Source organism: Opisthocomus hoazin, chromosome 4 (genome assembly GCF_030867145.1).
Source record: "Opisthocomus hoazin isolate bOpiHoa1 chromosome 4, bOpiHoa1.hap1, whole genome shotgun sequence".
Classification (NCBI taxonomy): Eukaryota; Metazoa; Chordata; class Aves; order Opisthocomiformes; family Opisthocomidae; genus Opisthocomus; species Opisthocomus hoazin.
The window spans coordinates 17,312,144-17,382,180 of NC_134417.1; the positions used below are offsets into that span (position 1 = coordinate 17,312,144).

At 54.4% G+C, this 70,037-nt stretch overlaps 2 protein-coding genes across 3 annotated transcripts in view; one reads left to right on the forward strand and one right to left on the reverse strand.

Moving 5' to 3' along the window:
* Positions 1-22,737: 22,737 nt before the first annotated feature.
* On the forward strand, positions 22,738-49,840 carry MASP1 (MBL associated serine protease 1). 2 transcript variants are annotated; one of them, XM_075418099.1, is made up of 11 exons: positions 22,738-22,822; positions 24,920-25,145; positions 33,114-33,291; positions 34,107-34,238; positions 34,740-34,936; positions 35,260-35,407; positions 35,909-36,027; positions 36,876-36,954; positions 41,450-41,587; positions 42,616-42,690; positions 47,248-49,840. In XM_075418099.1, exons 1-11 carry the CDS (start codon positions 22,818-22,820, stop codon positions 48,141-48,143), a joined length of 2,193 nt encoding a protein of 730 aa, XP_075274214.1. In that variant the 5' UTR covers positions 22,738-22,817; the 3' UTR covers positions 48,144-49,840. The 2 variants fall into 2 exon arrangements, with proteins under 2 accessions (XP_075274214.1, XP_075274215.1); XM_075418100.1 differs by lacking the exons at positions 41,450-41,587; positions 42,616-42,690; positions 47,248-49,840 and adding an exon at positions 38,617-39,149.
* Positions 49,841-67,463: 17,623 nt separating this feature from the next.
* PDCD1 (programmed cell death 1) overlaps positions 67,464-70,037 on the reverse strand; it is a 6,528-nt gene continuing 3,954 nt past the window's right edge. The window contains exons 3-5 of the mRNA XM_009931684.2: positions 69,830-69,985; positions 69,139-69,173; positions 67,464-68,324 (exon numbers count right to left, since the gene is read on the reverse strand). Coding sequence (XP_009929986.2) covers positions 68,106-68,324; positions 69,139-69,173; positions 69,830-69,985 — 410 coding nt within the window. The 3' untranslated portion in view covers positions 67,464-68,105. The remainder of the gene's footprint in view (positions 68,325-69,138; positions 69,174-69,829; positions 69,986-70,037) is intronic.

Here is a 70,037-nt window from a genome sequence, read left to right on the forward strand (position 1 = left end):
GAGAGCTCGTCTGCACCCAAGGGACAAGGCAAGGAGCTGGAAGGTCTCACTGCCCTCCAACTGATCAGCTGGGGCCACGCGGTTCGGGCTGGGATGTGGATGTGGTGGTCAAGGACATCTCTTCTGGCTGGGCAGCTTTGGGCTGGTTCTTCTGCTGAGGCAGGCTGGCCCTGCTGGCCCAGCGAGAAGAGAGGACCTCAGTCAGTAGAGCTCTGGGAGAGCTTCATCCCACTGCAGGACCTCAGACCACCAGCACAGCTTCACTTACCGTGGACTTTTTTTGTTCTTTCCACAAAACATTTTGCAAAAGAAAATAGAGAAGAGGTGGAGGAAAACCCACGAGTGATGGTTGCCCGTTCACCTCCCGCAGCTGCCTTTGTGCATGACTAAAAGCAGCCACATCAGGCAATTCCACGTCTTTCTTATATGCGTGTTTTTCCCTTCCTGCATCCCAGGCAGAGCTGTATTTAGCAGAGCACACAGTCACCATCCCTGGTTTTTTTTTTGGGGGGGTGGGGGAGTGGGCTGGTGGTGTTTGCCCTTTCACACGTGCTTACATTCTCTCACATAGCATTTAAGCTGCAGCATTGGTTTCAATTATCTCTTGTTTGCAAGCAAATTAACTCAGCAAACACATTTCAGATCCTCAGCTGGTGTAAAACTAACATTGTGCTGGGGAAATCAAGTTACCACACAGATTTAAGCAGCACAGAACCACCCCAGAGGTTCTTCTTGATCTCTCAGCTCTCCCTTACCAGTCAAACTTCCCTCTCCAGTTATTTCTATCAGGATAACAAGATGCCTCTGAGTGGATTGACTCTGAAGTCCCTGTCAGACCCGGTCTCCCCATTGCAGCTGGGTTAGGGCTTGATGCTGAGCCCTGGGCTGGGTCCCTGCCACAGACTCTGTTTTGGGGGATGCAAAAACCTGAGGAGGAAGGAGATGTCTGGAAGGGTGCTGCTGTAATGGGCCACCATCACATGAAGATCTTGCAGCAGGGTGGATGAATGATCTCTGACTGCTGCTTTGGCAAAGAGTCAGACTGGTCACGCTCTACTCAGAGCAATGCAGAAATGACATCGCTTTTCCATCAAATGGACACTTGCGTTTCCCCAAACAATTCCTCTTTGTGAGTTAAGACATGCACTCATTCCAATAGACCCTCCAGAAACCTGAAACTCTGAGCTTCAGACTTTGGATAGACAAAAATAAATAAAAATCAGTCGGGTTTTCCCTTGCTTCAACAAAATCATATGTTCTCACAAGATTTTATTGACAGAAAAAAATAACACATTTCCCAAACAGCTCTAGTTACCACAGACAACTTTGTTTCCTGTCTCAGACACTGCCGTGGCAGGAACGTAGAAAGCAAATTGATTAGACCAGATTAGGTTAGATAGGGAGCCTAGTGATGAAAAGCTGCTGCCACGCTCTCTGTGCCTATTCAGGGCCATTACCAACCTCCTCCCCTCTCACCCGGGGATGCTGCCCCGTTGTTGAATTCTGCATCGCATCTCTCCATTTCTTCCTGCAGCCTCAGTTCAAAAACACAATTTGCCCCTGTGTGTGCCTCCTCCATCGGAGTTGGAGCTCCAGAAAAACAAGAAGGAATCGCTGTATACATGGTTTGGCAACACACTTTGGGATCCCTCGGGATAAAGCTTGCTGGATCAGTGCACTCTACTATTATGAGGATGCTGACGACTATCTTATTCTCCCCTGAAAGCCAGGCTAGCCATTTCCAAAGCCTCTTTTTTCTTTATGCAATAACCCTTCCTCGTAGCTTCCCCCAGGTAATTGCTGCTTCCAGTGCAGCTTCACACTAAGTCACCCACATAACCTGGAATGAGCTATTTGCCAGCCCCTCCTGTCTTCAACGTAAACCACATTTTGTTTGCCACCACATTAAGCTGACAGAGGGGAGCAGGGTTGTGGGCACAGTGCAGTTTGCTCTAACAGTCTCCCCCCCACCCCTTTCCTTGGATAATTTCATGGTCCATTAGTTTGCTGTAGCTGCTCCCCACAAACACACACACATCACCACGGTGTATGAGCTTCCCTCCCACTAGTACAGGCACTGGGCAGACTAAGCATGGAGCAGCCACGCTTGCTCCGTGGGCTTGGAGGAAGCAGTCTTGCTGGCTCACCTGTGCCCAGGGCAGTACAGAGCAGGATCCCCAGGGATGCTGATGTCCCCCTCAGCTGGTGCATGCTAAATGCAGACGTGCAAGTGCTGAGCTGAGCCAGTGGGTGAGGACTGGCCCAGATTGCCAATGCCCTGGCACAGTGCGGTTCACATGGTACCCATGTGGCAGAGGCACTGCATAGGCAATACAGCAGGGAGAATACAGCCGAGGGAGCAGAGGGGTTTCCCCACCAGCCAGCCCCAGGGTTACAGAAGGAGCATCCCATCACACCCCCCAGCCAGAGCAGCCTTTGGGCTGCCACAGCTCACAGGAGCTTGCCCCAAGCAGCCAAAGGGTTGCAGTGCCCACAGCAACCTGCGCTTGCAATGAGAGCAGTTAAAGCCTCCTACAAGACCCCCACACTGGGACAGAAAACACAATCTGTCCCTTATTTTTAAACCATCGGGGGCGGGTGTGGAAATCCATGCACGAGGATTTTGCAGCTGCATTACACTGGTCAGTTCTGAAACTTGCAGAATTGGGGAGCTGCTTCCCAACAGCACAATCAATGCTCCGACAGCTGTGACCCTGAATTTCCAGGGAGAGACTGCTCCATCCCTTAGGGAGAGGCTGGGGGCAGCAGGACGGGCAGCTCCTCTGGACAGGCATGGTGTGGGTGGAGGGGACTGATGAGACTGAAGTGTCTCCAAAATGACGGCTTTTGTTTGGAGTTCACTTTCTCTCCCTGACAATTGAACTTGGAAAAAAAAAAAAAGCCAGAGCAGAATGTGACTCCTGTCTGAGGGGAAAAAAAAAAAAAAAAAAACAAAAACCAACATAACAAAGGGAGGGGGAGATTTGGTGGGGCTAAAACACATGGAAATATTATTCATGGATATTATTGATTAAGTTTTCTTCGCCAACACATATGTAAATACTTATCTCTCAAATGAAAAGAGGCTCTGTAACACTGGAGGGAAGAAGGGAAAAGATTATTGAAAACGTGAGGGTCAGAGAAGCATCCGGCTGCAACGGATGCATTGAGAAGATAAACAAAGACGTCTTTGTCAACATATCGGTCTGCCAAAGACCAAGTGTGATAAATGGCACTGATTTTTGGGCACTGGAAGCAATGCTTGGGCTTTGATAACAATGAAATACAGATTATGGAGCTGATCCTCACCTGGGTTAATTCAGTGCCAGGGCCCCGATCACAGAGCAGCTACACCGATTTACATCGCCTGAGGATCCTGCTCTCTCTGGACAAAGTGGCCCATTAGCAGAAGGGCAGAAGTAGAGATATATGACAACCTCTGTAGGGCAGGGAGAAAAGGGAAGAGCAGCAATGAGTGGGATCAAAGGAGAAACAGAGGAGAAATGAGGGCTCTGACCCATGAGAACCACCAAACCTGCCCAGCCCCCTGGGTACCACCCCATCCCCAGTGCCGCCTTGCCCACTGCCACACCATGGAGCATGGGGGGGTCCTTGCCTGCAAACAGCTCCTGCTGGGGCTGGCTGGGACACCCAAGCAAGGGGCCAGATCCAGTTAGACTAGGTCTGGCCCATAAGCTAAACCCAGTGTCTCATGTAGCACCATGCAAAGCAGGTTTGACAAGCAGAGCTGGGACCCCCACACACTCTGGTAGGAAGGAAGCAGACAGGAGGGTCTGCTGCTGAGCATTTGACCATATCAGCCCAGAAGCACTTGAGCCGTCTGAAGGCTGTGAGGGACCATCAGAATAATCTGTTCTGGCATCCAGCATCTCCACGGGATCAGCTTGTGTGTCCTGTCCATAATTCACAGCTCCATCACCATGACTTTCTCTCAGGGCAGCAGGATTGTCTCAGGGACGTAGTCAACCTTCTCAGCACAGCTCAGGTCTTACCTTTCTACATCTTTACATCTGCCACCACCTGGGGAATGAACGCTGGGCACTGTCCAGGCAGGATTTCCACTGAGCCGGACGTCGCAGCCGGGGTGCTGACGGATGCTGACAGGGGATGCCCAGCAAGGAGTCAAGCAGGCGGCAGGCTCCCCCAGCACGGGGGGAGCTTGGCAAACACCAGTGTGGGCGTTGGGCTTGCAGGGGTGTGCGAGCGCAGGACTGGGGGGGGTGCACGTGCACCAGGAGACGCCGCAGTTCCCCCAGGGAAGCGTTTCTGCTTCAGGACGGCAGCCAGCCATCAGGTCTACCCCGCTGCACCCATATTCAGGTCCCTCCGAGCTCTCTCGGCCGCCCGCAGGGGAAAGGGAAGGAAAGGCTTCGGGGCTGCTCCCCCCCCCGTCAGAGCCCAGGCAGGCAGCGGGCCGGCCGCCAGCCCGGCAGGCGCGGGCTCAGGGCAGCCTCTAGCGGCCGCCGGCCGGGCAGCGCCGGGCCCGGGCCCGCCGCCGGGTGTCCGCCCTCCGCCGCGGCCTCGGCCCCCTGGGGCCCGCTGTGTCCGAGGGACGCGGGGCTCACCCCGGGCCCCGGCGCGGACCGGGCCGTGCGGCGGACGGTGGCCAGCCGCGGCACGGCCTCCGACCGCCGGGGCTGACTGGTGACGGCGGATCCACGGCCGGTTCGTTAAGGCACTGCCTGCCGCAGGGTGCTCTGGCCTGGGGGGAGCACGGAGGAAGGCTCCCGGGGTCTGCCCTGGGAAGGGAGGGTCAGGGGCTGGCAGACCAGCCCTGCTCCCACCATGGACTCTGTAGCCAGAGCCACCAGTGCCTCCTTCGCTCTCGTGACCCCCCTCTGCCAACAAAACTTTGCCTTCCAGGTCGGAGGCTCATGCTCTGTAGCCATCCCCCAGCTCCGTCCCAGGGCTGCAGCTTCCCCTCCCACAGGACATAAAAGTGAGCAGAACAAACCAAGTGAGTCAGAAACCCTCCCCGCTGCCTCCGGGAGCCATTTGGCTTCATCTCAGCGCATCCCTGCCTCATCCCAGTTTTACTGGCGAGTCAGAGCTCTCCAGCTAACGGCTGAGCACCAGGCTGGGGACAAGATAAGAAAGGCAACTAGGAACCAGGCTGTTTGTGGGACACATCAGAGGACAGACATCTAGACAGACATATAAATCAATTGGGTAGCCGATAAAGTGAAAGAGGAGCTCTTTACACACCAGTGTGGGATGGTCACTTGGCACAAGTTGGACAGAACATTTTCCTGCCCTGTGTTTCAGGGTGATGACCAGTAACGCAGCACAGCATCAACACCACGGGCTGGCTAACCACGGTCTGCCCATTCATCAGCTATGCAAACAATTTAAACACAGTTTATGTCAATAATTCAGGCAGTGGCTTTACTTTTACAACATCCTAAAATGAAAAAGGGGTGGGGAAAGAAACCAAGCAGAGATGTCTATGCAGCAAGAAGCCCCATACTTCATCCTACGTTGCATGCACCCAAGGACCCAGCACCCACCCTCCTGCCATGCTTCTACTGCAGCTGCTGGGGAACCCTCATCCGTCATCAACCTGAGCCTCCACGTTTTTGTGGACAGCTGAGACTGTGGCATAAGATTCAGGGACAGGGCAAGGGTACATCCAGAAGTAGAAACAAGGAAATGCCTCAAGGACTAGAAATATAGCAGACAAATCCCATCCATGAATGCAAGCAGGTGTTCCTCCCCACCTTTCCCTTTGACCATTTCACTAGAAGATGCAGTCTCCTAGCTAAGCAGCACTGGCCCACATGCAGCCATGCAGAGCATCAGGCTTTCCCGCTGCTCTGTACATCACATGGAAAGTCCTTAGCTACAGCAGGGCCACTCAATATTTAGGTTATGGGATGAACAGTTCCCAGTCTACACATTTTTATGTATATTGTCATTCCTTATCTACAGAAGAGACCCTAACCTTGCAGGCTAAGAAAGCACAAGGTCTCCTAATTAGGAAATCGGTCAAGTTCAGGTTTGAAATACTGAGAAGAGAGGGAAGGTGATTATTGGTTGGGACTGGATTTTTAGAGGGCTGAGAGCATTCTCTGTGTGCAACTTAGAGTCCAGACAGGCTGGGCTGTGTCTATGTAACATGATTCATAAGACAAAACCAGCCAGGGAGCACAGACATATCAGAGAAATTTTTGCTTCTCCCTGCTGAATATCACCTTGTTCCTTTTGACTGGTTTTCCCCCTTTTGTCTAGACAAAATAGAAGCTGGAAATGTCCCAAAAGCCTTGTAGGACTATTTCTTAAAACCCTGGATCCTTCTCTTTGCTGGTCTGTAACTATTCTTTTCTGAAATCATAAATGTTTTCAAAGGCATGATGCTTCAGAGGGACAGATTACTGCCACCCTCTCCTCAGAAAATGTATCATAGGCAGGACAATGACCAAACAAGCTGCCGGCATTATAGGGGAAGAGATAAGAGGAGGACAGGGGCAAGATACAACCTTTTATCCTTTGCATACACTGAGAAATCTGTCCCTTCTTCATCGAACCAGACCTCCTCTGGTCAGCAGCATCTGCACCAAACGACCTGAACCCCCCTCCCCCTGGACTGTGTTGATCAGAAAGGCAGCTAAGTGGAAGGGAGGCCGTTTTTGGCCAGACCTCTGCGTTCTGCCGCCAGGAATGCTCAACATTGCCTGTGCTGGCTCTTCGACACTGAGGCAATGGCAAAATTAATGGCTGTGCTTCTGCAAGGGATTTAAATGTTAATAATGAAAAAGGGACATGGCTCTGCAAGGCACATTAACAGTCATTCTGGGATTCATTTTCTTCAGGTGACTACAAAATGACATAACACAAGGGTCCTCTTGTGATGGGGACCCATCTGTTGGGAGTGGGATGGAGTTGTGAGAGCCCCTGGGCTAAACTTACCTTAATTGTACCAAACTGATCTGTCTCCCCTTCACTCCCTTTCCCCAAAGCCACAGTGGGTCCAGGTATTTGGTCTGTCAAGAGCATGGAAAGATTTTGTGTTGGACCCACATCTCCCCTGATGTTGCACAGCTTTCCAAGTCACACATAGATCACCTGATTTATCCCCAAAATTCAATCTCCTGCCCAGGCTGTGTGTTCAGCTGTTTTGAAAGTACAGAAGCCTTTCTCCTCATCAAAACAGGAAAGAGGCCAATACAGTTTGTTTCCATCAGAGGGGTTGTCAAAGTGCTTCAGAGGAGAAGAGGTGCATCCAACTCACCCTGTTCAGCTGACAGTGGCACCAGGGCAGAATAAAATCAGAAAGCCAGTGGTCATAGGGTCCATCAGCTCCCATATCATCTTCCCCTGCCACCAGGGCCAACTCTTCTCCCCATTCTGAGACAAATCACCCGTGCACCCTGTTCCTCACTTCTTGATAAGCTAAAACTGCAGAGATGCTGCAGACAAATGAGCTTCCCAGGAGGCTGGTTCTGTTACGATCAGCTCACGTATTGAAGACATAGATGTCTCCAGACATCAAGACAGACCATATTTGGCTCTGTGTTCGTTACCTATACTGCACTGTGGGCAGAGGCAAAGACAAGACCTCCTGGCCCAAATCAGATGCAGTGTGCTCTCTGAGTTCTCCTCGCTCACTTTCAGATTGCTGAACTTCTGAAGTCAATCTCAGGCCACAATTTTCAAGCTGTTTTCCATGATTATGAAGCATAAAACATCCTTTTCTTTACTAAAAGCTTAGAGTCGCGAGAATCCATCTGAATCCAGAATCCAAAGCTTTAGAACAAATGCCCATTCTTGCAAACATCACAATAAAATTATGTGAGCCAGCAGTACTCAAAATAACACCCAATTTATCTTCCTATTTCCCCTGTATGATTATGTCTTTCATTTTGCTGGGGTACAGAACCTTGAAAACAAATGAGTCAGTTTGATTTTTGTTTCATGAAGAAGTTCATTTCCTGGCTCCTTTGTTCGCTCGCGACCTTTGGCTGATTGTCTGTGTGTTTTCTGAAAACTGGAAAGACTTTTGAAACTTTGGGCTTTGTGAGCTGGGAGGGTGAGTTCCCAGCACCCTCCTGCCACCTTCCAGTTTCACAGTGGCACCCCAGTGCCTGTGGTACCCAGAGCACAGGTGTTTCCCTGGTCTTCCACCACGCACCCAGCTTTCCTTCTCACAACCTTCCCATTGCTGAACTCAACATGGCAGAAGACTGACAGCCTTAAAGTTTGGCAAGATTTGACCTGATAGTGTTGCTTTAAAATGACAATGGCAAATAAATCACTCTCAGCATCATGTAAGCCCGTGCTATGGTGGCAGGAGTGGAGGCTTGCAAGTCCTTCCTCCTACCACGTAACCCTGACTGATGCCAGGGAGCAGGCACAGCCAGGATACAACCACAGAGGTTTAACCCCTGGAAACAAAGGAGGACAGACCCTTTCACCCCATCCTGAGGAATAACCTTGCATCCTTGAAGTCAAGCCCCTTGACTTGCTTTTCAAGGTGACTCTGCCAGGTGACCCTGCTTCAGCAGGGGGGTTGGACTAGATGACCCACAGAGGTCGCTTCCAAACCTTAACATTCTGTGATTCTGCATGATTCTGTGATGGAGCAGTCCAGGGACTGCTGAACCTTTCCTTTCCCTTCCCCAGACCTCTGAGCATTTCCCTCCATCCCCTAGGTCTGTCCTGCAGATGGGACCCCATTGGCCTTGCCAGCAGGTTAATCATGTCTCAGAGGACATCACCCAGCACCCCTCTCCGTACCTGTGGGAGCAGCCCTGCATCACTCCAGCCAAGGAGACACTTCAAAATCTGTCTCCCCTCCTGCCTCTCCCAAACCCTCAGCACTTCACCTCACCTGTGCAGCAGCTACCACACTCTCACATACAGTCTTCTCCAGTCTCACGAGGAGATATGGCCAATTTAGCAGTATAATGAATGTACGTACATAAAAGTTCTGATTCAAACACTTTCATTAGATTTAGTCACTGGCTCGCAATACAAAATGATGGCGACACCAATTCCTCCTCAGCCCAAGTGACTAATTGTGACAGAGCCAATTAGGCTTGGTTAAATGATCCATGTCCCTTCAAAATAATGGTCTGTCAAACTGCATTCACCAAAAATAATCTGGGATTGACTTGACAATCAAAATATCTGTTTCTTCAAAATTACTAAAAACCCAGAGCTCCTTGTTTTTCCACCAAAATGAAAGGGCTGCCTCACTGTGCATGGGGGAGGATGCCCACCCTGAGGGAGTGGGAACAGGCATTAGAAGGTGAGATGCTTAGAGGCAACAGCTATCGCAAACTACTTGCTTCAGGCAGAATACAGCCAGAATAGAGCCGAGTAGGCACTCTGGCCTTTTGCAAACCTCCCTCCAGAGTCTCCAGCACAGGCAATAGCTGGAACACTGGAAGATGGGACAGGCAGGGGTCTCTGGTCATCTACACCAGGCTGTTATTGCAGGTCTCAGAGGCCCCAAGCCTGCAACATGATCTTTGCTGGTTGCACCCCGGGGGCAATGTTCCATCTCTGGGACCTTCCCTGTAAAGAAGTCTTGCAAACAGGTGCCTGTGGTCCATGAGGCGACCCTGCAAAACCCACAGCTCCATGGGTCCTGAGTGGGTGGGCGGGCCCTCATAGAAACACCTTGCAGAGAACACAGTGTTCACAGGGACTACATGACACTGTCCACCCTGGGGACAGGGACCCTCAGAAGGTGGGAGCCAAGTTTCTCCAGGGCTCAGACAGCAGATCCCAGAGCACCCTGCACTTCCCCATCCAATATCCTAACCCAGAGTTAATGAGGACCAAACCTTGAGGTTGCTACCTAGTTATCTGCCTCCACAAGGAGCTTCTGCTAATTAAGCACAGTGGGTTAATTGGAAGAACCCACACAGACCACCCTAAGGAGCAAGCCCCAGGAATGTGTTCCCCCACCCCTGCTGCCCCATCCCACTCCATGCACTGCAACCCCTGGAGAGTTCATTAGCTCTTGCCGCACACCTACTACAGTGGAGGGCACCCGCCTCCATGGGAGCCCAGCAAAGGATGTCCTGGCAGCTTAGCTAATTTCTACATCACACCGAAATCGTGCCAATGTAATTTCCATTCACTCTGCACAGCTCACTGCACCCAGCTCTGAGAAGGGAATTACAAAGCAATTACCCACATTAATGGAAGCAGGTCCTGCCTGCCTTGCTGCTGTCCCTCCACCCCCCAGGTCCAGTAGCAGGAAGGTGCCATGGTGCCCTCTAAGCGCAGCTTGTGATGTGCCTGCATCTGCATCCCACTGGTTCATGTTCGTTCTTCCACAGGCAGAGTCCACCAAGGTGGCTTTTCAGGGACTTTCCTAAGTGGATTCTCACATATCTGATGCTGCCGAGTTCTCTCCTTGAGAACACCAATTTGAGTCTTTCTCCTCCCTCTTTCATTGAGCTGAAGAGGAATTTAACACCTTTGAGACTCTGCCCTATATGACAGCTTTGGCTGAAATGAGGCAACTGGTTCAAGACACCTGGGGCTGGGATGTCCCCATTCCTGGGACACAAAGTTGGAAAATGAGGTATTTCACATCCAGAGCAAATTACCACCTTGGAAACAAGAAGTGGTACTGCATCTCCCAAAACACTGCTCCATCCCACACAATTTCCTCCTCCATGCAACTGTTAAATCAGTGTAGACTGAGTGCAAGAGTCCAGGGGGAGACTGAGCCTCATGTTTGCACACTAGATGAGCTCTTGCCAGTAGCAGAAGGTGGAGGAGGGATCCCAGAAGCTTATACGATGTCATGCATGTGACAGAAGGGAGTCAGAGCTCATGGTGCTGCAGGTATCTAACCCCTGTGCTCCACAATAAACTCGGCTGTGCAGTCAGTAACGCTGCGCAGTCAGTAATGGACAGAAATAGAAACTTACTACCAGGAAAGATTTTTCACACTGTCCTTTCGTCTGTGACTGTCTGGGCTAATCTTGCAAACGAAGACTAAAATAATTCCAAAGAGATGGGGGAATAGAAACAGTTCTCCACCAGAAAACTGAAAATAACTGATCTTTTAGGAACAGTAGTTTATTCACACTAGTGGTCATAGCATGCTATAATCACTTCCCCCCCCCCCCCATCATCCCCTCCGTGTTTCAAAGATTAGTTACTTGTATCCCACTTTTTCCAGTGGGGAAAACAGGCCTGTCACTCCTGCTCTAGCTGAGCCTCTCTGCTCCACGGGTACCAGTGGCTTTAGCTTTTAGGCTAAATGGATCAACATAGCCACCACAACTCAGGGTGTTCTTTTTCAATATATTCCTAACTTTAAGGTTCACTTCTTCTGACACTGTGACCCAGACAAGCCTCGTAGCCCTGGGTCTCCAGCCCCTGACACCCTGGGGCTCCTACCTGCTCCTAGACTCCAGCCAGGAGAGGAACCGCAGCTCTAGGTATGGCTGGAGGTGAGCAGGAAGGCGTTAAATCTGCAGCTGCACTGCTCTCCCCTTCCTGCAGTGGGGAGTTCATCCTTTATTCATGGGCCAGCCTCCTCTAGATAGGAGGCATTTAAATTTTTCAGCAAGGTCTATGTCCCATCACCCAGGGCAGTTTAAATTTTCACTCATTTCATCATGCACAGACATCGGTGCAGGCACCAGCAGGAGGATAGTAATTACAGCAGGAAAAGGATGAAAAAGAGTCAGTTCTGCCATGATTATCCCCTATGTAAAATAGAATAATGTATATTTTACAAGATGAAAATGATCAGCCTGTTGCACCACTCAGCCCTACCCGCACATGACAGAACAGAGATATTAAAAGAGCTTCTCATTAAGGTGTTGTCTCAGCCAAAGGGCATTGCTGCTGAAAACAACCACTAACTGTGAGAAAGCCACATGCAGCGCTCAGCTGTTTGAGCATGATGCAACCAATAATGACCAGTTGCTCAAAAGGCAGCTGAAGAACAGAAAATTGCTTGGCACAGGGGTCTCCAAACAGAGTTGTAACATGGGGTGTTTCCATGCAGGATGCTGACATCTAACTCTCAGGGGCTCCAATTTTCAAAGACTTGTGAAAACCCAGCTCTGAGACAGCAGGAGAGTTGTTCTGATCCATGAGAAGTCCCCTGCTCCATGAGAAGTCCCTGAGCTTGCTGCCTCCTGTCACCAACCACACTACGATCAGAAGCCACCACTGCCCCAGCTGCCGAAAGAGATGCTGATAGGGGAGAGCTCGCCTCCTCACTGGACAGGGTTTGATCATCAGGCGTGCTCAGAGATTGGTTCTATGTGTCAGAGAAAGTTCAGGCTCCCAGCAGAAGCTCCTGGGTAATTTGCACAGCTCAGTATAACAATTTGTTCACAGATAATGTTAGGGGAGGAAGAAGCAATGCTGTCTGAGTGCTAAAAAGGAGAGCTGGTCATTGCTTTGCCATCAAGGCATCATTCCCTTATCATTTCACCAGATATGATTTAAATGGCTAATTACTGCTGCAGGAGAACAGAGACATCCACTGAGCTGCACAAGGGCAGGAGGACCACGTCCAGTCAAAAGGGAGAGCTAGTGGTCTGATTCCTCTTCGTTGCTGAGGAAACTGAGGCACAGAGAGACAGCGACTTGTTTACGGTCACGCAGGGACGCTGCTGCAAGAGTAGAAACAGAAATCCCATCTCACAGCCCCCAACCTGGGAAACCCAACTGCTTTTCCTTCCTTTCCAGCCTATCCCCATCCACTGGAGCTGTGTATTTGCCTCCTTCCCACCCCTCCAGGCCACTGCCCCACTTTGGAGGGCTGCAAATGGTCACCAGGTTTCCTGGACTGGAGTTCCCTAACAGTATGGCACAGAGGTGGCACAGCCCAGGGCAGTGCTGCACAGAAGTCCCTGCTTCCAGACCACTGTGACAGAGGGGAAGGGGATGCCCCTGGAAACCTCGCTTGACACTTCTGGAAGGGGAGGCAAAAAGTTTGTTTGTTTTCTTTCATGCACTGGAAGCTCTCTAATTACACTAGACTGTTTCCCATAGAAGGGTGTAATTAAAAGTGAATGGCTCCAAGTCCTTTATCATCATGAATATTAAAGAGAGATAAACACTACATCAATATTCATTTAAGCAGAAACATAAAATGAAAGGCAAGACTTGATCCTGGATAGCACTTCATCATTTTATAAATGAAATTACACAGCTTTGCAGGGGGACACACCACATACACACCAAAAAACCTCACAAAACAATAATGACCTTGGCACAAAGCAGCTGGGACAGGCTGGAATTGGCAGCCACCCTGTGCCATGTCTTTCATCATCTCCTTGTCCCCAAAGTTAGCTGCTTCAGAGGAAGGTACAGGACATTCCCAGGCTGACAGTTCCAGCACTAAGTGGCCCAGGAGCTGGGACTCACCTCACCTTTGCTTGCAGCACTGACGCATAAGTGTTTGTTAAAGTCACTCCATAGATGCACAGTTCAAACTGGATGCTCTTATCAACTACACAATAGTCCATCATGCTCCAGTGCTGCTGTGGGGTGACCCAACACCTGCCGAGTGACCCAACCCCATCCCCTCACAGTCCTGTGATATGTTCAATATTTTCTCACTTGGAAATGGATTTAAGTCACATTTTCTGCTCACCTTCTCCCTCTCCACCCCTGGTTTCATCTTTTGCTTCTCTTTTCCAGCACCTTCCCAGCATTGATAGGACATGAAGCATAGCTCACCGCTAGCAGCTGCTACAAGCAGTGGGGCTGGATGGTCCTTCTGTCTCCCATTAAAGCTGCTGAAGTCTCATCAGTGACCTGTTTGAGTGGGTCTGGTATCCACATCACTGTTTATGGCATGGTAGCACACAGCATCCTCACCCACCTACCCTGGCTACAGATACAATTCATCCTCCGCACATCGCACCCTCCAGCCTTCAGTCATCACAGACCAGCTCTCCCCAGGGAGCCCAGGCTGGGAGCTGAGCAAAGGTTGGTGTGCCCCAGCTCAGCCCCCACAAACACTATAAAGATACCATTAAAGAGAAAATCAACATAGCTGGCTTGCAAGAAAATCAGCTGGGGCAAGACAAGCCTATGTCCTTCTCCTGCAGGAGGTCACAGGTGTCCTCACCCACACCACCAAGCTTCCCTAAGGACCAGGCACACCACAACTGACTGCATCCCTCAGCTTTCTGAGCAGCTACTCACGCGCCTGTGTGCCCTGAGCCTGATGCCGGTGGAAACTGCAGCAGAGGGAGAAAGAGCAGGGGGATCATGGACAAAGCAAGTCCTCCCAACACAACCCCCAGCTGCTCTGTAGCTATTTATGCAATTTCCAGGCTCCCTCTAGCTGGTCCCCAGGCAAATCCAGTGCACCTGAGACAGACCAGCAGGCAGTAGCCCTGGGGTTCCAGCTACCCTCAGCACCCTGCTCTGCAATGGGAGCGCAGCCCTGAGCCATGCCCCAGGGCTGCAGAGCTTTGTTTGAGGTGTAAAACTGACCTTTCAATTTCTTCTATCTGTAAGAAAAGGCACAGATGTGTCTGGGCCACTGCTGATGGTGTCTCAGACAAGCACTGGCTTCAGATTTCTCCCTTCACCATCGTGCCCTCGCTTTGTTTCTGCACGGGTAATGTGCGCTTTGTACCTGCCCCAGCAGTGGCCGCATGCTGATGGAGAGTGAAATCACCTGTGTGCAAATCGTTTTGCAATAATAGAAATATTCGATACCAGTTTTTGTGCTCAAATACACCCCCTAAGAGCTCACTCATGAATGAATAATGCAGAAATTGCTCTCCACAAATACAGCCCAGGGCACCATCCCTCTCTGCCTACTTCTGCCCTCAGGACTAACTATCTTCTGCTTCTCCCAAACCTACGCTCATCATCAGCTGAGCTTTTGTGTCTTGGAGGGGTTGGTTGGGGCAGGAGTAAGAACTGAAACGTGACTGGAATGACATTGTAAAGGCAGTTGTGTGTAAAAGCACAAGCCACAGCAGATTTTGACAATAACTAATGGCCCATTGCTGGGTCTCATAAGTGCAGGCGGGTTGTTAAAATCCACCCAGCACTTCTGTCTCCAGCTATGTGATCTATAAGCTGCATTCCCCCTCCAGCCTACAGAACGTTATGCATTGCCTGCCATTCGCAGGGTCTCTGCACACCTCCTAACGACAGACGGCGGATGATTAACAGGTTGTTAATGAGAGCAGAGCTGGTGTTTGTCGATAATACTCCACAGCCAGACCCACGCAGCTCACATGAGGAATGACTGCTCCCGGGCTGGTTTGGAGTAATGCACAGAGTCAGGCAAACAGCTTGCAGTCCTCTCCCCATGCCCCTCCTTTGCCGAGTCCTCACCTACCCTGTGCATTGCCACGAGTTTTCAGTCTTCATATTGCTGCTCCAAGGGATGATTGGTGGAAGGGTTAAATGTCCAGACCTTCCCTGGATGGGAGTGCCGGAGGGCTGGGACAGCTGGCCCTTCAGCTGGCCACATGAAAGGCAGCAGCTCTGGGAAGCATATTTATCAGTTATCAGAGCAATGACTTCAACATTTGTATTGTCATTATGACTAATGGCTCGGCCCTTCCAACGGCAGATCATCTCACATGCCATGACAGTCATCTTCACCGTGACAGTGACACTGAGGGAAACTGAGGTAGGGGACATGGGCCCCTGCCATGGATGCCACGCTGTGTGTGAGCTGTGGCTTCTCAGGTGAGGCACACATCCAGCTGCAGCTGTGGGGACCTGGGGACCTCTTCAACAGTAACAAGGTGTGCACTAGCATCAATGACCAAAGGATTTGTCTGAGATACCTTCTTCTGCGATGCCCCCCAAACATCTGTATTACCTTCTAGCCTTAGCAGCTCTAAGCTGCCATGTCCCATCCCAGAGGTGGCCACTCGTCAGAAGAGGGACAACTCCCGAAGTGACTAAAAGGCCCTGCAAATATGTGGGTTTCCATCTGGTGGCAGCAGGGGATGTTTCCACTCCTGGCTGGGAGCAAATGAGTCACTTGGCACGGGGCACCGGTATAGGAAGAGCTGCCTCATCACTGAACCAGTCCAGCATGAGGGGTTTGCCATCAGTTTTGCCCTCACCATGTCCAGAAGCACTGGATGTCGCAGTGGCATTTCTCCATACACCAGGCCTTACTTGGGTCCTTTTCTTTCCAGACCATGTTCCTTGAAGCAGCCAACCTCATGACAGCAACACCATCAGCCTTGAAAATGTTTCGTACCAAGGAGACAGACAGGGGCCTGAAGCATAAATATGCACTGATCACAGCAAGTGTGGGCAGTGTCCTCAGCCCCAGCAACATACAGCAAATCACTTGCCTGCCTCGGCTCCACCAAGGACTGAATGGCATCACCAGGAGCCTCCATTTGTGGTGAATTCCCTGGTCACCATGCCATCTGGTGCCACCATACCCCAGACCCCAGCGGGCAGGCGGACCCAACACATCACCTGCAGGGACAGGATCATTCATCTCTGCAGCTAGCAAAGACCTGCAGGCTTCCATGTCCATCACAGCCTCGCCACCACCACATCTAGAAATGATTGCTGCTACTGGGAAAATGGGCATCCATCTCCTCTAGCGAGAGGAAGATTTGAGTTCCCCAGGCCATTGCTTCTCAGGCTTCCCAAGAAGAGAAAGAGGCTGCATTTAGGGCAGACAGTTACGCCCCAGAATGGGGGCTGCAGACCCAGATGCTGGGAGCTACGAGCTACAGGAATCACAGTGAACCCTGGACATGTGAGCAGGGGCTGGTGCTACCAGGGCCAGCAGTGACTCACATCATGGTTCAGCACCCACCATCTTCAGCCAGGCCAAGCTTTTGGAAATGAAAAAAGAGAAAGAAACAACGTGCTGAGATTTTTCTGGGTCTTTCTTTTCTTTTGCCCAGTGAAGCAAGGTCCTGCAAACTGTTGACTGAGCTCAGCCGGCTCACGTTATCTGTGCTGGGGAGCACGGCACAGCGTGCAGTCCCCTCCAACGCTGCGGATTTGCTATCATCCCCTGCCACCCGCGTAATCGCTTCAGTCACGCCACGCTCTGCCCCCGCTGCAATTTCACAGCCGCTCGGTCAGGGAGAAATCACTGCGATGTGGGCTTGTCTGAAAGCATTACAACTGCACGCTGTCTTTTAAAATGACACTGGTTTGCATGGAGGGGGATTGGTCACAGTGGGACCCTCACAGGGTCCAGAGCTCCCCAGAGACCTCCTTTCCACTGAGAGAACGGCTTGGACAAGTAAAGGGTGCTGTGTCTGGGCACTTGGGGAGGGAAAACAGATCCCTTCCCATGTCAAGATCTCCCCTGGGCTGGGGAGGGCATGGAGCATCAGGCTGTGAGGCAGGACTGTAGGCTTCAAAGCCTGTCCCTACCCCAGCTTTCCTCTGGACTGCTCAAAAAAAGTTTCAGAGCTCTTTTTCTCTCAGAGGTGTGCAAGGAATGCTCTGCTGCCTGCCCTGTGGGTACTAAATGCCTAAACCCTTCACAGGTGCTGGGCCTGTCCTTCAACTGTGGCATAGGCACAGCCAAGCCTGTGTCCCATCATGGTGGACGGTGCTTCAGCAACTCAAATCTCACACTCTCAAAAGCATTTAGGGGCTTCCCTCCCAGTGAAATACAATGGGAAGCAATGCCAAAATACCATCAAAGTCAGGGCCAGCACACATGGTTAAATACCAGCACAAAGTCACAGCACTGAGAGTTGTCAGGAACCAGTGATGCAGTGGCTGTGACCCAGCAGTAAGAGAAGATATATTTGACTGGGCCAATATATGACACAACATTTTGATTTCTCTGGTTTTGTTTCAGTGTTATATGTATTTTTTCCTCCATGCACCCTTTTGGGCTCCCCCAAGCATCCCCCGGTCTCAGCAGAGGAGGAAATGCCAGGTTGCTGAAACAATCCTGATCATCTTATATCAGTCATGAAGATGCTCTGATAGTCAGGGTCCGTCTCGCTGGTGTGCACGTAGGGGCAGAGGGTGGGACTAAAAAGGGGAAAAAGAGGGCTCAGCATTTCCATCCACAGCATTATGGATCTGATTTTCTCTTGCAGCCAAACAAAGCATCGATTTATTGCAAATAGCCACTGGGCTGTGCTGATAGTGCACTAGATTACTCTTTATAGGTACCTTCTGGTCGATGCTGCGTGCTACCTCAGCAAGCTACCTCTGCAAAGGGCTGTGGTGTGAGCCCAACACAGGGCAAATGCCAGAGGAGGGCCAGCATGGCCCAGGGGCAAGGAGGGAAAGCCGGGTACCACTCATCTGCCACAAAAAGCCATCCCACCTCTAAAACTCCTCCTTATCAAGCCCACCTGGCAGAATTACCCATGGGAACCACCTGCAAGGAGCAGTTCTGAAAGCCCCTCAGAGCCCCGTGCTCCCCGAGCAGCCCTGGGACCCCAGGACCCCCATGCCGCTCCGCACTGGGGCCGCTGTCCCTGCCACCACAGCAGAGATTCAGGTACCGTCTAGTGGCACGTGGGGCCCCGTGGGACACACGCACATCCCCACCACCCCAGCAGCAACACTCCCCCCACTCACCACTGCTGTGCACGCTGCCTGCGAGCTGCAAGCCCCTCTTCTCCGCAGAGCCTCCCTTTGCCATCACCCTTCTTTCCGCATCTCTGTGTATCCCCCCTTCCCCATCTCCATGTGCCTTCTTCTCCCTGTTGTCACATATCAGCCTTTTTCCATGCCCATACTTTTTTCCTCTCCATCCCTCCAGGCCTGGGGCACCTCCACCTGGGACCACCACAGCACATTGTGCAGCACACTCCGAGGGCAGGGGACAGCAAAGCCTCAAAGGACTTGTCTCATCCCAAAGCTCACAAAGCAAGGAGCTGGATTTACAATGGGACTGTCGGATCTGTTCAGATTCCTGAGTGTCTCTGTTGTCGCCTGCCAGCGACATCCCCGAGGCGGGTCTCACCATCTCCCTAGCACTGGGGCTGAAAAAAGAACCTGCAGCAGGGTGCTGTGGACCTGATACCTTGATACCAGCAGCAGCTCCCCAAGGATGGCTTTGGTGGGACTTCGCCAGTGGTAGGAGCCACGAGGGGGCTCCAGGAACCCATCAGAGCCGCAGGAGAGATGCCAGGAGCAGAGCTTGCATCTCCTGGAAGATGGAGGGGGGATGCCAGGAGCAGAGCTCACATCTGGCAGATGGGGTCTTCTCCAGCATCCAGAGTGGAGGAGAACAGGAGAGATGTCACGGCTCTGGCGAGGAGCAGGATCTGCCAGGACTTTTGTCCCTGTCACATACATCACGACAAGGAGCAGTGCACATGTTGCAACATGCCCAATACAGGGCCTGAGAAAGGCGGTGGCATGGGCTGTGCTGGCCTGGCCCGGGGGACAGCAGGGCCACAAGCTCTTGCAGGACACTGAGGTTCAGTATATAATTATTTACACCAGCTGTGGATTCATCCCACAGTCTGATTCCTGCAGGTCCACATCTATCCCTCACAGCTGTTTTATCCCCGTCCAGCTCCACTGAGTGTGGGGGTATTATTTCCAGGAGGTGAATTTTACCCTAGATTTAAAGAAATGCCTTGGAAAGCACTGCTCAGCTCACTCCTTGGCGAGCATCATGGATGCGCAGAAGTAACTCCATGGATGACCTCTTCAAGTATGGGAGACATTGGTGAGAACGCTGGTCCAAGCCTGTCTGCTGGTCTGTCACAGTCGAACTCCACTGTCCCCTCAACACTTGGGGAAGAAAATACTGCTCATTAAAGGCTCAGCATGCTCACTCCTGTTACTGCATGTTGAGGCCTCAGATAACATTTTTGCAAGTCCCCCAGTAAGGTGGGGACAAGACTCAACACCCCTGGCATCACTGAGATAGCTATGTGTTAACTGGATGTTTTAGGTAAAGAGCAGCCAACAGTGTGCATGAGACAAGGCGACCCATGCCTGGCACCCTGCCTGGCCAGCACCAGATCCTCCTTTCAGTGACCTTTTTTTGCCTTGACTCTTGGTGGACACTTCACACAGACATGGGTGTGGCCAGGCCTGGACATGGCAGACCCTCCTCTTGGACAGGTGGGAATAACACTGGAGAAGGCACTGCAGCCAGAGCAGATTCTCCACCACCTTCCCTTTACAGGCCCCTGTCCATCTCCCCACCAGCAGACTCTGCAGCACTGGGTTTATATTGCTACAGAGGCTGGGGACAACCTGGAGCGTCAAGCCCAGGTGGCTGCCAGGTGGCCCCGTAGTTCAGTGGGAAGAGCCCAGCACAGCAGCCCCAGGCCCACAGCAGCAGTGGGGTGCAGAGTCCATTGGGGACGATCTGCTGTAACTGAGGGAGGCAGTGCAATTACCCAGGCCAGCTAATTAGGGCTCCAGTAGGACTGGCTTGAAGACCTGAGCCGCTTAATAGAGGACTGGGACACTGAAGATGTTCGGGCTGGGGTTTGGAGCTGAGGGAATGGGGATGAATGAGGCTGCAGATAGCTTTAGACACTTGGGGACAGCAGGAATGAGGTTGTGACCATTCAGCCACTGCCTCTCAACTTTCTTTAGGAGCCCACACTGTCTCAAGTTGGATTTGGCCAGAAAAACCCTGATCACTGAGCTGGTCAATGTGAGCCTGCGAGGGAGCTATGGTTCTGCACACCAAGGAGTTTGGGAGGCTGGTGGATGGGAACAAGCACCGGGGCAAGGAAACCCCCCCCAAGAGGGCTGCTGATGTGATCTACAGTGACATGCCTCTAGGGCATCCTCTCCTGCCCTCCAGAGCCTACAGGGCCAGCATGGATGCTTTAAGCCCATGCTGCACCCAGCAACATGGTCCAAAGCCATGTGGAGCTTCTGTTGCCACTTCACATGTCCCAGTCCAGGCTCGCAGTGTAAGCACAGACTTTGACCCTCGGTGATCTGGCTCGAAAGTGGTATGGTCAGGCAAAGAAAATGTCACTTCGGAATTAAAGTTGTCCCTGAACTGGAGGAGCTGTTCCAAAAAGCTATAGAAGGCTGTCATGATGGAAAAACGAGTGCATGAAGGACCCACCCTGCAGAACAGGCAGGGGAAAAAATAGATCACAATGTATTCAGGGCTCAGACAAGACCACGCTTGCCTGCGAAAAATAAAGCCTTGCATTTGACACATTGCTTACATATTAATTAGTTTGATCAGCTTTTCTGGGTGTGTTAGCATGAGTGAGAGCTCGTGTCTGTACAGTGACGAGCTGTTAAAACTTCCCAAATAGAGCTGCAAATCATGGCAGACTGAGACCTTCCCATTGCCCAGAGCCTTTCTGCTGTTTTTCTAGTGCCTTTCCACTCCTATTTTTCTATTTTACTTCACTGTGTCTCCTAGGTACCATTTCTTCCCCAGCGCAGAACCAGAGACCCATGGGAGCGAGAGAAGCGACTTCTTCATGGGAAGCCAAGGAACCGTCACCCCCCCAGAGCACAAAGCCAAGAGATGGGAAAAGAGGAAAACCCTATTTCCCTCAGTCCATCTCCTTCCCTCCCAGCTTCTCCAGGATGGCTGGAGGGACAAAGCCACCGCAGGGGCTGGCGTTCGCGTCGCCCCTTTAATGGCGGTGCGGCGGCCTGACATCAGCGAGCTGGGGAGCCCGGGGAGGGCTGGGAGCTGCTGCTCCAGGAGTGGTGCCAGCACATCCCCAATTCCCTGCCTCTTCCCCGCTCTTGTTTGTCTGTGCCTTTTAACACGCCGCATATGTATCCGTGCCTGCCAGTGGATGTCTGCAGGGTTTACGCTAACCAGCTCAAGCTGAAGTTGGTAAACAGCTATTAAAGTGTTGCTCTTCGTGTCTCCGCGGGTGTCATTTCTGGACAAGGCAGTCCCTTTCATCCTTTGACTTCTGATGGGCTGTTCCCTTGTTTGCAGCCCAGACAGACCTTCTTCCCACTTCGCTGTGCAGACAAGAGGGGTTTGGGTTGGTTTGCGCCTGGCGCAGGGAGGGGAAACGAATCTGCTGTGGCTTAGTGGGGAGCGCTCATGCTTCTACCTGTTTCCTCAACAGGAGGGAGCCAGGCTCAGAACCTGTAACCTGGTGTTGAAGGTTCTCGCTCCCGAGCAGAGTCCACATCTCAAGCTGCTCTTTTGCCCCAGGACAAAATGCTGAGCCCAGCAATTCCTCGGTTCTGCAGGAGGCTGCAAGCGAGGTCTTGATGTTGTCCGGACTGTCACAACTCAGAAGTTTCTTGGAAACCAGATTCCTGTCCCAAACGCCACACGGCACTGAGCAGAGAAGCCGAAAGCAGGAGCCGAGCACCAGTCGCAGCTGCAGCACCACCACTAAAGTTATTTATCCCCGCACAGGTTTTTTTTTTTGTGGGGGATTTTTTTTTTTTCACACGTTCTTGCCTTCTGTTTTTGCTGGAGCCTCCGACCCTATTCAGAGGCAAATTTTAGCCATCTGGCAAAGCAGGCTGGGGGGGGGTGGTGGTGGGGGGTGGAGAAGAGAGAGAGAAAACACAATGTGCATGGGCATACACACAAAAAACTGTGGAGATTAAGGAGGACAAAAACTTCGCTGGACGCCGCGCTTTTTGCTGGAGCGCAGGGGCAGCCCCGCGGCGTGAGAGGCGGGAGCGGGGCTGGGGGGGCCGGGCCCGGTGCGGGCAGGTCTGCCGGCGTGCCTGCGGGGATGTGGGGAACGGCTGCGGGGAGGGGAAGGCGTGACCGGCATGGAAAATGCCAGACAGCTCCAGACGCGCACACACATAGGCGCACACACGCTCGCAAATCTCCGGACGGAGATAAGGCGGACAGGCGAGCGTTGGGGAGGAGGCGAAGCCGTCCCCGGCAAACCCACCAGCAATCCTCCACGCCAAACCCACCGGCAAACCCTCCGGGCAGCGCGATGAGGTGAGTACCTCCGCGACGGGCTGACCCCGGGGTCCCGCACGCCAGGGCAAGGGGGGCCATCCCTCTGGGGAAGGTTTCCCTCCGATGACCGTGGCTTTGGATTCCCCATCCGCGAGCGAACGAGGCGTTGCTCGTGTCTTGGCTTCGTGCCGCAGCCCGGCTGGTGTGCCGGCATCCCGGCAGAACCGAAGCGAGCCTCGGGTGACGGGCACGCAGCCCAGGCGTATCGATCTGCCACGCTCCGCGGGCGAAAGGTGCGAGCGAGGCCGGGCGTGCTGCACGGGCTGCAGGTTTCTGTGCACGCCATGGTCGTTTATCACTTTTACGTGAAGTTGAGACTTTCCTGGCATGGGAAGCCAGTTTGATGTTGTTTTTGCCTCCCCTGTTTAAAGGGAAAGCAGAGAGTTGCACCGGCAAATGGCCCGTTCAAGTCGAGGAGGTGATGCCCGTTTACACCAGCTGAGCATCCCGCCCCAGTGCACGTAGTCTGACCAGAGGAGAAACAGATTTTCCCTTCACACATTTTTGTGGTTTCAGACAAGCTGTCAGAAAAAGGCATGTTCAGCCTCACTCTGCCTGAAAGAAAAATCAATCCCAATTTCTCAGCTCCCATTAACTTTGCTTTGTAATGAAGAGCTGGGAAAAGTGATGGCACTATACAGATGAGCCGCAGAAATCCACTGCCTTGATTTTGAAAAAACACAGACAGGTTAAAAATAATCCACTTATATAGCTTCAGTTTCCTCACCAGCATACCTAAATCAAGCCCTGATTTTGAAACCGGGTGTACGTGCACGTGTAAGTAGTTCCAGCGCCTGTAATACACACCTAGAAGCCTTTGCCAGGCCTTGGTACCTATTTTAGAAAGCGGAAATTTTCGTCTCTAATGGCTCTAATTTCCTGCATGTTTCTTTTCCTTTGTGCACTGCACTGGGTGTAAAGAGCCTGAGGTCTGCTCCTCTTTCTGGGTCCCACGCAATGGCACAAGCTTTTGTGTTGGCATCTCCAGCACGGGCGGGGTTGTCTCCTCACATGGAGAAATGCTTGGTTTGTGCAAACTTTCATGCTTAAACAGAGCGTGAGGCTGGTGCGAGGTCAGCTGAACTGCCACTGATTTACCTGTCCTCTCTGCCCTCCTCTGGGACAAACAAGTCTGTAACAACTTGGAACAAACTCTTTCCGTTGAGATTATTTAAAAGCTGAGTTTGATGACGAAAGATCTGTAAGGATCTCAGCCTCTGTGTGCTTCTTCATCTGGGCTGAGTGGCACCCTAATAACTGAAGAGAAAAAGAAGAAAAGGAAAAGAAAGGAAAAGAAAAAGGAAGAAAAAGAAAAGAAAAGAAAAGAAAAGAAAAGAAAAGAAAAGAAAAGAAAAGAAAAGAAAAGAAAAGAAAAGAAAAGAAAAGAAAAGAAAAGAAAAGAAAAGAAAAGAAAAGAAAAGAAAAGAAAAGAAAAGAAAAGAAAAGAAAAGAAAAGGAAAAGAGAAAAACAGAAAAGAGTGGAGCGTGACATGCTGGGTTACTGTGCTGGGCCCACAGTCTGTCCTTGCCCAGCTGCGAAGACGTGTGCTGTTTAATGAGAGTGAATGATCCCAATTTGGCAGGATGAGGCTAACCAGTAATAATAATAACGATACTTAGCAGTTATTGCCATGATGCTTTCATTAAACGGATTTAGAAGCATCATTATTTTGTTAAGCATTCTTATGCTTATTCTTCCATTAAATGAAGATTTAACCATCAGAGCGCTATTAGTTAAAGGACCTGTTGCCAGCGGCTGCTGCTCCCAGAAGCATGAGAAACACCAAGCCCCTGATGGCGCCCGGAGCTGGCCGGGAGCTGTGGAGGTGCCTTTGCACCCCTTTCACCCACCTTTCAAAGGGGCTTTCCCCTCCCGAGAGCCACGTGCAGCTCCCACCCTCAACTCTACTCCCCGCGGCTTGGTTGAGCTGCTCAAGGTGACATGGTGCTGCACCTCCTTGCCCAGCCGTTTCGAGTGTGTGACCTTACACAACCCACTTGGGGAAAGAGACTGAGCCCTTAACAGGTTTTGGCATTGCCAGAGTTTCATTTCACCTCCTCACATGTGTTTTCCAGGTACCCCCTGACCTGGTCCTTCTGTGCCTTGCTGCTCTGTGCGGCGGATGCCATCGAGCTGACGGACATGTTTGGGGAGATCCAGTCTCCCAACTTCCCCGATTCCTATCCCAGCGACTCAGAAGTGACGTGGAACATCTCTGTACCTGACGGATTTAAAATCAAGCTGTACTTCATGCATTTTGACTTGGAGTCATCCTACCTCTGTGAATACGACTACGTGAAGGTAAGCTGTGATACCACGGGGCAGATGGTGGGGTAGACAGCAGACCTGTTTGGCCAGCTGAGAGAGGGTAATGCTGGAAAAGCTGGGAACAAGCTGGTTTTCCCCGTTTACTGGGCACAGGATTTGTCAGTCCAGTGGACAACGGGGAGAGCACAGGTAAGCTGAGAACATCTATTGGACCACCAGTGAGTGGGACACCAGATTCAGAGCTTAACAACAAAGGACCAGTTTTCTGAAAGTATCTGGGCACTTAATTCTCATTGGACCCAATGGGCTTTATACACCCATGGGCTGATGAAACCCCTGTGGCTAAACCCCCAGCCTGTGCCACTCTGATTCCAGCCACGTGCGAGGAAGACCCCTGAGCTGGGCACCCTTTGCCAGGCCATGGCTGTGGGTGTACCTGGCAGCCAGCCTGGATCCCTGGCCGCGGCTTGCAGGCTCCTGGGACATTCCATCCAGCCCTCAGGGAAGCAAAAGCAAAAGGTTAGACCTGAGCTCGGGGCTGCAGGTTGGGGTCTGCAAGCAGAGCCTCCCACAAGCTGCAGGGCACAGACGCAAAGGCTCCCTGGGGTTCAATGCAAACCCGTTTCACAGCTGAGATGCAAACTTTGGGGCTGCTGCTGGCAAACACCTGCAGCACAAATAAGCTATGGAGGTTCCCAGGGAGCTGTCATGGCCAAAACCACAAAAGATTTCAGTCTGCTTCATTGCTGGACGGTAACCTGTCAGAAACTGCTGTGGGCCACACACTGCAGTGCCACAGAGCATCCTCGCCTCTTGCACCACAGGTCTCTCCAAGCACGTCTATCCTTCACATCCAGGACAAGCTGGGGTGTCCACAGCTTTGAACTTGGTCACGTTTGATGCTTTCTAGCAGACCAGCAGTAGCAAGCAGGTGCTTTCTAGGTTTGCCCGGCTGAACATGCCTGAGCCCATCGCCCAGCACAAGCCTCACCCTGTCCCTCTGCACAGCGGCAGGTGGAGGTTGCACCCAGGTCTGGAACCACAGAACTCAGCCCTGGTGCTAGTTGCCATCCAACTGAAATTATTATTTTATTCTTGCCCTAAGAAAACAAAGCAAACATTTGTATTTTTTTTTCCTCTAGGATCTGTGGTTTGCTGCTTTAATTTCCCCTTTGTGCTGGCACTCATTCTGCTACTAACAGCTCTCATTGAGGTTTGATTAGTTCTTTCTGCTTCTCCTGGACCTTCTCCAAGCACAAGGGCCAGGGACATATATAGAGATATATTGCTTTAAAAACCCAGTAAGCTCAAGGAGCGGATTTCTTGGAAACTTTCCCCATTCCAAGCTTTACCCCTCCTCCCGCCCTTCACCCCCTGCTCATTTTTCCTTTTTCATAAGGCTGCCTGTTATTTGGCCATGGTGCCAACTTGGCACCACAGCTCGCCCTGCCGCTGGATTTCCATAAGAAGGCGGTATTTTTCACAGGGATTTAGATCTCAGCTGTATAAATTTGCTCGGGGCTGTTACTCAGCTCGCGGAGCCTCCACCACAGAATTACATTTGAGAAGTGCTGAAAATGGATGGATTATGGGAGATCCATAGGCTGCTCTGCTGGGTAGGGGTGAAATCTTGATGCTGCTGAACAACCGGCTTAGAAAATGTTAAGCAGAGCAGCAAATTACTCCGTGGCTGTTTTCCTCCTTAAGTCTGTGTGTCCAGCCTCTGTCTGCATCAGTGCAAGATGTAAAAACACTGTCAGCCTGCTCTTTGACAGAGGCCAACATAGCTATAGAATATAATTACAGACCCAAGAAATATAGGTGCTTCTCTGTAATACTCTGTCAGTCCCGGTGAAGATGCTCAGAAAGCCACACGATGGCGCTCAGTGGATTCCCCTTCCATCACCTTGTATCATTACTTTCTGAACTCGTGGGTGAATTCAATCCCCGCAGCATCCTGTGGCAGAGAGATGCGCAGGTTAAATATATGATTAAATGCCTCTGACCATGGGTCCACCCAGGCTCTCCATCAGGGTCTTAATCATCTTGACTGCCATAAGAAGGAGGTCAAAATGGGGGCTGAGCAGCCCCGATGGAAGGTGGGGACCCAGCTCAGGATGGGCAGAAAACCACCATGCCCTGGCCTTTGTTTTCCTGACCTCCTTGGCTGCCCACACACCCAAGCTCTCGAGCAGTGTAGAAAGTCATCCTGAGTGGCAAGCTCAGGGCGAGCCGAGCTGTAAACCCATGCAGATCTCTGCCTTCGGGGTGGTCTTCAGAAGGGAACAGTTTCCAGAGCTCTGAAACAATGGCTAATTAAAACAATAGCTGTTTATTTATATATATAGACATATAAGCATGCGTGTGTGTATATATATAAAAAGAACATCGCTTCTAAAGATGGGCTCACAGGCCAGGAGTCTTCTTTGTGCAAACGGGGGTGGCGGAGAGGGGGAGCGGTACTTCAGTAAGGAATTGAGCCAAGAGGAACGGGAGGAACAACCATCCCCAAAATACCCACCCGAAGAAACCCCACGCAGGTAGGAAACACCAGGAGCATGCTGCCTCGGGGAGCTGAGCCCCCGGCCCCAGCATGTCGGAGACAACCTCGCCCCAGGTTTTGGATGGCCGCCCTCAGCCATGGTCCAGGGTGACAGGGAAGGAGCAGCCATCCGCGCGGATCTTTCGGCTCCTGCCCTCCACCATGCTCCTCAGCAGGCTCTGCACAGCTCGCTGCTATCCCCAGGGAGCTGATGTGGGGGTTCCTCATTTGTGGGAGGTCTTACCGTGGTTTGCCCAGCTCCTTTGTCGGGTCACCCAGCACTGAGCACTTTTGCACACAGGTGTCCAGCACTGGCCCAGGGCACCTCGAAAGCCATGACCATGACTGGGAAATCAGGTTAAGTGACTTGACCAGTGTCACTGAGGAGCGCTGTGGCAGAGGCGGGGAGGTGGGAGATGAGATCCCAGTGGAAGGCCAGAGATGGGAGATGAAATCCTGACTTCTGAGGCACATCCTTGAGACCTGGCAGGTTTCAGGACATGCCATAGGGCTTTTCCTTCACTCCTTCAAGCCCAGGGGCCATCTGTGACAGATCTCTCCAACTGTGTATGGGGGCAGGAGGGCAGAGGGGTCTGTGACACTTTGTGGGTCCGGTGGGTCCCGTCTCCCCTGACACAAGTCAGGTGTCCCTTGGATGCACCTCTTCATGTTGTATTCAGACTTCTGGCCACGTGTGGCACTAGGGACACATTTCTGCAGCTGCTATTCACACCCATGTCCCCAGGGAGGATCTGTGCCGTCAGGTGCTCAACCAGGCAGGACTCCTGCTAATCCCATGTGTGGGTGCCCAGGAGCTGGCCAGGTATCTCAGGCAAAATCAGTGTCTGCAAATAAATTTGCTCGAGGGTGGCCAAGGGCCCAATCAAGCACAGGAGGCAATTTTTGCCAGCCCTGGAGAGGGGAAAACATTGGTATGGGGAAAACATTGGTATGGGCCAAGCTGGGGAGGCAGGGCTGCAGGCAGAGCATTAGTGCTACAGCCCCGGGAAGCGGTGCTCTGGGAGGGGGGTTATGAAAGATTGATGATGTGATGGAGCCGCATCTCCCTGAGGTTTGGTGCGGCATTTAGGGCTCGTAGCGGACTGGCTTTGCACATGGCATCCTGGGCGATTTGCACGGGCACTGTTCATCAGTGCTCGACGCAGCGCTGGCAGGGCCCGTGCAGGGCCAGGGAAGGAGCTCAATGCTGCATGCAGGGCAGTGCATGCCCATCCTGGGGCTGCGAGAAGGGTGCACGGGACCTGTTTACACCTTGCTGTGCCCAAAGGAGGGGGAAAAAGCACAAATTTGGGCTTGGCATGAACTGGGGGTTCAGTAGAAGATCGTCCTCTTTTGGTGCTAACAGCTGGCCTCAGCCAGGGGGTAATCCATGCCCCAGGGGTGTGGGGTCCCAAGAGGAGCACCTCAAATCCCAGAAGACAGCTGGGAGGAGGGGAGAGCCCAGGGCTTTGCTGCTCGACCTTCCCATCCCGTTGGCTACACGCAGAGGAGTCCGGTGTCACCGGTGACCCCCTGCACCACTGGGGACCACTGTCAGCCCTCAAGCAGGGAAAGGAGGAGGATCAGGCATTGGAGCGAGCCAGCAGCTCCTTCAGCACCCCAGCATCCCGCCTGGGCTCTCCTTGCACCCCCAGCTCCCCCAGGCAACAGGCCTGGCCCAGAAATAGGGCATGTGGGTGCAGCAGCCTGCAGGAGGGGACGGTCTCCAGACACCGAGCCAAGTCCACAGCGGGGGAAACCATCCATCCTCCCCTTTCCCCCACAGCATGGCTGCCACGGATGTTCCCATGGAAATTCAGGTGCACGTTTGCACACGAAAGGACCCTTAACGTGTACCGGGGGGAGGACGCATGTACGTTGGGGAGAGGATCTCCAAGACAACTACATGCAGGCTCCTGCTCCCGGCTGGGGCTGTCCCGTCCCTGCCTCATTTCCAACAGTCAGCAGCAGCAGCAGCAGCATTACTCATTTCGCAAAAACCCCCGTTCGTCTGGGTGTTGCCTCCTTGCGTGCACTCTAACTGCAAGGCAGCTCGGCAGGGGCTGTTTCATGCCCTGCCCTGTCTCTGAGCGTCTCCTCCCCATGTCATGTTCCCAGTGTCTTCAGCCCAGCGCTGCGATCTCTCTGCCTAATGAGCCATTTATATATATTACAAGTGGTATGTTTGGCCTTCATCAGTCCAATTAGTGCATTCCTGGAGGGCTGGGGGTGGGGGGGGTGGCGGCAGCTTTTCCGTATTGCCGGCTGCCTGCTCTTCTCCGGCAGCAGACACTGAACTGCCGGGCCAAATTCCCCTTGGTGTTCACAGCGTTTGTTAACCCACCCGCTGCAGGAGGCATCTCCAGAGCATCTCTGCTCCAGCATCTCCAGCAGCCCATGCCCTGGGACAGCGTTTCTTTGCTGCTGAGCCAGGGCATCCCAGCTCCTGCCTCCTGCTCCAAAGGGGGAAGTCATTATGGGGGAGAGGGGGGCCACACGGCTTGGGTCACCCCTTCTCTTAGCCACAGCCCAAGTCAAAATTCAGGGGGACAGAGCCACAGCCCGGGATGGACCCCCAACTGCCTCCGTCCAGCGGGGCAGAAATCTTAACAAGGGAACAAGGAGGCAAGCAGAAAGAGGGAGATGGCAGGAGGCAGTGGCACGAGAGTGACACTATATTTTATTTTTCAAAGGAGGATTCTTTCAGCGTATTTTTATGGGGAATTTCTCTGCGGCAATTGATATTTCCCTCAGGGACACATCTTCTCTAGTGAAAACGTCGACATCGTGACCCGAGAGGGAGAAACTCCAAACAAACAACCAGTATTTAATTACCAGCCTGCTCACTGGATGTAAATGATCTATGAAAAAGTATACAGTCCTCAGCAGAAGCAGCAAATATTAACCAGGGATGATGACCTCTCTGTTTAGTTTACTGCTGGAGGGCTGTGTCTGCTCCCTGTGGCTCAGGGCATGGGACCCGTCACAGATAAGGGGCCGTGGATACCTTCGGCAAGGAGAGCACGACTCTCCCGGGCCTCATCCTGCTGCTCCGGGGCTGTATCCAGCGATGCTGGGTGCACTGTTGGGGCTGGACCTATGGCGGGAGCATCCTCGGGCCAATACACAGGGCATCAGGGTGGTTTTGCCGTGCTTCGGTGATGCTGTGCTGTGGGTCCTGCACCGGCCGGGGCTGGAGGAGAGGGATGGGAGCCCACACGGTGGCTCGTGTGTCCCTGCAGAGGTGACAGCCACCAGCCCCGCACCGAGGTCCTGGCTGGAAATTGCTCCTTCCCACAGCTTTCCTTAAGAAAAAGCAGTTTCTGCAGAAAAGGCTGCATGCTGCACGCTTGCACAGCCAAGACTGCGTGTCGGGGCCGAAATGCTGTTTTCCTTTGCTTTTGGTGATGGCACCCCTGCTTTTCAGTCCAAAACACTTCTTTTTTTTCAGTCCGAAACACATTTCAAAACAATCTTTCTTTCAGAATTGAAAGAGATTCTACAGCACCACAGTATATTTCAAAGGGATTGAAACCAGATGGATCCCAAATTATTTGTTTTCCTTGTTTTTTTTCAGAATGTTGTTTCACAAAAAATTAAAATTCAATTGGGTTTTTGTCCCAATGCGAGGTGCGTGTTTTTTCTCCAAATTCTTAAAATTTATCATCGGAAAGTCTCTCTCTTTTCTGGCCAGCTCCAGCTTGTATGAGAGGATGGAAAATATCTGGAGGCAATGTCAAGGCATGCTGAGTTGCCATTTCCACATTGGCTTTCCCTGGTGTGAGTGAGTTTCCGCCCTGCTTGTTCAGCTCTGGGAAATTTCCCTTCCAGCCCCAGACCCTCCCCGGCCAGTGCATCCCGAGGGTCTCCAGGAGACAGGGCTGCAGCCAGAGGAGCTTCTCGCCTCGCCGAGGCCACATAAGCTGGGGACGGCGTTGCAACACCTCTGGGACCCCACGGGTCCCCGAGCAGGCGGCTGTTTTCCCGAGGCTTGGACTGGGGGGCTGCACGCTTCATCACGGCCTCAAATAGCGTTGGCTTGGCATGAGCAGCAGGAGCTGGCGTGGTGGTGTTCGTCACATTCCTCAGTTGAGGGTTTATTCATATTCAAATCTCCTGGAGGAAAGCAGGCAGGGTGCTGGGAATGAGCTGGGAGAGGTTGTGGTCGAGACAGGGGCTGGGGGTGGGATTTGCTGGAGAAGGAGATGGGGTCAATGCTAAAATGGTCCTGGGGAAAACGGTGAGGAAAAAGGAAGGAAGAGGTTTCCAGGGAAAACCGGAGGGTTTTGTGCAGGTATTACAGTGCTTGAAGGCACGGTCACGGCTGTGCTCTAAAAGCTAGTGAGCATGCTGACGTGACAACAGGGCACGCTGGCCTGCTGGTCCCCTCCTGTAGCCCTCTGGGCGTGTGGCTCCCAGTCCAAAGAGTGCCTGGTGCTGCAGGTCTGGAACCAGACAGGGACCCTGGGTGGCAGAGATAGGACCGAGTGTGTCCAAGCCAGCCCAGGGGACACAAACACCATCCAAATTACAGCTGCTGCTTTGAGCTGATGTAAAACCGATGAGCAGGGGCTCCTCTGGAGTCCCAGCACCCTCCCAGCAGCACAGCCCTCACACAGATGCTGCAGCCCGGATCAGCATTTGGGCTGAGGGAGGAGGCGAGGGGGAGCATCTCAGGTACAGCTTTGAGTGAGAATGACATGGCCTGGGGCTGATTTTCACACCCCTTCTTCTGCACCGCCTGCCCACGTCCTCACCCCACTTCCCAAACAGGCTCCTTCCCTGCATCCTCCCCTTGCACCCCCCAGCTCCTCCCTGCATCCCAGATGCTACCTGCTCACTCAGCATCTGCTTCAGAGGGTGACCACAGGCAGGAGCGGGCAGACCCGAGTCCCTGTGTTCATTTTGCAGAAACTATTTAATTGCTTTGCTGCAGCAACAGCATCTCAGAGAGCCAGAGCAGTGGGAGTCAGACTTGCCATGCTCTGAGCATCCCCAGAGTCCTGCTTGGCTGCAGAAGGTGAGGTGAATGCAGCAGGAATGGCTGGGAATTGATTTTTAGGTCCAAGGCAGCGCAGGGCTGAGCAGGACGGGGCACCCAGGGGTGCAGAGCTGCACCCTTAGGCTGTGGCCATCAAAGGCTGCCAGACGGGCAGCCAGCCCCACAGAGACACTGCTGAGCCCTGGTAGGGGACAGGCTGGGCAAGCGCGGGCAGAGACCCAAGCTGTCCAGTGCAGATCACAACTCCAAGCCCAGCCTGACCTCCCTCAGTCAGGCACCATGGGCTCTCCAGGCTCACAGACACCCACAGCCCCACACAGAGAAAATTCAGAGGTGAGCAGCACTGGGAGCACCCCAGGGACATGTCAAACTCCTGCGCTACCCAAGCGTTCAGCACAGCCCAGGGGGCGAGTCCCAAGCCCTGCTGAGCACTCACTCACTTTTTTTCTGCTAACAGATTGAAGCTGAGGACCAGGAGCTGGCAACCTTCTGCGGCAGGGAGACGACAGACACAGAGCAGGCTCCCGGCCAGCAAGTGATCCTGTCCCCGGGGCCCTACATGGGGCTCACGTTCAGGTCCGACTTCTCCAACGAGGAGCGCTTCACCGGCTTTGACGCCCATTACACCGCCGTGGGTAAGGAGCGGTTAAGCCTGCAGGACCACAGAACCACAGAATCACAGAATCACAGAATGGTAGGGGTTGGAAGGGACCTCTGTGGGTCATCTAGTAAAACCCTCCTGCCGAAGCAGGGTCGCCTACAGTAGGGTTGTAGAGGACCTTGTCCAGGTCCAGCTTGCTTGCTAGGGCAGCATAACACATTTGCTAGGATCACATCCCAGGCCCGCCTTGGGGACCTTAGCAAGGGAAGTCCTTGTGTGCAGCCCTTGGGCCATATGCGACTCGCTGAGTGCTCACGTGACCCACTACATGGGACAACCAATTTGTCAGTGCTGTGGCAAATGTCCCCACGAGGAGTGATGCATGGGGGGCTGCAGGGCGGTGAAGGGTCTGAAGAACAAGTCTTACGAGGAGCGGCTGAGGGAACTGGGGCTATTTAGTCAGGAGAAGAGGAGTCTGAGGGGAGACCTTATTGCTCTCTACAACTACCTGAAAGGAGGTTGTAGAGAGGCAGGTGTCAGTCTCTTCTCCCAGGTAACTAGCAATAGGAGAGAGGCAATGGCCTCAAGTTGCATCAGGTGAGGTTTAGATTGGATATCAGGAAAAATTTCTTTACTGAAAGAGTGGTCAGGCATTGGAACAGGCTGCCCAGGGAAGTGGTGGAGTCACCATCCCTGGAGGTGTTCAAAAAACGTGTAGATGTGTCACTTTGAGACATGGTTTAGCAGGCATGGTGGTATTGGGTTGATGGCTGGACTTGATGATCTTAGAGGTCTTATGCAGCCTTAATGATTCTATGGTTCTATGACTCCTTGTTGCCTCCATCCTAGATGTGGACGAGTGCCTGGAGAAAAGCGACGAGGAGCTGGCATGTGACCACTACTGCCACAACTACATCGGCGGGTACTACTGCTCCTGCCGGTTCGGCTACATCCTCCACTCCGACAACAGGACCTGCAAAGGTACTGCCCAGGCACAGCTTGGACATGGGGACGGTCACACAGAGGGGCCCCTGAGCAGGAAACAGACCTACCAAACAGAAGGAGAACTGCCCTCTTGCTGCCGGGAGGGACGAGGTGCCTCTTCCCCTACAGACCAATAGCCTGAGTCTGGAGAGTGCCCAAGGCATGCAGTCCTCTTGTGTGGGAAGGAGATGTGGTTTCTCCCACGGGCTATGCTCCTCAGCTAAGCCCTGTAGACCTCCTCAAGTCAGAGAAATGAAAAGGTTTGGTCTCTGCTCTGAATCTGCATTGGGTAGATTAGCTGGGATTAGCTCTCAGCTCAGGACCCTCTATGCCACAGGCATATTTGGAGGTTGGCTGTGTGAGGTTCTCCTTGCACAGAGCCATAATCAGGGCCCATGGACTCCCCAGAAGACCCCACTCCACTGGGAGGGCTCCTGAGCATGGTCAGGGCCGGGATGTGGCTGGCAGGGCTCTGAGAGAGCCATGGCTGTGTTTCAGTGGAGTGCAGCGACAACCTCTACACACAGAGGAGCGGGGTGGTGGCCAGCGCTGACTTCCCCAGCCCCTACCCCAAGAGCTCGGACTGCCTGTACCGCATCGAGCTGGAAGAAGGATTCTTCATCACTCTGAGCTTTGAGGACAGCTTCGATGTGGAAGACCACCCCGAGGTGACCTGTCCTTATGACTACATCAAGGTAAGCAGGGCTCTGCACACTCCTCCTGTCTCGCTCTCCTGTTGTTTTCGCAGTGCCCTGGTGATGGGACCAAAATCACCCCAGTCTTAACAGGGGTGATGAAGCCAGCAGGAGCCCTGTGCTCAGTTGAACCCATGTCTCTCACCATGTCTGAATTTTACCTTCTTAGCCAATGGTGACCCTCTTGCAGTTCATATCCCCCCAACACGTGATGTTTAAGCCCCACTGACCCCACTGCAGCCCCATCCATCAGCGTCAGGCTGAAGCGATCCTCAGGGATCAAAAATCCCCCTCAAGCCACCCACTCTTCTTTCCCTTGGCAGATCAAAGCTGGCCGTAGGGAGTTTGGCCCTTTCTGTGGAGAGAAGTCCCCAGGACGCATTGAAACCCAAACCAACAGCGTGCAGATCCTCTTCCACAGTGACAACTCGGGAGAGAACAGAGGCTGGAAGCTGTCATACACAGCAATTGGTAACTCCTGCTGCTTTCCTCCATTTTCTGGGCTTGGGCAATGGGAAGGGCTTTGTAAACCCTGCAGGTGGAGACCACGAGTTTGGTGGTCCATGATCCTGTCTGCAGAAAATGTCTGTGCCAGAAATCACGAGAGTAATAAAATAACGTGGAGCCCTTCCATCAAAGGGTGCTTTTTTGTCCTATGCCAGATGGGCCCTGAAACAAGACCACATTGCAAAGCAGTGCAGTTTTGGGCAGAATAATTGCAAAAGCTACTGTTATTAGCTCCCAGCAGGGTAATGCCCAAAGCCAGGAGCAGCCCAGGACTGGGGGAAAGACCTGGAACCTCCACTCCTGCTAGAAGAGCCTGGCTGAGCCATACTTGTGTAGGTTAACAGCAAGAGCAGGGCAGGGATGTTCAGACCCTACTACAGGGACTGGGTGGCAGAGCTGGGACTCTCCATTTGCTCCATCTATTCAGCTGAGTTTTGTTTTTCTTCATTTGCTCTTTATTCAAAGGAAACCCATGCCCACTGGTGCAACCACCAATCAATGGGAAAATCGAGCCTTCTCAAGCCATGTACACCTTCAAAGACCAGGTTGTCATCAGCTGCAACACTGGATACAAAGTACTGAAGGTATGGGGTGACAGTGTGGAGCTGGGCACTGGGTAGGAAAAGGAGGATGCCTCCCAGAACCATTGCATCTCTGTTTGAGAGAGTGAATGCAACCTCATACATCATCCTTACACCCTCCCCAGGGGCAAGGACAAAGCCTCCTCTGAGACCCACCAACTTTCCTTCCCAAAGATGTAGAGAAGAGATGGCACTTTACCAAGTCACCCTCTCAGCATCTCTCCAGAGCCGGCCAGCTCACAGGATGCCAGACTTGGCACCTCTGCCACAGAAAAAGTCAGCAATAGCCCTGGGGAAGCTGCCAGGCCTTTGCTTGCTCCCCACCTCGGTGGGCACTGGCTCATCTTCCTGGGCAGCCCCGCAGAGGCCAGCCTCCACAGACCGGGAGGTCCTCCGGGACTTTGGGACAGCTTCGGCAAGTCAAAGTGGCTGGGATTTTGGCAGGCCCTCTCCGGGAAACAGCTGGGGAGCGCGGGTGACTCATGGGGTGGCTGTCTTCCCTCCAAACCAGTAGCCCGCTTTGACTTCCGACAGGGAGCTGGGTATTTCTCTGATCTCCTCCCAGACTCATCCTTCACGCAGAGCTGCCTCCTTATCCAACCCAGTACCTAGACCAGGAATAAATGACGCTAGCTCTTTTGTATTCAGCATGCAACTGGGTTGCTGGCAACAACAAAACTCTTCAAGTTTTTCATTATGATTTCATTGCAATTTTTAGCTAGAAAAGTCCTCTTCCAGGGAAGTCTGGATATATCTTGACTAAACCACCAAGAAATTTACTTTTTATGGAGAGATTAATTTCCTTGCCTTGTACATTGACACAGTTTTTTTGTCTGGCATCTTCTGCACAGGATAACCTGGAAAGCGACTCCTTCCAGATCGAGTGTCTAAAGGACGGGACCTGGAGTAACAAGATCCCTATCTGCAAAAGTAAGGATACCCTTCCCCACCCTGCCAATATCCTTTTCCTGCTGAAATCATTCCATGCTAAAGGGAGCTGCCCTGCCAGAGTGGAGTTCCTTGCTCAGAGACACAAACCCAGCCAGAGAGGCTACGTAACTGCAAAGCTCTTTTGGCTCGCTCTTGGATAACACAATGGGGCTCGCTCCAAATGCCACAAGCAGGAGGCTGGTGCTTTTATTTAGATTACTCACATAAATTGATTTGTGAGCTGCTTTGCTCTCTCCCTGTCAAAGAAAGAGCAACCCTGGCTCTTCAGAGCTAGCTCCACTGGATAAATCTGGGACGGTTTGGGATAATCTGGTTCCTGGTCCAAATTTCCTTCCCAGTGGAGGCTACTAAGACCCAGGGCATTAGAGAGGTCCCAGGTACTAGCCTAAACTGAGTGCTGCTCAGCTAAGAGAAAGGAGAGAGAAAAGTTGACCAAATATTTACAAACCTGAAAACAGGAGAAAAGGGGTGAAGGAAGGAGACGTCATTTGAAAGGACAGGTGACAATTTGCATCACCTCTTCTTTCATTTGCGTCACCTCTTCTTTCACCCAGCTCCTCTCTCAGCTCAGGCTGGGGAGGTGTACCTGGTAACACCTTTTCCCTTTCCCCCAAACACCCTCAACCCTCAGGGAGGTTCTCGCCGCTGCTCAGTCTGCTGTAAGGCTGGCCCAGAGAGAAGAAAAGCAGCAAACACACTCAGAGAAGGTCCCAAGACCTTCCAGAGAGTGTGGGTGAGATGCTTTCAGAGGATGTTTGGGATCCAGGCTCTCCCCATCTGGGCAGATCCTTTTTCTTTTAATGATACTGTGAATCTTACCTTAGGAGAGTATTTCTGGAGTTTTAATTCATGTTTGCTCACTCAAAATGGAAAACGGAAGGCTCTTAGACCTGCTAAATAGATTCCTATCTGAAAGGGCTCCTCAGAATGTGTGGGGCTAGTGATGCCTCTGCCCTACCAAGGAACTCCCCACTTCTACCACTCTCACTACCACAGTCTCCTATTGATTTTATCCAGCTTGAGCAGAGATCAGATAAAAATTGGCATTGCCTAATAAAAAAAGAACAAAAATCTAGGTAAACATTTTTAACCCCAAAAAGTATTCATTTTTGGAGAAAATTGAAAGTGTTACCTGCATTGTTCCAGCCAGGCTGGAACTGGTCCCTTCTTGTGTGATATGACTCACTACACTAAATTTCTAAGATTTTTTTTTTTTTGAAAGCCAAGAAGCCCCTAAATGGGCAACTCAGGCCTCCAAACTGCAAAGCCTCCCACCTCCTCGTGATGTCTGGGAGAGGCAGGGCATGAGCAAAAATGGTTTTAGAAAGCAATGCAGAAAATAGAAAACTTCTCAGCCAAGGTGGATAAAATCCAGCTCCGTGGCCTGGCGAGGCTAAACACAACCCCGTGACAGCTTCTCCCAGCCACTGTCCCCACGTCGCCCCAACCAAGAAGAGCGAGCAGGTCCCCAGCACGGCTGTGGCTCCGCCAGCATCCGCGGCACGCTGGCACGGCTGGTCGGGCACTCATTAACGATTTCTGGTGTTTTGGGGGCTGGGTTTCCTGCATGCCTCTTTCTGCTCATCTACTAATTGGGCTTTCTCTCTCTGCTCTCCTCCTTCCCCTCTGCTTTTGGTGCAGCTGCAGATAGAGCCGACAACCAGACAGAGGGAAGAGCTGGCTCGGAGCAAGTGGCTGCGTGAGGCTGGCGCCGACGGGCAGCCTGTCTCGATGCCCCTCTCTGATCTGTCCAGTACCAGGGCAGGTCCCCTTTGCCTCGGCCTGGCTGCCAAACCCATCTCTGTGGCTTGTCTAACTGGCATGGCACTCTTAACCCCTCCACGCCTGGTGCTTTGTTAACTCCGTCCCGAGACGGGGGAAGGAAATTTGGATTCGAGCCCCCCCTTCCCTCTGCCACGCCATCCCACGGGAAGGGTGCCTGCCCGGCCCCGGCACCGCTGCCTGCGGATCACTCGCTGCCGCCAGCTCCCAGCACATCCCCACCATCCCTCCCTCTCTGCTCGGATGCCTTGGCCCGGCTCAGCTCCCCCTCCAAGGCGGCGGTTTTGTTTGTTTGTTTGTTTGGATTCAACCTCCTGCTGCCCTTCCTCCCTGGCCCAAAGTCTCAAATAAGAAACACTCCTTCCTCTCCTCTCTCCGAGTATCCTGGCGCCTTTCAGACCCACTGGGCAAGGAGGCCTGGAGGATGGGCTGGCATCACCAGCCCCTTCCTGCAGGCACCAAGCCCCAACACCAGCACGGGGGGGTGGATGCTCCTCCGCCTCCCCTCTGCTCCCCACTGCTGGCCCAGCAGAGGTGAGGACGGGCTGGCCTCAGGCTGGTTGCAGCTGAAGTGGGTCAGAGCCTGGTGTTTGCCCCATCCATACCCCCAAGCGCTCAGGACATGCACCCTGGATTTCCCGAGACAGTGGAGGCTTCACTTGAAGGATGCTGGGGTGTGGAGCAGAGGCTGGGAGAGGAGGAGGACGTGCATGTTGGGGACTCTGGTCCTGCAAAGACAGAGATGCTAAATGGCCCCTTTCCCAAGGCAAAAGTCTGGAAGTGCTCACACTCTCTCCCCTCACCCTTTCAGCAGGACCCAGGACACTGGTGGGGCAACACCTCTGTGCAAGAGCCAGGCATCAGGCTTGCCCCAGACCTGAGGGACACACAGCGATGACTGCTGCCCTGCAGCCATAAACAACCTAGAGCAGCTGTGCAAGCCAGACTGGTTCCCCAGCATCCATTCCCTCCTTCCTGCAAACCCCAGCATCACCCAGCACCTTATAAAGGTCCCGTGGTTGCTGGTACCATGGCACAGACGTACTGTGTGCCCAAGCACCATGGGAAGAGAGCAGGAAAGCTCAGGCCAGCTGGAGACGCCCCAGGCTGGTGAGAGGGGTCTGTGTCCCCTCCTCTGCCCCTCTGCAAGGCACAGGTGCCCAGAGCCTGCACCCAACCTGGCTGCACCCACACACCCATCCCATCACCTGCTGTCCCTGCTGGGGTGGAGGGGACCCTGGTGAATGGTGAGCTGCAGCGTTTTGCCACAAACCAGGCTTTTCTCACCCAAGCAGTTAGGCAACCCTGAGCATCGGTACATGTCCCCGGTGCCAGCTGCTGCTTCTAGTGGATTCTCTCTTTGTTAGCCTGGATCACTGCGTGGGGAGTTAGGGCTCCTGTCCTTGCCCCCTTCCCATCCTGGAGCACATGGAGAACCGCAGAGCTCACGTCATCCTTGATACACAGGACCTGCTTTCTGCAAAGTCACCCATCCCCTACTCAACCCCTCACATTAAGTGTGGCAGAATCCAGCTCCGCAGCCGTGCATTTCCCAGCAGGATCAGACCCTGGTTCCTGCGCTCCCCTGGGATGGGCCCCCGGGGATGGGGCAGGGGGAGGCTGCACAGCATCACCCGAGCATGCTGTGAGCTGCCCACGTGTCAGGGAGCCACAGCTCCCGCGGGGTGACGCCTGGCTTTGGCTGCTGAACCACCTCGCAGCCTGGGATCCTTCCTGGGGTGGGTGGCACAAGCCCAATCCAGGGGACAAGCTGGGAGGAGAGGCTGGGCAGGGCACTGTGAGGGATTTGGGGGAGAAAGGGGACCGTGGACAGGCCATTGGGAAGGGCAGCAGCACCCTGGAAATCCGTCTCCCTCTGTCAGACACTGAGCTCACACCAGGGATGGGTGAAGCAGAGCCAAACCTGCCCATGTCTGGGGGTGGTGAGCAGGTGGGGTCTCATCCACATCTGCTGGCCTTCCGCTTGCCTGCAGACCAGCCAGTCACGCTCTCGATGTCCTTCATCTTCTGCCATCAAAGGACAGCCAGCACCTGGGGCTGCTCAGCCTGATTTATAAATGCTGATCAGCACTGTTTGGTGGGCAAGACCTAGAGCAGGAGGGATGGGGCCATGCTCTCAGCAAAGCTTTATGCACAAAGGAGCACCCCTGAAGCATGGCATCGGTCAGTGAATCACTGCCTGCTTTTCCTTGCCCACTCCTAAGGGACACAAAGACAAACTCTGCGACCAACTCTCAATGGATCTCACCTGCCAGAGCAGGTTTCTTCCACTCTCAAAGGTATAGCAGAGATCTTGCACTAAGTGAATAGCACAGGAGGGGCTCCCAGGAGTGGGATCTCCACTGGCATGAGTGGTGTTGGCTGTGCAGCCTGCAGGTGAGCCGTGCTGCTGGTGCCCAGCAGTGCCAGCTACGTGCCCTGCCTTTGCAGGGTGGTGGTGCTTCACGGGGACAGGCTGCCTTGCCTGGGGACAGCCTCCTGCTGCCATCTGAGGCCATGTCAGGCTGTGCCTCCTGCAGTGCCCTAGAGAAAGGGGACACAGGACCATACGGGCCCTCGCTCTGCCCCACAGGACCACCATCACATGCCAAAGCCCAGCAGTACCTGCCTGCGGGCTGAATGGATGCCCCAAGAAACGGATCTCAAAACCCACTTCTGTGTTGGCTTTCAGTTGCTGACTGCAAAGCGCCGCCGGATCTGGAGCACGGCTTTGTCACCTTCTCCTCGAGGAACAACCTAACCACCTACCGAGCGGCCATCCAGTACCACTGCCAGCACCCCTACTACCACATGGCCCCCAACAGCACCGGTGAGCGGTGGGGCTGGGCCACGTCCCCACGGCACGGTGCGGGTGGGCGCGTGGCCATGGGTGCGGGTGTTCGCAAGTGGGGGGGGCGTGGGACAGCTGCTCCGGGATGCTCTGCAAGCAGCAGGCTGTGGATGTAGCCTACACACATCACACCCTGCGTCTGCGCTGCCCGGATTGTCAGACTGGCTGCATCCTGCTCCGCAGCGAGGTAGGATGGAGTCAGCACTGCCTGGTGCTTTGCCTGTGTGTCTCACAGCCTCGGCAGAGCAGTCTGGTTGCTCTTCTGCGCTCTGCCTTCACACCCTGCCATCTGCTCCCTGCAGCATATGAAATTTTCTGTGTCTCTGTGAAAGAAGCTGCTGCTAGAGAGAGCACCAGGTCCAGCAGCCTCAGAAAGGGCTCCACAAGGCTCTCCATCCCAGCACGCAAATGTCCAACATAGCCAAAGCTGAACAGACGGCAGTGGGATCATGGCAGACTGAGTTTCCCCCTTATCTCTCTGGTCCACAACCACAGACACCACGAGGTGCTTTGCCAAGCACCACAGGTCTCCACACCCTTCAGACCCAGCTCTGGGCAGCAGAAGGGGTGTGAACACGCCCCAGCCCTTCTTCCTCCTCCTCCCTCAGCAAGCAAAGCCAAAGGATTTCCTCACATTCCTGTCTTGGTGCTCATATCCCCCTGCACACCCTCTGGCCCCATGCATCTGGTCCCAGCATCCCACGGGCATTAGTGAAATGGGCGCTGGGAGCGTTAACGGGGCAGCAGCTGCCAGCTGGGGCTGAGGGCTCAGCACAGCCCTCCAGACAGCTCCAGGCAATGAAACCAAGGGTGGCAGCATGTCCCCTGCGTGGGGGCACAGCTGCCAGGGCCCCCCAGGGAATGGAGCACTAAGTGCATAAAAGGGAGTCACCTCCTGCTCTGGAACAGGGTTCAAAGGGTCCTGGCAGCTGGGCAACATCTCCTCGCGCCAAAAGACACGCTGCCATGCCAAGGCCACAGCTCAGCTAACGCTTTGTCTCTTCCAGCCACCTACACGTGCGACGCATCGGGGGTGTGGAGGAGCGAGGAGCTGGGGACCAAGCTGCCGTCCTGCCGACCAGGTACTAGTGCTGGGGCGGCTGGTTCCTGTGGCAAGAGGTGCAGAGCAGGGACGCGCTGGGGTGGTGGATGCCTCCATGCCTGACCTGACCTGCTACTTCCCTAGGCAGGGACCCTGCTCCCTGGTGACAATGCCACATGCCTTGGCTATACGTATCCAACCACTGCAATGTATGGCCAGGAGGGTGATGGGACAGAGGCCTCCTGCTATCCCAGCTGGCCCAGAGAGTCAGAGTGCAGTAGTGGCACTGGGCAGCAGCGATGAGAGCCTGTGTCCCTGGAAGAACAGAGGAGCAGTGGGGTCACAGCCATCCCGGCTGTCAGGGCTCCCCGAGCTCCCTTCTCCAGCAGACAAGGAAACCAGCAGCCCCAGCGCAGAGCCCACTGGCCAAGTTCAGCCCCCAGCATCACCAGAGATGGCTCCAGCCAAGGGCAGAGCATTAGCTGCCCAGCGCCACTGGCTGTCAGCTCCCATTAGCAGTGCGTCCACATGCAGGAGCAATTAGCACCTCTCCAAGTCTTGCAGAAAAACCCAGCCACTTCGCAGGGAAGGAAAAGTCCCAAGCCTTTGAGCAGAAAGGTTTGCAGCCAGCGAGTTTCCAGGCCAGGCGCCCACTCGGGATTAAACAGAAGTCCTTGGGACATTGGCTGGCCATAGCCAAGCGTGGGGCCAGGTTTGGCTGCCAGGCAAGGGGGCTGGAGACAGCCCTGGGTGTAGGTTGTGGTCGGATGTGCAGGGGTAGCTCTCTGGAGAGGTGCTGGCTCAGCCTCATGCGGGGTATCTGCTCTCTGACCACGCTGAGCGACTGCAAGGCCAGAGGAGGGACCCCCTGAGATTCCCCGCATCCCACAGAGCCTCCCAGACCAGGGCTGTGGCCGCTCTTGTTGTGGCGGCTGTTCCCTGCATCTCTCCTTGATGTTTCAGCCTGAACTAATTTGAGCTGGGAGCATACAGAGACATCTTTTGGGGCCATAGCTGCTTTCATGGGCCATGTCCAGGCCTCCTGATTAGTGACAGGAGTCAGAGAGACTTCAGGAAAATGGAAAATCCCAGAGAGAGGGTGACGCTCTTCTGAGATCAGGATCTGCAGGCAGCAGCTGGCCAGCTGCTCTTCAGATCTTCCCCCTTGTCTCACGCCACCTCCCCATCAACAGAAACTCCTCTTCCAGGCCACTCCGCGCCTGCCTCTGCCATTAGTGGGAGCATTTGCAGCCTGGTCAGCATTTTTGATATGTAATTTAATAGAATAAATATTTGGCTGGATGTGCTTCCTCTAAAATCATCTCCCTGGGACGGCCAGCATCTTCGGTGCAGCAGACCAGCTGGACTGGGCTGGGATGCAGGAATTATTTGCCTGAGCACGTTTTCTATTCCTTGCAGCATTGCGAAAGGCAGAGGAGCAGAGCACACACAGGCAGACTCACCATGGTCCCTCCCTGCCGGAGTCGCAGTTTTCCTAGCAGCAGACCCCAGTCACCATAAATCCACGTTAGCAGCTCGTGGTGCTCCTGCCCTGGCTGCAAGGCTGACTCTCAGCCCCGATCCCACCACCCTGGGGGGTCAGACCCTCTTTCTGCGAGGCTTTGCATCCGCCCCTCACAGCGCCGAGGGCATCGGGGCAGAGTCCTGGCACTTTCCACTTGCAGACTTGGAGGGATAAGACCAGCACCTGAGCTGCTGCGATTCAGGACTCTTCCAGATGTAGAAGGGCAAGCCCAAATCATCTCCCACAACCTCCCAGCGACATCAGCACCCCCAAGCAACCTGGGAGTCCCCCTCCACGGTGCTGCCACAGGCGTGAACCAGCCCCACCGCCAACAACCATGTCCCAGGTCTTAAGTTCCCCAGGGGCAGAATTGTCCCTGCTCATCCGGTCCAACCCTCTCAGAGCCGCCCACCCTGTCCAACCCTCTCAGAGCCACCTTCAGCATGCTGAGTCCCTCCTCTTCCTTATGCCGTGTCACAGCATCCGGATAAATCTTCTGGAGGCAAACCAGGCAGCACATCAGGGCTCTTCAGACATTAATTCTGGGTCTGTTGAGGAGCTGAGCAGAGGGATGCTGGTTTGGCTGCCAGAATTGTGGTGAGGACTTAAGATGCAGGAGTAAAGCCCATGATGCTAGGCAACATCCCACGGCTAAGCCTTCTCCAGCCACAGATCCTCTGGGAGAGCAAATGCCATGGCCATGAGACCACAGATCTCGTGATGGGTCTCAGAGCGAGGGGTGAGGCTGGGCTGATGTCAGGGTCCAGTCCTCCCACCAGCGTTCCCCTGGGTTTCTTGGCACACTGAGCAGGATCCAGGCAAGTGGCTGGATGGTCTGGGAAGGGCTGAGCGAGCTCACAGAGCATGGTGAGGCTGCAGGATTACTCATATGGCCTTTCTGCTTCTGAAGTGGTGTGGATCCAGCCAAATCACTCCAGCAACTGAACTGCAAAGAGAGGAATTGCAAAGTGCAGGCTGGCCCTCAAGCCATCTCCTTGTCCCACCTACCAGCTCAACAGTACACCAACCCTTTAAGTCACAGCCATGTTTTAGTGCAATCCAGCCTTGGCAGAGACTATAGCATCTGCTAGGTCTTTGACATAGCAGAAGGATGCCTCCACTTCCTCTTCCCTAAGGAATCTGGTAGCACCATGGTCCTCATTTGGAGCACAAATCACATAGGTGTAAACCATGGTCTTCATCTGGAGCACAAATCGCATAGGTGTAAACCGATACTAAGATCTAATCCTGCTTACCCACCCTGGTTCGCATGTTTTGCTGGATCCACACCTGACTTCAGTGCCAGAAGATCTGGTACAGCTTTGGGGATAAAAGCCTCCATGGCCCCATGGTGTGCTATACACAATTCTGACTGTCCATGTTCATGCCCAGCCCACTCTTTACACCAGATGAGCCTTCTATTTGCAGAGTAAATCCTGCGGCCCGTCTGGAGTGGAGGACCGGCATATATCACCCCTTGGCACAAGCCCTCCCTTTTCATCAAGGGGTCTCCACCTTCCTTTGTGACAGGACCGTATGTGCTGCAGCCCTACCTTGACAGGTACCAAGAGCTTGACCCTTCCCAAGCTCAGTGGAGACTTTTCAGGCTGGAGACCCACCTGGGCTAGTAAACAGAAGTGTGCCTTGAAAGTTCATGCTCTCCTGGCCAAGAGCATTCACATCATCTTTTCACAGGCTATGGCAAAGGTGAGGAAGGAGAGGGTAGCTGGGAGGCAACTTTTTTTGAGCAAGCTCATGGGACTAACCATGCCTTGACTGCACATGGCCAAGCCCAGGATGGACTCCCACAGAGCCAGGACAGCAGGAGAAGGGAGCTCTCAGCTCTGAAGATGCTTCCTTCCCCAGTCCAGCACAGGGTATAGTGGTTCAGCTTCGATTCAGTCCTGTCTCATTGCCAGCTGAAGAATGGCTTGTTCTGGGCAGGCTGCTATGACCATGGGAGCCACACAGCCATGCTCCATAGTGTATGTGTCCTGGGGAGATGCAAGGGGAGATTGGAGCCTCTGCCTCACCTTGAAGGTATTTCAGGCCCCAAAGGTGCAATGATGGATGGCGCTGAGCAATGTGCATTCATCATTGCAAGTAGATTATGCCACAGGCCTAGCAGTACCTCCCGGGACAGCTGTCTGTGATCCTCCTTGGGTCTTTAAGGGTGCCAGGTGGGAGCAGATGTGAGGACTGGGGTTTCCATGGGCACGTGGGGAAAAGGGGCCCAAATCCTGGAAACCAACAGGTTCTACTGACCCATAGACAAGATATGTCTCTAATCCATACCTCATTGTCCACAGCCATGGAAAGCATGGGAGAGTCAGAGGGCTTTGTATGGCTATTTTTAACTCTTGGAGAGCTGGGGCTGTGGGCAAAGAAAGATGTCTGGGCTCCAAAAGTATTGCCGAAATAGCTCAGACAAGCAGAAAGAACGGAAGAACTCAAAGTCATGTAGCAGGTTGGTGACAGGCAGCACTGGCACTGAGGTCTCCTGGTCTCCTGCCTAGCCATCAGGCTTAGGGAAACGTACGGTGGCTTCTGCTTCACAGAAGAAACTGGACAACCCATGCAGGCTTCAGACTGGCCTCTTTGTCCATGACTAGCTTCAAAAGAGCTGAAGAAGGTCACCCCACCGTCCTTGTGGAAGAGCAATAGACTGCCCCTTTCCCAGGAGGGCAAACCGCTGCCACCAAAAATGGTTCCACCAGGCGAGGAAGACACAAAAGGAGCTGGAGCTGGCTTTAGGAGGCAAAACCCTTCAAAAGGACAGATGTGTTCCTTTGACAGACATACCTCCAAAGACTTGTTGGCACAGGGGATGGGGTGTAATGCCCAGCCTGCTTCAAGCTCTGACGCGCACCCTGCCAGGAGAGGGTGAAGATGTCAGGGAGCATGAGCTTTATCCAGCAAGAAAAGGAGAAGCCCTCCATGGAAAAAAAAAACCACAAGTGAGCATTTGGTTTGAAGATAACCAGTCATGTGGCATAATCTACAGGGATGTCCCTTTTCACTTGTTCCCTAGATATGTGCTGGGAGTAACTGTCCTGTCCCTTTTCTCCCCAGTGTGTGGCCGGCCAGCTCGTCCTCTGCCTGGGATCATCAAGCGCATCATTGGTGGGCGAAATGCAGAGCCTGGATTCTTCCCCTGGCAGGCCCTGATTGTGGTGGAGGACATGTCCCGGGTGCCCAACGACAAATGGTTTGGCAGCGGGGCCCTGCTCTCAGACTCCTGGGTGCTGACAGCTGCCCACGTGCTCCGCTCCCAGCGGCGGGACAAGACTGTCATCCCCGTCTCCAAGGAGCACGTCACTGTCTACCTGGCCCTTCATGATGTGAGGAACAAGATGGAGGCTGTCAACCGGACAGTGGAGAGAATCATCCTTCACGAGGAGTTTGACATCCAGAACTACAACCACGACATCGCTCTGGTAAAGCTGAAGGAGAAGGTGACCATGGGGCACTACGTCATGCCTGTCTGCCTGCCCCAGTTTCAGCACGAGCTGGAGGGGCCTTACCCCAACACGCTGGGGCTGGTGGCTGGCTGGGGTATCTCCAACCCTAACATCACGGTGGACGAGATCATTAGCTCGGGCATGAGGACACTGTCCGACATCCTGCAGTATGTCAAACTGCCAGTGGTGCTTCATGCGGAGTGCAAGACCAGCTATGAGTCACGGTCGGGGAACTACAGCGTGACCGAGAACATGTTCTGCGCTGGCTACTATGAAGGTGGGAAGGACACTTGCTTGGGAGACAGCGGGGGAGCCTTCGTCATCCAGGACCCTGGAACCCGGAGGTGGGTGGCCCAAGGGCTGGTCTCATGGGGTGGCCCAGAGGAGTGCGGCAGCAAGCAGGTGTATGGTGTGTACACCAAAGTCTCTAACTATGTGGACTGGGTGGAGAAGAAAACAGGCTCCTCAGAGAGGTGGACATTTCTGGACCCAGAGCTGGAGAGATGAGTGACTAAGCAGCCTGCTGCCGCAGCTCCCTTTCTTCTTGTTGTTGTTGTTGTTTAATGTGCTCCAGACTCTGGTCTTTCGCAAGCAGTAGCCGCGATGCTCAGTGCACGCCAGGCCTTTGCCAGCCCTCCACGTCATTTGTTTCGCTTGATCCCACATCCCTTCGCTTGTGCTCTTAGGAAAAGCCTGCTAGGGAGCTGGGGGAAGGCAGCAAAGGGCAAGATCTCAGCTGGCGTCCTCAGCTTGTGCTGTCCCATCTCCAAACCTCACCCACACTGCTGGGGACCCCCTCTCCAAGCCAGTACAAAGGCACAGAGATGGAGGCAGCATTTCCCTGCTACCAAAGCTTTGGGTCGTGCACAGAGAATTGCCTCCAGCCCTGAGGCTCTCCGGGCAAATCTCCCCATCAGACGACGCAACTGCAGGACCTGCAGAGGCTACGGACAGTGCAGGAAACCCAGCTGGGCAGACCTGGACTTCACAGGTCCCCCACGCTGCAGAACACCTTTTCTGTGCAAGGAGTAGCGAGAGAGCCCTAGGGGTTTGCTATTATTTTTATTTGCAAACAAATGTCCCTGCCTGATGGCATCTCAGGTGATGTCTACCTGGCCCCAGGGATGTGAGGTTGCATCCACATTAGCCCTAAACTTCAGCCACAGCTAGAAGGTTATGGCTGCCAAGATGGCATCAGCCCAAATGGGCTACCCTAACCCCACCATGTGGGATGTGTGCGCCATGGAGGACACGAGGACAGGGAGCGGGGTTTGGACTCAGTGTCACCCTCACCACCAGCCACCAAAATTTCTCCAAGCCTCCATCACCTCAAGGCCTCTCCGGTCCTTCCCATGGCATAGCCATGGCAGAGCTCTCAAGGAAAGTTTTCCAACACACAAGACAGCCTCACATTTGCTGTACCTAAGCAATGCTTATTTTCAGCAGAATCATTTCAGATAAAACGCCTTTCCTTGGGGTTTCACCTCTTCTTTAGGGGCCTGGGTCATGCTGCACGGCAGTGCATTCATTCTTGCAAGAGCTTAGTCCCTTTTAGCTGCTTTCAAGGTGATTGATTTGGCTGATTTACAGGTAACTGACGGTGTTCAGTGTTTGTTCATGGCTCTTCTGGCCTATTGCAGGTGTCCAAGTCATTCTAGACTGACCCCAACTCACCTAATATGCCAGAAGTATCCAATCTCCCCAGTCTCCCTTCATTGCCCATGCAGACAAGTAAACCCCACCAAGGAGCAAGGTCAGGTGAGCTTACTTTCCTTCAGCAGGGACATCATCTCCTTCACTTGTCAGCAAAGCCCTCCTATAGCTGTAAGCAACATGCAAAAATTGCGTGCTGTCCTCTCTGCGTGCCTGCAGCCTCCTCTGGATCTGTCCTCCTCCTCCTCTTTTGGTTTTGCCGTGTAACAAAGGAGTCAACAGTGAAAGATCCACTCCGCCATTTCGCTAGCATCCAAAAAGCCATTTGTAGAGCATATAGAGGAGCAGAAGGCCTAAGGAAGGTTGAACCTGCAGACACACTAAGAACTGTAGTCTTGGCTATGTCATGTAACTGCAAGGTATTTTTTATATATATATATATATATATATATTTCTTTTTTGATACTACCTTCTGTAAAATATCCGATGTCAGGTAAGGATGGTTCTGTGTAATCTTCCTCCTGAGAACAAAATAAAACTTTGATACGTACTGAGTTTGTGCCCTGAGGCTTTTATTCCAAGAGGAGCCTACTCAAGGCTGGTTGCTAGTCTGTGCCACGCGTGCCTGCGCTCCCAGGGGGATTCTCACACTGTCCCTCACCCCGACGGCTGCTCGGCCATGGCCCGCACAGCTTCGTGGGCTGAGACAGACCCCGACCAGCCATAAATACAAATCGCAAAAAACGGCAACAGATGAGATCCTGCCCTTCAATTATTTGCAGACTTAGCACATCACTGAAGACAGGGGCTGTGGCAGGAGAAGAGTGCAGCAACCTGTACGCTGAGAATAGTGATTAGATCTGGGTTCAATTGATATGTGGAAAAAATAACAGGTATGTGACTTTTGCTTTAAAAGAGGTGAAAAATCAGCCCATCCCCGCTAGCCGTTGGACTGAGAGAGGGCGTCTTCACAGCAGAGGCTCTGCAGCAAGCACAGGTGGGAGCTGAGAGAGGGACACTGCTCTGTTGGGCATCTCTCCTCTGCATCACAGGCTGTGAAAATCCGGCCTTTGGAGAGAGCTTAAAGTCATGGGCACTGATTCCTACCATGTGCCTGGATCCAGGGCTGAGAGCTGGGTTATTGGTCCTTATTTTCTTATGGCACAGAACTGAAATAACGGCACCGGGCTCCGCTGGGTTGACAGCAGGGAGGAGGGCAGTGGGTCTGGCTTGCTCACTCACAGATCTGCTAACATGTCCGGAGACATCAGAGGGATGAAGGGGAGGACAGAGAAAAAGTAAAATCAAGGCATGATCCCCTGAGCATTAAACCATCATCTGTAGGATCTGAGCCTAGACAGCTCCAGGGCAAGTTGAAAAATGTCGCTGTCCCACAATAGATCAGTCATAAATACGACTCTCCTCCCCCTCCCGTTGATAGCTCTGCCGGGAAATCCCCGATGCAACCCACCCTGGCCCCTGCTCACCAAGCTGCCGTGCTGCCAAGTGCCAGCCCTCATGCCCCGCGGCCGCTGCGGCTGGCGGCAGGGAGGGCTGGCAACGGGCAGCAGAAGAGAAAATCGAGAGCAGCAACAGCAGGCTTTGCATTTGCTGGCACCTCGCGACCTGCCGGAGTGGTGAGAGCTACTCTCCAGGGAGACAGGCATGGAGACAGCAATTTATCAGTCTGGTTGTGGTGAAAGGCCAGCAAAACGTCCCTGGGTGAGGTTTGCCTGTCCCAGTCTGTGTGTGAGTGCCAGGCGTGAGCTGCGAGTTGGCTGTGGTGACAGACTGGGGGGGACAGCCAGGACCTACCCGTGACCCATAGGGAAAAACAGCATCCCTCATTCCTCAGCCGCCTTTCCCAGGATGGGCTCGCTGTCCCCATGCCAGTCAGGGGGCTGGCCACTGTTCACCATCCCCGGGGGCTCTGATGAGCTGTGGGGGCTTGCTCTGGGCTCCAAAATTGCCAAAATTTGCACGTCAGAGCAGGGTATCCTGGAAGGATCCCAGAAATGAGGCTGTGGCTGAGAAGTTCACGTATGCACAGGTTTCTCTGAGCAGCAGGGAGGGGCTGAAGGGGCTGTGTGATGGAGGGGGCTGAGGACCTCCAGACACGCCCTCACAGTATGAGGAGACAGGCAAGGAAAGCAGGCAGCATCGGGGAGGGGACGAGGGAAAAAGCAGCGTATGCACACAAGGCTGTGGGTGAGGGAACATGGGGTGTGTGCAGAGAGCATTGCAGGGGAGCAAAGGATGGCTGTGCCGTTGTAAAAGGGCAGAGAGCCCCAAGCGAGAAAATAAGGACCCTGCAGGGATGTGGTCCCCACCGGAGTTGGCTTCCCAGGCGGAGGCAAGGGAGTTCCCCCTCAGCAGCTGGGTGGCTGGGGAGGCTGCAGACAGCCAGATACGATGACTGGGGCTGGGAAAACCTCAGCATGGAAAGAAGAGGGCTAGGGGCAACAGCAGCAAGAAACTTGGCCGTGTCTCTGCTTCATGACATAACGCTGGCGGGGAGAGGGCAGGCTGGTCCCAGCGCCAGGAGAGCCGCGTGGGAGGGAAAGGAGTTGGTCCAGGCTGCAGCATCAGCCTGCCCCTCCCCAGCAGAGCCGCCCAGCCCCGGCCAGCCGAGCAAGGAGAAACCTCCTCCAGAAAGACAGGTCCATTCAGACACGAGACCCTTTGGGTCCCAAGCAGTCCCTCAGCCACCGTTTCCCTGCCAAAAATACTCGGGACATCACTGGTATTCACTTCAAGGGGGACAGGTCGTACTGGGTGTCCTTCCTGGGGAAGTCCCTGCTGGTGTGGCACCAGTGCTGCCCAGGCAGAGCTGGGGGCCAGGAGGGGTTTGAGGCCCTCGCGTGTGCATCTCCAGTGCCCTGAGACTGGGAAATCACTGCCAGAGGTCGGCTCATCCACACACCAGGACCATAACCGCGTAGGACAGGGCTTGGAGGGGACCGCGCTACAGGGAAACAGCAGGGCAATGGGATGGGGGAGAGGGCATCCCCCATCTGGGGAGGGCTCGCCCTTCCCAGTGCTGGCAGGTCACTGGTCCCAGTGCTTCCCAGCGCAGCGCCGGAGATGTCGCAGCTCCACCTGCTGGCTCCGCGGCCAGGGCTGCAGGGGCTGCGGGGAGGGACGGCGCTGGGGAAGGGGGAGAGCTGGCGGAAGGATGAGCAGGGCAGAGCACTCAGGAAACAATACCCCCAGGGTTTTCTTGTTACTTTGATTTTTTTAGCCAATAGCCTGCAGGTTGCATATACGAAAATACGGGAGAACCTTACAGCAGCAGAAAAAGCAAGCACACGGTGAGCGGGGTAAAAGGCCCTCCAGGACATAGCAGGGAGGAGAGCATCCGAGACACCACTTAGCCAGGGCCTGATGCTCAGCAAGCTGCACCAGTGACGCTGGGTTTGGTTGCTGCCTTTCGTTCAGCCCATCTTTCTTCCGTTAATTCAGTCATGCAATCTTTTCTGCCATGTCCATCTTCAGAATGAGACCATTGACAAAGTCAGGAGGGGACGGATGCAGCTGCCTCGGCGACTCTGCAGGTCTGGCCCTTGTTGGGCTCATTTGCCAGACAGCCCAGAAACCAGTCTGAATACCCAGAGTAGTTTGGGGGTTGTCCTCTTCAGCTCTTGGTACGCACAGTGAGCAGCGTGTCCCCCAGTGTTTGCATTTCTGCTCCGAAACCACCCAGGCAGTGTACGAACCCCAGAGAAAACGGCAAAGAGTGAGTGATACAGCTCAGTTCGGGAGGGCGTTAGGAACCCCCACCCCAGCAGCCAGCATCCCAGCGCAGTCAGGTGCCTGGGGCCACGAAAGGAGAGCAAGCCAGGAAGCTGACGGAGTTAACAGTCACTCACCAGCCAAGTGTCCCTGGCCAGCCTCTCTGTGATATGTGGTATGGAATAAAAATGAAAAATACGATGGGGATTGCACAGGCACAACAGGGGCTGATGTCTCCTGAGTTGCTCCTAAACCCATCCAGGGCTGGGCAGTGGGCACACTCACCATTGGCACCCTGCTTCCCCAGGGTATGGCTGCATCTCCGGGCTTCTCCTGAGGCCCCGTGGAGCTGGATTTCCCACAGCATCCCTGGTGTCCCCCAGGTGACCGGCCTCACAGCACTCGCTCTCGTGGGGCACCCCGTGCCCCTGGCCGCAGCCTCCTGCAAGCAGGGGAGAACGACGTCCTCACTATAGCACTTCTGCTGGATGCTGGTGACCGAATCGGACAGGACCTGCCCGGCACTCTCCTGGCTGGAAACTGGCTCTGCCCACACCCAGCACTAGTGGCACTGCTGTCTGACGGTCCTCATCCTCACCAGCTCCCTGCCCCTGCCTGGTCCAGGTAGACGTGGAAGAGGAAGATAACCTGGGCTGAGTTCCACAAACACTCACAGCAGCTGAAAGAAAGGAGAGTGGTGGGACGGATGCTGCCACAGGGAGAGGAGCACAGAGCTACGGGACTGGCCCCATGGTCACCCCACATCCATGCTGCCGCAGTGAGAAGGGGGCACGCAGGGCCCCCCCACCTGCCCCGTGGGCACACGTGGTAGGACGATGGAGGGGATGGGGAGTGAGTGGATGCCCATGGCACGGGCGATCTGGGCACTCTCTCGCTTCCCCCAAGGCTTACATCTTGCAACCACACAGCTGAATTTGGGTGCAACACCCACCACACTGCATCATCCACCTTTTCTGGTGACCCTCCAGTGGGGGATCAGACCCAGTCCCTCGCCACATGCAAGATGAAGCCGGAGGCTCCCAAAATCCACCTGGGTACCAGGGAGGGACTCAGGATGCTCAGCCTGGGCTGTTCCTTACCCAGCACTGAAGCCCTGGCTGGCTGCAGGTGGAGGGACTGACTTGCTTCCACTCTCTTCCCAAAACCATCCCCACAGGATTACCCCAGAGCGGCTGAAGCAGTAGCCTTGGTGCCCCAGTGTGAGCCAAATGCCAGCCCCGCTGCACCCTGAGCTCTTCCCCTGGCTGACAGCACTGTGGGAGCCAAGTGCCCCAGGGCTCAGGTAGGGTTGCAAGCCATTTTATAGATGGGGAAACTGAGGCACAGCACAGCTGCACAAACTTGCCTAGCGCTGCCTGAGACGTGACCATCTCTGAGGCTGGGCCAGGCATGGGAGATCGGGCAAAGACTCCTGTCACCATGCCAGATTCACAGCTCATGAGAGAGCGTGAGGCTCTGCCAGACCCACAGTTTTGTCCCTTAAACCCCAGGCAAGCAGGCAGAGAGAGATGAGCAGGGGCAGACTGCTTCACCTCAGGGCAGCAGGAGTGCGCCTTCAAAACAGAGGTCCAGCACAGTTCATAGATTAAAGAGGTAATTCCCACGGCTCTGCCTGTGCAGGCAGCATTTCACCCTGCCCTCTGAACCCATCCCTTGCTAGAGGCTGGGGCTGCCTGCCCCCATCCCTGCTGCTCTCACCTAGCCAAGCCGTGCTCCTCCACCACCTGTGTACAGCCCCGGGACCGGGCTTCAGGATTAAGACCAACCTTGGTCCATCTTCAAGTCCCACTTATCCTCTGGCTCCATCTCATGTATCAGATCATAAAATATCTCCCTCCAGGTGTCCATTCACAGCAGGTCCATCTCTGCTAGGGGCTGAGCTTGCTGTCCGGGCACAGGGTGAGTGCCCAGGGGTGCCCAGCTGCCCTTACTGCCTGCCCAGGGAGCCAAAGCCTGAGCACAAGAAACTAAACCAAAAGGAGCTTTGCCCACAGTGCCCAGTTGGTTCTCCTCTGGCTTGTGCGTGTCTTTTTCCACCTGCCAAGAGCAGCAAGGGGCAATGGATCCCTGGTCCTGCCCATGCACTGCCCACAGGGCATCACCCACCAGAGATGGAGGGGGAAGACAGTCTTGCCTAACAAGAACAACTCACGATGCCCAGTGGGGTCAGGAGGGCAATCAGGCTGACACATGAAAAAGAAATCCAGGAAAGGTTCTGAACTACGAGTCACGGGAAGATTATACCAGAGCAGTCCCAATCTCTGCTGCCTCACTTTTGATTTTCCTCACCACTTGCCCACCCCAGGGCAGATGGACCTTGGTAACCACAGTTACATTTGAGGCTTATGATGTGCAGGCTATTTCAAAAACTTTTGCAAGCCTTTACAGACCAATTTCACCTTGGTTTTCTGGGGCAAAGTCATGCCCACAGGACATGCTGTCCCCACGGGTAAGTCCTGCAGAAGCCCAGCAGCTCCCCGCAGGGAAGGTGACAGGCTGAGGGATGTCAGGCTGCAGGGGGACAACAGGTTTCCTCCCAACTTTATGAAGCCACCAGGTCCCCTGATCCCTGCAGGGCAAAGTAGCAGCAAGAAGGAGTCAGCATCCTCCCCTTTGCCCAGACCCTGTAGCACGGTAAGTGCAATTTCCCGGTGTTTCACCTAACAGGGCAGAGACTTGGGACTTGCTGCCACAGCCGCCTTGCACTTGCCGACCTTGGGCAACCTTTGGCCTCACCAGAGGGTGCCCAGCCAGCTGGCAGGGGTTTGTGTTTCCCAGGGTGTTTTTCAGAGCCATGGTCATAGAATTGTAGAGTGGTTTGGGTTGGAAGGGACCTTATATATCACCTAGTTCCACCCCCCTGCCATGAGCAGGGACAGCTTCCACTAGACCAGTGTGCTCAAAGCCCCGTCCAACCTGGCCTTGAACACCTCCAGGGTGAGGGCACCCATAGCTTCTCTGGGCAACCTGTGCCAGTGCCTTACCACTCTCACAGTGAGGAATTTCTTTCTTATATCTAATCTAAATTTATCCTCTTTCAGTTTAATGCCATTACCCCTCATCCTATCACTGCACTCCTTGATGAGGAGTCCCTTTTCAGCCCAGATGTTTCTGGAGGACAAAGCAATCTCCAGACCCCTGGTGACACAAGGGACATCCACCAGTGCACGGGGCCAGGGCGGAGGCTGCCGTACACAGATCACAGGAAGCAGGGCCAGCCTCCACAGGCACCAGCTCCCCATGACTTTGCTGCAAACCTCCCACTCTAGGTGCCCCTCAGCTGTGTTGGGTGCCCAGTTCCACCAAGGCCAAAGGCAGGAGAGCATCGGGATGTGTCTCCCTGGAAGCTGAGCCCAGCTGGTGGATAAAGGCAGTCACCACCTTCCCTCTGAGCTGCTCACATGTACCTAGAAAAGGCTTTGGAGAAACTAAAAAGCACAAATGTATCCTTGAGCTGAAGAAAAAGGCGTTGTTTATTCTTGCAAGTACAGTCCAGCCGTTGCATGGGGCAATGGAGGGTTGTCCTCATGCAGAATATTTCCTGTAAGAAATCGTTAGATCCGCTGGGCTCCCCGAGGCTGTGGGACGAGGTGCCTGGCTGAGGCACCCCAATGTGTTCCTGTACCCCCACAAGCTGGGCATGCCTCACCATGCCATGAGCAAGGGCTGACCATGTGCACCCAGTTTTCCAGGCACTCCATCAGCCCCCTCAGCCATCGCTCCGTTCCGCTTTGTGAGCCCCAGCTCCCACTACTTCTTGATGAAATACAGCAGTGCAGAGAGGAGCACTGCCAAAATGCAGAGCAAAATGCTGCCGATGCAGCAGCAGCGTTTCCAGGGAAGTTGCTCTGGAAGGGTGAGGAGTGGTGGGTCGGGGTTGCATAGGGCCTCATGCCCTTGTGTTTCAGGGTGCGATGGGTCCTGGACTTGTCCGTACCCAACAAGGGCTTCCAGGCATCCAACGCCAGGGCCAGTCGCGACTTGCTGCAAATGCCGAGCTGGCAGCCCTTGAATTCGGGCACTGCCATGCGGCCCCGCCGCCAGCGCATCCACCACGACTTCCAGGAGGTCGGTGGACTGGATGGACACGTGGTAGAAGTACTTGAGGATCTTTAGCACCATGTTGTGCAGAAGCCTCTCCATGGTCTCCTGGTCAAATTCGGCCTCCTCCAGCCAGGCGTCAGGGCACCGCCTGCACACCTGGCGAAAGGCTCACTTCCATACCATGCCCTGGTCCCAGTGCCGGCACATGTGGAACAGGACGTGCACTTTGGCCGAAGACCACTCATAAATGCACTTGGAGCACTGAAACCTGCCAGGGCATGGAGGAGATCAGCTCATCCCAGGCTCCCTGTACTGAGCTGGCAGCTTCCCACTCATTCAGTCGGGACCAGGGCAGCCAGGGCTGATGGATTAACTTCACTCGTGCAAGCTTTACACCCAGCTGTCCTCCCCCTAACAGCACGATGCCAGTCTGGGGAGTTCAACACAGATATGAGCTCAGGACTGGCCCCAGCATTAAAGATTTTAGGAGCCAGGCTGCCTGCTGGGACCAGCCCTGTCCCCTTCCCTAGCCCATCCCAGCCCCACTGCCAAGAGCAGGGGTCCTTGGGGTGGGAAGCATCAGGCCTCAGGTCTGTCTGGGGCTCCAGCCCCTCACCCATGCCAGCTCATTACAGCTCAGCGGAAAGCCAACATCAAGCCCAGGGCCGGGGTAGTCAACAAAAAAGAAGAAAAATAGAAGGAAGATGTGGGTGGAGGCTGCAGGGCAGGTGAAGAGATGTCTCGAGGAGTCAAAAGGTGTGTAACCCACAGCTCTTCATCTTGCACAATCTGCGTGGGGCCTGACAGCCAAGGTCCCCATTTGCTGCCACCGGGGCAGGGTGTCTGCTTGGTGCCCAAGGTCCTGCCTGGGGTGGAAATGGTTGGGATGGGGCCTCTCTTCAGCTCTGTGTGCAGAGCCACATCCTCTCTCTGCTCCGGGATGCTGCAGCCTGGTGCGGATGCAGGGGCTGCTGCAGCATCGCCCCATGTCCCAGCAGACAGCGGCTCTCCCTCTCCTCATCCTCTGGGTGCAGACCCAACAGGTTTGCCTCTAGCGTGGTGTAACCACTCCTGCTCACTGGAGGAGCTCTGTGTATCTTGACACCAACATGGAGAAACTCTGGCCAAACACCAGCTGCCCTTTGGCCCTGTGCAGCTGCTGCACTTCCCTTCCCTCCAATTACTGTGTTTTTTTCCAGTTTGGCAACAACCCAGCAAGCTCAAAACAAAATGGGAAAACCCTCCCAGCCTCACATGCCTCCAGACTGCCCCTTTCATGTCAAAAGCTGTTTGCTACAAGCAAACTTTGAGAAAGGGAAAGGTCCATGTGGCAGCCCATCGTCCCTGGTCCTGCTCCAGAAGGGACCAAGCCAGCAGCCCCCTGCCTCCCAAGCGCGTGGCGCTGGACAAACTCCTTCCAGCCAGGCTTGAGGATGTGCACCTGCAGGGTGTTGTCCTCCTGAAGCATCCATGGCTCTTCTAAGTGCATGTCTGCAACCTTATCTGCAAAAATGTCCTGCCAGGTCCTCATGGTCCCACCTGGAGCTGGGGAAGAGGCAGTAACCAAGCCTGCAGCTTGTGAGTGCTGATAGATGTGTACAACTGCCTTTTCCCCAAACTTCTCCTCTTCACACAACATCTTTATGCTTGTAGAGGGGAACCTTTCCTCCAGCATGAGCAGCACCACCCCACCCGAATCCCTGCAGCAACAGGCTCTCCTGACGCCGCACCAGGTCCCGGCTGAGTGAAATGTCCCCCGCAGCAAGGGCGAGGTGGGTTTCCCCAAGCCCCACACATGAACCCCCGACCCTGCTGAAGCTGTGCTCTCGTGATGCCGCTCTGTCCGTAGGCAAAAAGCTTGGAAAAGCAAGCCCCTGCCAGGATGATCCTGCCCATCACTATCACAGCAGCAGGGGTGAATGGGTAGAGATTGTGCCCGGCGCAGGAATAACGGAAGTGAAAGCCACTGAAAACACCAGGCTCAGCAGCTGATAAAGCCCCAGGTAGCCTTATCTCTCTCTCGATAGCTGCCACCGAGCATGGGCTGTTTTCAACAACTTTCAGCCAACTCAAGCAGAAAAAGGCCTGACGTGAAACCGCAGGGTGGAAAGTCGGGGAGAACAGCACCGCATGTAAAACTGAAAGAGGTGAGGTGTGCTCTGAGCTGAGAGCACCCAGGGAAGGTATAAACAGCGGGGTCGGGGCTGCCTGCAGCCCTCTGCCCCTCAGCTCACCCCGCTCTGGGTGCACAGGGCCCCCAGGAGATGCCATGGAGACCGATGCGGGATGGGGAGCAGGTTAGATAAGATGTCAAATGATAACGGGTCTTCAGTTAGAGGAGGGTCTGCAGCTTGATAAAGCAAGCTCAGCTTGCCATGAAAATAAAACCATCTCATTTAGCATGAAGCTTTCAGAGGCGACCATCCTGCACAGAGAGGGCACCAGGCACCCCAAAATGCCTGACCTTGAAGGAAACTTGCTGGGTGGATGCTGAGGATGAAGTCACCATGGAAAGCTATGGCAGCTCCTCGTGTTGAGTGCCCTGAGCAGCACTCAGGCTCCCAGAAGCGCGGAGGGTTTAACGTAAAGGCTGTAGGATATCAAAGCCTGCAGTGGGAGAGACCTCAGTTTAAAAAAAGGGCAGAGGAATCTAGGAATCAGGCTTAAAACACTTCACACTGGTTTCAAATGAAGTATGTCCCCACGGCAGTTCTTCTGGTCTGACACCCCAAAAGCCCGGGTGCCCCAGGCAGCAGTGCCAGTGGCTGGCTCTGCCTGCCCTGGAGCCGGCTAGGGCAGCGGGATTGCTGCAGATGTAGGTGATGGCACCTGTGGCCTCACAAGAGGGGCACAGTGGCTGCCACCAGTAGGTGACAGTGGCTGTGAGGTCTTAAGAGGGGTCAGCATATCAGGCTTATCCTCCAGATCCCAAAAGGGAGGCAGGTGGCATAGATAAGTCCCAGTAACCACAGGTTGGCAGGGAGCCTCTGATCTTTCCTGCTGGAAGGGAAAAGCCAGCGAGACATCTGTACCAAGAGCCCTCCAGAACCTTCACAACATATGCTGCCCGAGTGGAGGTAGGTGACAAGGTCCCAGGACAGCCCATCTTCAGCTTCGAGGTTCTTCCCTGCTTTGAGGTCCTTCCACCGTTAATCACACCTTGATGCTACGATCTGGAGCAGGATTAGAAGGAAGGAAAGGCGGTTTCCTGGAAGCAGAGGAGCCAAGCCAAGGTCTTCAGGATCCTTATGGAGAGGTACCAAAGCCTGATCCTGTGGATAGGACCTGAGTCACCCCTTGACCAACAGCTCTGCCATGGGGACATGGGGTCCTGCTTGGGCTGGGGCACAGCCTTACAAGCAGGATGGTGAAGGAGGTGTCATCCCACCAGCATTTCTGATGCTCGCAGGTGGGGACCAGGAGACATCCCTGGCTCAGCTTTGGTGTGTGGGGCAGAAGAGAGGGAGCAGCAGATCTCCCTGCCCCCGCTCCCACTCCTTTCCCAGAGCACGGGGCCCCCATTTCTATAGGTTCACTGTAGAAGACCCCTTCATGCACTCCACCACAGAGGGGTCTCCAGGGCAGCAAATCTCCCAGTGCGGAAAGCAGGAGCTAAGTGGGAGCTTGGCTGGCCTGGCAGTTGGCACCGTGCAGTGCCTGGCAGCGCAGTGACCCAGCGTGGCATGGGGAGCCACCAGCAGCAGGGTGACCGGGGTGGGGACACCCACCCTGCAGCATCCCCTTGCACCCCTCTGTGTTAGGGGTTCAGATTTACACTGGGGGGAGGTGAATGCAAGAAAAACCTAAAGGTTTTGATGTCTCCCCCTTACTTCTAAGGCAACCACTCCTGTGTTAAACACCTCGAGCTATTTTGAGGAGGAGGACCCCTCCGGGGAGGCAGCCCTCTCTCCTCGCACTGTCATATTCACCCAAACAAACCGATCGCTTCATCTGGGGGATCTGTGGTTTCAGCCCAGCTCTTCCTCCCCAAGGCTACTGCCGCGGGGCAGAGGGATGGTCCCCACGGGACAGGCACTGCTCCCCCCACTGCCCACCCCAGGGAGCAAAACACTGGCCCTCAGGCACACGGATCAGCAGGGGTCCGGTGGCACCCCTGGAGCAGGGACAGGCCCCCGCCTCCAAAACCCAGCTGTGATGGAAACCAGCCCCCCGTTACGTCATGGCAACACAACTCAAATCACGACTCACGATGTGCCGAGCCCTCGGAGTCATCTCTGAGAAGGAGCCCGGTGCTGGTCTCTCTATTAAAGCCTTTGACTTGCTTTTACTAAAGGGACTTTCCCAGAACCACCCACAGTGCCGAAACTGTTTTGACGTCCTGTTCCACTTCACACACATCTCCCGGTGCTGCCCGAGCACCTTGTCGCTTACCAGCACCCGCCTGGAAACAAAAGCTGCTCCCGCAGCCCGGCCTCGGCAGGGACTGGAGACTAGCCCGGTCCCAGCCCCGGCATGACCCCGCTGGGCTGGAGAGTCCCTGCCTGGGACGGAGCCTGCCAGTCCTCTCTGTCCCGGCACGCTGGTTATGGCTCCTCCATGGAATGCGCAAAGGAGTCAAAGAGAAGGTGCAGCCCGGAGTCAAACAGAAGATGCAGCCCGGGCAAGTAATTTCCCTGCCACTTTCACACAGCCTGAAATTATTTTTGACTTCAGCTCCCACCCCCGGCTGAGCCGCCCAGGCGAGAGGAGGAAGGTTTCCCAAGGCTCCTTACCCTCCCCTCCAACTCTCACTGTGTGTCAGCCTTCCTGTCGCCTACCCCTCCAGCCCAGGGACAAAGCGCCCACACTGTCCTGCCTGGCCTGCATGCGCCCCATTGCTTCTGGGACACCCATCCCTTCCCTTTGGGATCACCCCATACCCAGGTGGTTCCATCCTGCCAGCAGTCCCCATGGGGGGCACAAAGGGACTTTCAACCCCGGTCCCCAGCCAGGACCACAGAGCAGGGCTTCCCCTCAGCGGTGGGGATGCTGAGTCCACGGGCACGGCCAGGCTTGCAAGACAGATGGACTGCCGTCTGAGCAACAGGGCATAACCCTAAACACTTCTCTGCCTTTCACTGCTTGCCTTATACCGAGGCTTTTTTTCCCACTCTGAAGACTTCCCTTATCTTTCCCTGCACTAAACACACTCAATTCTTTTCCGTCAGTCATTCTTTCACGGCATTTTTGCTCTTTTCTCCAGGTCATCAGGGTGAATTTGATTTCTGACCCTCCTCCTAGCTGGCCCTTACACCCTCCCTCAATAGCATACTGCCTTTGTTTGAGCCATGCGTCCCCAGAAAACCCCTGCTTAATGTGTCTGCCATCACAAGCTATCGATAACTGCTGATGGGATATAGCTTCTTGGGTAGCTGTCCACCCACAGCAGCAGAATTTCCTATTCCCCTAATTTGCTTATGAGAATGTCACGTAAGGCAGCACAAAGATAGCATCGCTCCCGCTCTCCCTGCGGTACTCAGCCCATCACCTTAATGAAGAGAAAATGAGGCTGGTTTGACACAACGTGTTCCTGCTAAATCTGTGCTCTCAGCCCCAGCGCTGCCCTCTCGATGTTTACCGCTTGGTGGCCTTACTAATTTGTTCCAGCGGTTTTCTGGGTACGGAGCAGGCTGACTCATCTAGAATTTCCCGGATCCTCTTCTTTTCCTCTTCCTTGAACAGATGGTGAATTAGGCATCTGCATCCTTCTGGGACATGACTCCATGCCAGGCCTCTGCACCCCTGACCCCCTCCAACCTTGCCGGTCTTGATGGTGAACGTTTGTCACCCCACCACGGTGAAATCCACCACCTCTAGGGACAAGCTGTGGCTGTAGGATCCCTTTCAAGCCAGATTGTCTTCATAGTCGAGCCCTTGGAGTGGAGGGGTCTACCTTTCCCAGGGTGGATCTGAGGCAAAGGGGATCCTCTGGAAATGGGGATATGCCCAAGCTGGACTGTAAAGAGGGGACATTGCCCCATTGTCCCCTGGACTTCTGGAATGGAGAGGGATGCTGAGCAATGGGGAGAGATTGAAGGGAGGAGGTAGCTGTGAAGATGCAGGCAGGTATCACCCGGCATGGGTTTGGACTCACTGTGCATCCAGCAGTCCTCACGATGGTCCCTGCAGGCGTAAGAAGAGAGCTCAGCCCCCTCCGACAAGGCTCTGCCCCAGTGCCATGGGCGGTGGGTTTGGTCTTGGGGGCGGTGGAGCGGGCAGGCCCAGGGCTCCTGCCTGGCCCTCCGAGAACCCACGTGCCAGGATCTGGCCTGCCAGTGTCCTCCTCGAGCAGCACATCCCGCCAAAGGGAGGAAGAGAGAGAAGGAGAAACCCTGGAGACAACTCAAACCAAAACTAGAGAAAGCAAAATGAGGGCGGTGGGAGGAAATGCAGATGTTCTGCAAGCCTACAGCAGGCTTGGCGACAGGCATGGTGAGGCTCTCAGTGGGACGGGATGGAGGAGATGCTGTGAGCCTGGACCCCTCAGGACTCATCAGGGGTGTGCAAGTTGGCCACAGTTAGGGGTGCAGGCAACCTTCCCAGCATCCCACCCCTCCCATCAACCACCCATGGCACCCACCAGTTCACCCCAGCCTGTCCCCTCCAGGACAGCTGCTTTCCCAGCAAGACAAGCCAGACCACAGTGCATGACTGACCAGTCCCACCTGAAGATCATCCCATTAACCCAGGGGGCAAATAACCCACACACCCCACTACAGCACCTCCAGCACAACCTCTCCAAAACCAAAACACAGCTCTGAGACCTCCCAGTGACCAGGATGGTCCTTCCTTGTAAGTGACCTTCCTGCCACACGACCTGACCACCCCTTCTCCCCATGGCATCTGCAATGTCCCATTTTGCAGGAATGGTGCTTTGCTGCTCCATGGCACGGCTCTCCTCGAAGACACTGCTGCAAGCAGCAGGAGACGACTTTCTCTCCATCTTCATCTTGCCTGCCCAGTTTTCTCAAGACATGGTTTTCAGGATCGGGTTTCTTTAAGGGATGCTTGCTCACTTCTTGTTCCCAGTCACCTTTAATCCAGGGTGGGGTATACAAGGAGCCAAGCTGGCTCTCAAACATCTGTATAGGGGGTTTGGCTTGCTCAGGCATAGCTCAGGCATGCTGAAGTCACACATCCAGCTTCCTGAAGATGTAGATATGGATCAGGTCCAGCCCTCTGAGGTCTCCCAGTGGCGTCTGGCCGTTGCCCATCAGCAAGACCCCAGCGTGGGACAGGGGATGAGCTCTTCTCTCCGGAGGTCCCAGCCGGTGTGCGGTGCCAGGGAGCTGACAAAGCATTTTGTCACCGACCGTGGCGGCAGCCGCTCCTCGGGGGAGCACCGGGTGTCCGCGGTCGGAAGCGGTTGCTCTGCCAGACCAGAGGGTGCAGGAAACGCAGCAGCTTCGGCACCTGCAGCCACCCCGTCGGCTGTGCCTGGGTCCTGGCACGGGACGAGCTGTGGCACACGGCCGGGGCTGGGGGCTGTGTGTCTGCAGGGGTGCGCGTGTATTCGGCAAGAGCAACAGCCGGGCGAATCTCGGGGCGTGCACGCGAATTTGCGCGGGGAAGTTGTGTGCACGTTTGTGTGTTCGTGGGCATGTGTGTGTGTGCTTGCACTCGAGTGCGCAGGGCCAGGCTGGGGATGCTTGCTCTGGGGTGATACAGGGGAAAAAAATATTGGAACCTACTCCGGTTTAGCTGCTGTGCACTTGTGAGCACAAAGCATGGAGAAAGGGGATGTCAGGAGCATCCTCCATCACTCACATCATGGTGCCAGTAGGAATGAGATGGGAAGACCCACATCTACACCCTGTCCCCTCTGGCCTTTCAGGAGTATTCCCGGTGATGGCACATCCTGAGAGCACAGAAGAGTCAGGTCCAGGTGTTATTACATTTTACAGGGCCTTGCTCTCCTCCCGCTTGCACTGCTGTAAGGCTCAGTTTTCCCAAAACGGGATGCTGAGGACCAAGCTGGGGCCCTGCTCTTATTTCGTCAGTGGCCAGCGGCCCTGTGGCACTGGGGTTAGCCCCAGCGGCTACGACGCTGTGGGGAGCGAGGCCAAAAACCGCAGCCAGCTGCTAGGCTCTGCCTAACCGCTCTGCAGCAAACCTCCTCTTCGCATCCTACACCAAAGACCACGGCAGCCCTGCCACCCGCACCCCTCCAGAGCCAGCAAAGCAGCTGCGGCAGAAAGGACGTACCCCAAAACCATGCCAGGGCCATGGCAGCCCGGCCTCTTGGTGCAGGCGGGGAAAGCCAAAGGACTTAAGGGTGCCAGCTCAGCTCCCCTCCCCAGAAATCCTGAGGCAAACCTTGGCATCATAGCTGTAAATGAGTTTGCCTGGGTCCCTGCTGAATTTGGAGTGGAGAAAAGGGGCATAAACCTGCCAGCTGATGCAAATAGCAGGCAGCCAGCAGGTATGGGTGCAGTGGTGGGCAAAACCAGCGGGGCTGTGATATGGAGTGAGGGGCAGGGGAAGGAGGGATATGGGATGGTGGAACTGGGAAAGCCAGAACTGGGGACTTCTCAGGATGGGAGATAAGACAGCATCCTCCAGATCCTGCACAGTGACTCCAGGAAGATTGAACTACTGTCACCATGCTGCAAGGAGAGTCAAAACCATGAGTGGCTGCTCTCCTGGCTTGCATGGAAAGGCAAAAGCAGTTCCTGCACTCAAACGCACTCAGCTCCCCATCTCCAAGCACGATGCTGGGCTGTGGGGGCTGATGCTCATCTCAGGGCATTGCTTGGTCTGGGGATGCTCAGCTGGGGGCTTGACACCTGCATCCCGCCCAGAGTTCATCCCAGCCCTGTTCCTGCGCTGGCTGGCACAGCCAGTGCTGTGCCCAGCACAGGGGAACACAGCTTGGGCGTCTGCAAGTGCTGGGCAACCTGTCCTCCAAACAGGGATGGGAGATGGCACCTGGCAGCCTGGAGCATCCCCACCACTCACCCCACACATCCTCAGACCCCAGCCTTGCTCCCTGCAAGGCGCAGGATTGCAGCCAGGCTGCTGGGAACCCAGACGGGCGCAGGCACTGCCACAGGCTGGGTTCTGTCATCCCAAATGGCAGCGGGAGATGTTTTTGCTATACCTCCAGCCCCACCAGACAGCTTGGGAGCCTCCAGCCGGCTGCAGACCACCATCCACCAAGAAGGGAAGAAACCCAACCCCAGCCACTCCTGGAGGAGCCATGGCTGCAGCCGGGCAGTGCAGGAAGGGCTGAAGACCTGGCAGCTCCACTGCCCGAGAGGCAGGGTGGAAAATATGAAGCAGGGCCCACCCTCTCACCGGTGTCACGTCTGACGGGAAAGCCAAAAGCAAAACTGCTGACTGAGATCCCACTTCTCGCCCGCTGTGGCTGCCTCTTGCCTTGGCTTTCCGGGTGAGCCGAGCCCAGCCGGCCACAGCAGGTCTCTGACGGAGCTGCCGAGGCCAGGAGCCGGGCTGCTGCTTGCAAAAAGCCCCGACGGGCTGAGCCGTGCATTGGCATGGGTGAATGTTGCAGAAGTTCCGGCACTGCCCGTGGTGGCTACTGGGAGCCTTCAGCAGCACTGGGGACTAAGGGGGGGCCACCACATCCACTGTCCTGCCCTGAGGAAGGGTGAAAGCCATCCCAGATGGATGTTCATCCTGTCTGGTCCTTTCTGGAGGTTTCTCAGGGACTTCCCACCCCCTGCAGGGGACACACTGCGGTGCCCGGCATGCCTCACCCCTTCCCTCAGTGCCCAGGCTGGCTCCCACAAGGCTGCACTGGTTTTACTGGGGGTAAGGGAAAAAGAAACCTGCTGACGGTGCCACTGAAGTGTGAGATGCAAGTGACTCTTCTCGTTTCCGCTGGGTTTCGTGGTCTCCCAGCAGGTCTCTGCTGCCTCCAAAGCCACTCCTTACTGGGGTTTCTCCCCTCTCAAGCAGTTGTCACTTCTTTCCATTCTGGTTTCTGGCAGGCGGCATGGCCTCAGCATCACTTTCAAGAGGGAAAATGGAAGTTTGGAGCCAGAAAGCTGCACCAAGCACCACACTGTGAGCTTTGTCCCAGCTGATGGCAGCCAGGCCCCCAGCACGGCAGGGATGCTCGTCCCCAAGGGGCTGGGCGAGCACCCTGAGACCAGCCTGCTAATGGGGGGGGTTGCTTTGCAGCTGCCTTTGGGGGCCAGCCCCAACAGGGGTGAGAGAAAAAGAGCAGCTTCTCTAAATTATTAAGAGCAGCTTCGTGGAAGAGCGGCTTGCGTATCGCTCAGAGAGGCCCAGGAACCACAACAGACGCTGCCGCCTCCCGGCTCTCGCCTGCGTGCTGCCAAGAGACGCTATTTGCCTGCCCACACGCTTGCCATCACGAGTCAACAAACTCCCCGGACGTGAAACCCTTTATTCACCCCCCAAAGGCCAGATCCATCTCCCACCTGCCAAGGGAGGGATGCGGGGGTAGATTTCCCCTCTTGCAGAGGAGGAAAGTGCCTGGAGAGAGGAGGAAAATTTAGCTGCCTGCTTCCCAGTGGTTTCTTTAAATAGCAGTACACAAGGCAGTCTCTGGCCCGGGCGAGAAGCCCTCAGCCCATGGCTCCCGTGAACAGCATCTCCCAGTATCCAGTCCAGTTCTGGCCTCTGGCATCTCTTCCCACAGTCATGCTTTGCTGGTGAGGTCCAAGCCAGGTAAGGGGAGCAGCATGGCCATTCCAGAGAGCTCTGGGTGGAGGCAGAAAATCAAGGCATGATGTAAATCGCCTTTGGCACGGACCTGTTGGCATCACTGCTCTGCCCCAGCCCATCATCCCTGCCCTGAGTGCAGGTGGCACGTGGAACCCGGCAGGGAACTTCCTCATCCCGTGGGACCCACCCCACGGCCACGATCCCACTGTGGCCAGGACTGTCTGATATCAACTCCAGCACTGGTGCCTCTGTCCCTCCGGTCCTTGCACGCTGGATTTTTCCCAACTGCAAACTGTGGTGGGAGCGAGGAGCCGGAGCAGCCTGTCCCTGCCCACAACCCCTGGTGAGGAGGGACCCCAGCCCTCAGCAGGGCTGCGACTGCAGCTGCCGAGTCCTCTCGTCCTGGTGTTTCTTCCCCCGCTCCGGTGTGACAGGTTTCTCCTCTGGGAAGACGATGGTGGCGTATTCGGTCTGGTCGACCGGCTGGGTCTCAGAGGGGAACTGCGTGTGCTGGTCCCTCTGAAACTCCAGCTCACCATAGTCCACAGTAGACACGGACACAATGGGGGGCTTCTCTTCCTTCTGCAAGGAAACCCCGTTGTGGTGATTCATCATCCAGAGGTACCCACCATCCCCAGCACACGTCCCCTTTTCACAGCAAGTGCTGAAAGCAGCTCTGAAGCATCCCAGGAGGGTGAGAGCAATATAAAGCAGAGACACAGAGACCTGGGGTAGCATCTGCCCTGAGAAAACAAACCATGAGCCTGGGGTCTCCACCGAGGCCATGCGGGTCTCAGCTCTCTGCTCCTGCAGGCACATGGACCTCCCTGCCTGCCTAGCCACGGAAGGCAGGGTTGTGCTAGGAGCCCCTTTACCACCTCACCACTGGGCTCCGAGCTGGCACAGGGTGCATGAGGAGAGCATGGGGTTGAGTTTGCTCAGCCTGGAGAGAGGAGAGCAAGGGGGGACCTACTCACTTCCTTCAGCTACCTAATGGAGAGAACATGGAGCCAGATGCCTCCCAGAAGTGCCCGGCAAAAGGAAGAGAGGAAACAGGGACTAGCTGCAGCAAGAGACATTTTAGCTTAATATATTGGGAGGGAACATTTTCTCCAGTAACACAATCCACTGTCAAAGATAACCCCGCTTTGAGCAAGGGTCGGACTACAGAGGTCCCACCTTATCTCAGGCAGATTTTTGATTGTGATGGGGCTGTGCTACAGGTGCAAAAAAAGCCGTTGTAGCTCTGCAGAAAAGATCGAGCAGCATCAGAGAAGACAGGAGAAGCGAGAAGCCTGGGAAGGGCTGATAAAGGAAAGCCCTGCACCCTCCACACCCCAGCAATGCTGCAATGCTCCCCTGCAGCACGGCAGAGCATCAGAGACAGAAAACTCACCGCTTGCCTGTTTTCACTTGGTGGTTTCTGCACATCTGCAAAGTAACATGTTTGATTAGAAGATGCTTGCATGCCAAGACAGCGTAAGCATCTGGGGCTGGGGCTGACCCAGCCCCCACATCCTAGGAGAGTACTGGACACCACAACCATTGCACCACGCGTCCTCCTTCTCCACTCGGGGTCTAACACCCTGAGCATTGCAAGGACAAGTGAGATACCAGCCTACAGTCTAGGGTTTAATTGGGATTAGTGAGGTGCACTTTCTTGGGGGTCCCCTCTGGGATAGTCCACCCAGCTGCTCACGGCATGGCCAAGGCGATGCTCATGCTGTGGCGAGGAGACAACGAGATGCCCCAGAGGTGCTTGGACAAAGTGCATGGGAGGGACTCACATGCTGCACTAAGACACGGTGGTAAGGAGTGGTTCAGAGCCACAGCACATGGCCTGGGGGCTCTTTGCAGGGTGATCATGGCCCAAAGCACCCTTCTCCTCTAGTCATGGAGATACCTGTCCCACAGGGACATGTCACAACTGAGTTTAGCACGTTGAACCTACCCATGTAGCCCAGAGAGCTGCAGGTATCTGGCTGCCCCTGGTTTCAAGCTGGGTTTGTTGGCTAAGCATAAGCCCGTCAGGTACCCTGGCAGACCCCAGCTCCTTGATGTGGCACAGCCCCCATAGGGGTTCATACCTCCTCTCCTGTATGTGACGGTGAGGTAGCCAAAGATCAGCAGCACAACCACCCCAGCCAGCATTAGGGTACCCAGGAGTAGGGCCTTGATGTGGTCCAGATTATTGCTTTCCTCTGTATCAGGCGCGTCGGTGGCACTTGTCTTCTCAGGGGCTGCTGTAATGGCCATCCAAAAAAGGGAGAACAAAACAGCAGGTCAGGAGTGTAT

Coding starts and splice junctions, on each gene's coding strand:
- MASP1 (XM_075418099.1), top strand. Junction 25,146..33,113: donor GTGAATACGACTACGTGAAG/GTAAGCTGTGAT, acceptor TTCTGCTAACAG/ATTGAAGCTGAGGACCAGGA. Junction 34,239..34,739: donor CGACAACAGGACCTGCAAAG/GTACTGCCCAGG, acceptor GCTGTGTTTCAG/TGGAGTGCAGCGACAACCTC.